At 39.2% G+C, this 71,938-nt stretch overlaps 3 protein-coding genes and 1 pseudogene across 3 annotated transcripts; all 4 read left to right on the forward strand.

Moving 5' to 3' along the window:
- Positions 1–12,915: 12,915 nt before the first annotated feature.
- LOC104571781 (stromelysin-1) lies at positions 12,916–19,048 on the forward strand. Its single transcript, XM_010218909.2, has 10 exons — positions 12,916–13,175; positions 13,325–13,569; positions 14,010–14,158; positions 14,249–14,380; positions 15,029–15,190; positions 15,756–15,966; positions 16,959–17,092; positions 17,590–17,749; positions 18,594–18,697; positions 18,891–19,048. The coding sequence occupies exons 1-10, from the start codon at positions 13,071–13,073 to the stop codon at positions 18,998–19,000; spliced, it is 1,512 nt and encodes a 503-aa protein (XP_010217211.2). The 5' UTR covers positions 12,916–13,070; the 3' UTR covers positions 19,001–19,048.
- A 4,268-nt stretch (positions 19,049–23,316) lies between these two features.
- On the forward strand, positions 23,317–29,292 carry LOC104571785 (stromelysin-1-like; annotated as a pseudogene).
- Positions 29,293–37,691: 8,399 nt separating this feature from the next.
- On the forward strand, positions 37,692–43,275 carry LOC104571780 (interstitial collagenase). Its single transcript, XM_010218907.2, has 10 exons — positions 37,692–37,799; positions 38,811–39,055; positions 39,332–39,489; positions 39,600–39,725; positions 40,458–40,619; positions 40,898–41,015; positions 41,470–41,603; positions 41,752–41,911; positions 42,831–42,931; positions 43,117–43,275. Exons 1-10 carry the CDS (start codon positions 37,695–37,697, stop codon positions 43,215–43,217), a joined length of 1,410 nt encoding a protein of 469 aa, XP_010217209.2. The 5' UTR covers positions 37,692–37,694; the 3' UTR covers positions 43,218–43,275.
- Positions 43,276–49,052: 5,777 nt separating this feature from the next.
- Positions 49,053–56,305, forward strand: LOC104571779 (matrix metalloproteinase-27). The gene is made up of 10 exons (XM_010218906.2): positions 49,053–49,154; positions 49,504–49,742; positions 50,354–50,502; positions 50,597–50,725; positions 52,624–52,785; positions 52,952–53,075; positions 53,835–53,965; positions 54,201–54,360; positions 55,861–55,964; positions 56,205–56,305. Exons 1-10 carry the CDS (start codon positions 49,053–49,055, stop codon positions 56,303–56,305), a joined length of 1,401 nt encoding a protein of 466 aa, XP_010217208.2.
- The last annotated feature ends 15,633 nt before the right edge of the window (positions 56,306–71,938 follow it).

Raw genomic sequence — 71,938 nt, forward strand, 5'->3', positions numbered from 1 at the left:
AGAACTGGACACAATACTCCAGATGTGGCCTCACGAGGGCTGAGTAGAGGGGCAGGATCACCTCCCTCCACCTGCTGGAGACGCTCTTCTTAACGCACCCCAGGATCCCATTGGCCTTCTTGTCCACGAGGGCACACTGCTGCCTCGTGGTCAACTTGTCCACCATGACACCCAGGTCCCTCTCTGCAGTTTTTCTGCAGAGACACCCAGGTCTTTCTCTGCCATCTTTCAGTTTTCCGTCTATTTCCCGTGTAGTTTTTGGCAACCTGAGCTGAAATGGTCTCTTTTCCCACAAGCAGGTGTGAGTGGAGGTCCAGGACGAGGCTGGTTAGAGTCACCAAAGCCTATTGGAGCCCTCAGGGCCCTGATGGGAGCCCCCAGTTGGCAGTAAGAACACAACAGCTCTGGTGAGGCAGAGAACGACAGAGGACATTAGGGCAACCACAAGGGCAGTTCAGGACCAAAGAGCCATTCTGGGTCCTTTTGTCTACTAGGATTTATGTCACCAGGAGCTTACTGACAGTCTTTTGCTATAGGTGCATAGAATTTTTTTACATGGCAGTTAATACAGATTTCTGCCAGTAAGGTCTGTGCTGCCACGTCAGGATGGTGATCATTACCAACCTCATCAAACATTAGACCCTGAGAAACTGAATTAGATCTGTTTGTTCAAGGAAACTCCTTGGAATAACTTCTGGCCTCAGATACTGCTCAAGAATAAATGCTTAACTCTTCATTAAAGCACATGTGATTTTCAGGATGTTCCACCATTTTAATTGTGTTCCCTCATTCCCGTAGACCTGTTCCTTCTGGGCATTAGCTTAGTTCACATTTGAATAGTTCTGCCTGGTGTGGAAAGTAGGTACGTGACAGCTGCAGGGAAATGCAAATACTTGCCAGCAATATTTGCTCAAGAACTTAGCCTCAAGCAGATACTGATGATTGAATCACTCTACTAAATAGCCATAAACACCTTAGTCATGTGCCATTATAATGCTCTTAAGAAAGAAATAGCTTAAAGAAATCTGATACAAATTACTGAATCAAACTCATTTTCCAGCATTCATTTTAGGTTAAAGCATTCTTTCCTGAAATGCCTGCTGAGAAGGGTCTGAAAATTGGTACTACACATACTGGCTAGTACCACAGCTGCTACTCTGGTAGCAGTTATTACTGATAAATGGGAGATTTTTTTTCTATTGATTTCTCTAGGGAAATTAATCAAGTCTGTTTTTTTTTTTTTTTTTTTTTTCCTCTTTTGCCAAAGTGACAAGATGCTATGGGGTGATAAAAGTCCTATTGCCCTTTCTGCATTTTCCTTTGTTTAACGGCACAGATGATATTTTTGCCTTTTCTTTTCACTGTCCATCTTGTACCAGCAACAGGCTGCTTTTATTTGTAATTGATTAGATTAATTCCCCTAGAAACTGCCTGAGAGCAGAAAATATTCTTGTCTGTGTTTGCCATTTTCCATGCTAATAAAAGAGCATGGGAATCTCATTTGAATAGTTAGCCTGGCAGAGAACTGGTTTGGGCACTGTCTCTTTTTTTAAAAGGAAAACACAGAATTATTTGTACAGCTGCACCAAAATGTTGTCCCTTTTAGAAGGATCCAACTCATTTCACTTTAGCTTTTAAAATTTGATATATAGCCAACTGAGAAACAGAGGAAAGTCTCCAAGCACTCGCTTAGCTCATCCTAAGGGAGTTACCTAAGATAGCTTTCCCAGATGCCTCTCACAGTCTCTTGACAGTAATCAGAATCTACACTACCAACAAACTGGATGCCAGACTTTATGTAGGCAAAGGTTATTTAAGTGAATCCCATCCTTAATGTGCTGGCCTTTTAGTCCTAAGAGCGGAGCTGCAACTTTTTTATCCCATTCTCCAAAGCAGTTTGTAGGTACAAAACCTCCTTACAAATTCTTCTCCATTTTGGTGCTGTTTGAGCAGGGGAGGAATCTCCCCCGCCATCCCTTACCTCTAGTTTATCTCTCTAGTTAGCTCTCTAAGGTCATCTGTTGCATCCAGCAACCTTGAATTTAGTTAATATTTTAAAAGAAACAATTGGAGATAGACAGAATCCGAGCCAACATAGAAGAGCAGCTATTGTATTTGCTCAAATCTTCCCATTTGTGCATACAGTGTGCTAAAGCTCTCCCCATTAGCTACAAGACCTTAAATCATTGGATTAAATCATTAGTAGCATCTTAAGCTTTTGTCCCTCCCTGCTCTGATGGGTGCGATTATTGAAGTCTAAAACATACAAGGCAGCTTTTTCAAAGAAGGCAGCTTTCATGTTTTCATTTTAGTTGTGTTATAATCATGTATTCTTATGTTTATTCATCTCTGTTTATTTTCAGGTCTGATATTTTGATAACCAGATGCTGCATAAGTAAAATCACGTGGTTCTCCAGAGACTTTCTTCAAATGGGTCTGAACTTCATGTGAATGGTCCAAAGAGACAATATTTAACTGTCTCATAAAATAGAGACCTTAATATAAGAAAAGCAATATGACAAGACAAAAGCACTAAGAATTAACAAATAAAAAGAAAACTTAGTGATAGGAATATAAGAACTGCCATACTGAATGAGAGCAAGAACTAGTCAGCCCAATGTTTCATCTCCAAACTGTGTGCAGTAATTGACTCCTCTGCTAGAGAATAGTGTAAGAAGTAGGCTACATGTATGTAACGGGAACCTTCTGGTCCTATACTCCTCCACACCTTTCACAATCCATTCTAACAAAAGGATTTTATTATTCATTGTGTTACACTTGCACACTTTTTACCCATTTTCTTCCAAAAGCTTATGATTTTTTTTTGGTTATTTGTTCCAGAATTCTCCAGGGTTGGAAATTAGTGCTATTGTGAGGAAAGGAAACTTCATCTGCAGGACAGCATGTGAGTGCATTATGAAATTAATTCAATGGCATGATTTCTGCTTTGTATTTTATACAAATTCAATCATTTCTTAATAATTAATAATCTATATTCCAGTATCTAAATATACTACATAGCTCTGTATGAAGTATGTTCATGGATAAACATTATAGATGAATGTGCAGACCTCGTGTGTTACCACTTTATTCTTCTAAAGACTAGGGCTGTCCATTTCAGTACACTTTACTGAATAATAAGTATTCTTTTATGTATCTGGTTTTAAGAAAAAAAATCTTTATTTTTTTTTTTAGTTAAAATGTATTTTACAAGCCAAGTTTACTAAAAAGGGCTTAATACCTTACATTTAATACTGCTAAAAAAGAAAAAGAAAAAAGTGCATGTAAAAACAGAAATCAAGACTTGTCAAGCTCAGGGGAAAAAAAAGAAACTGTTTTCAATGCCCTTGGCTCTCAACATCCTTTCTTCTTCAAGTGGTTTCAAAATCTACTATAAATATTATTTTTCCCTTTTTGTCAGCTCTGGGCAGGAAATCATTTCCTAAATTCATTAAGATTTAGGATAGCTAGTGCAAAAGACTGGAATAACGATAACATAAAATGTGGGGAAAATTGAAAATATCTTACTAGTATATTTTCTAAAGAAAAAAAAAATTAGTTGTGGGGGAAAGAAAAATAAGGAGATGCCAGCATATTACATTTGCCCTTAAAAGACATTACAAAAAGAAAATTTGAAAAAGAAAGTAAAATTCTCTAATAACAATTTAGCAGTGTTGTAAGATTAGTTTTTACACATATCCATTGACTAATGCACATTTCACATCTCTCAAACAACTAACAATTTCCTACATTATCTGTCCAACTATGATTACTATAAAAATTGAATCATGGTTGAGCCCTTATTGCAATAATAGGACTTCAAGGGTTTTTTAAAATCTTCTACCAGTGAGATTCCTTTAAAAGTGAAAGAGCCTTTTGCTCTTGATTCTTGCTCATTTTATATTAAATGATTGGTCTATGGTTTCCACTAAATGCTTCCTAATTTTATCCCACAATAACATGTAAATATGCTCTCAACTATTCATCAAATAAGGAAACAAATCTCACTTCAAGACTCATGAATTAACAATTCAAAATATCTGTTTTGGAATAAACTCTGTAGAAACAATGAAATGTTTGCTAGATATTAAATTAGAAATTGTTCTCAGGTGTCTTAAGATGAATGTAATCTTAAAATGTATCTCTGATTTTTCATCCTCATTCCTACATTCGTGTTTTTCTTCCAGTATATTAGGGAAGACAGACCTGTTACTTACAGGATTTTGGTATCTGATATGAATGAGATTTTTCACATGAAAAATAGAAGGAAATCAAGCTTTTAAATGATCTTGTTCATATTTTACTACATGTCTCTGACTAACAGTAGTATTTGGACAACTAATAAATAATATACCTTATTTTATTCTTCTTCCATATAGTGTGAATATGCCAATACTTCTGTCTTATGTTGCATTTTTACTGCTTCACAGTTATTATGTGTATTCTCTGGTAAAATGAGAAGAAAATATATGACATAGATGTTACATGAATGAACCAATGATCCATTTTATACAGCTTTCTAGCTCTAATAGAACAAAATTTGGATACTACAAAGATATAAATTCACCATAGTATAATTCATTTGAGAATATCAGGGTCTAAAAGAATATTCCAGTCTCACTTGAAGCAATTATAATTATAGAAGTGCAGAACAAATTCAAAGATCAGTGACTAGGTCAAGAAACACCAACAATCTGAAAAATTATACAAAATATATAAAAAGTAGATTACAAACTATTCCCTTTGGATTTATATATTGCTTAATACAAATAAAACTAAATCTGTTTTTTTTTAAATAAAATTTAAGTATCCATTTGTTAAATGTCATAAACAAAAGTAATGTTTATTATTAGATCAACTAAAATGTAGGAAAACCTTCAGGCTTACAAATTTTTCATTGGGACTGAAATAGACACAAATGTCTTCAGAATCAGCTGCAAGGTGAGAGCCTTTATTTAGAGTTTATTTACAAGTATATCAATTAAGCACTTCTGTAAGAAAAAAATAGATAGCTGAGAAGCTATTATTAAAAGAGAAAGAAGGCTAAAAATTTTCCTTAAGAAAATAAAAATTTCTCTAGTTCTGTCTAGGGCGAAGAGAAAGACAATTTAGACCTGTGGATAGTAGAGAGATTAGTGATGGGGGAGAAGACGGGGTGCGTTAAGAAGAGCGTCTCCAGCAGGTGGAGGGGGGTGATCCTGCCCCTCTACTCAGCCCTCGTGAGGCCACATCTGGAGTATTGTGTCCAGTTCTGGGCTTCACAGTACAAGAGGGATGTGGAGCTGCTGGAGAGAGTCCAGCGCAGGGCCACAAGGATGATCAGGGGCCTGAAACATCTGCCCTATGAGGAGAGACTGAGGGAGCTGGGCCTGTTCAGCCTGGAGAAGAGAAGGCTGAGAGGGGATCTGATCAGTGTCTATAAGTACCTCAAGGGAGGCAATGAGGAGGATGGTGCTGGTCTCTTTTCACAGGCGGCCACCAACAGAACTAGAGGTAATGGCCACAAACTGAAACATCAAAAGTTCCGCAGGAACTTAAGGAAAACTTTCTTAACAGTGAGGGTGACAGAGCACTGGAACAGGCTGCCCAGAGAGGTTGTGGAGTCTCCTTCTCTGGAGACCTTCAAAACACGCTTGGAAACAGTCCTGTGTCACGTGCTCTAGGTGACCCTGCTGGAGCAGGGGGGTTGGACTAGATGACCTCTAGAGGTGCCTTCCAACCTTAAGCATTCTATGATTCTATGATTATGTGCCATAAGGCCAATACTTGCACTGACACTGTATTTTATAGTATTCCGCACAGATTATGATTCCTGTCTTTAAAGGTGTTCAGTAAGTCTTCCTCAGTGATGAGGACTCTGAGGGAAAGAGCTGGGGAATGGATCTTTATCTTGCCTTACAAGAGAGCGCACGGCGCACTGGACAAAATATCTTCCAGTGCAAGAAATGCATCTATGGATCTAGAAATTATATTGTTATGAGGCATGACTGTGGGGGTGTCAGTAAATTTCATGTTTCTTGCAAATGTATGCTCTGAAAAAGCCATCATTATGTGTGCTTGTAACATCTTTACCACAGCTACATATAGCTTCATTTCTATAACTCCGTGACTACCCATAGCACTTCCTTTTGTCTAATGTCACCTGAGCTACTTTTCATGATTCTGGCAACACTTTGCTGGGTCTTTAGTAAGTGAAGCATCATCCCAAGAGATTTTGGAAAGAAAAGACTGTGATCAGCTCTTACGAAACTGTAATGGAGCAACATCCTGATGAGGCCTGCTCATATTTTTTTCATTAGGAGGAGGCCACTGTATGTCAGTGAAGCAGTGCATGAGCACTTCCAGCTAAGTCATGTGAGTCAAATTACTTGAGAACACCATCAGCATGAAAATGAAATTTCATTTAACATCTGAAAACTGATTTCTGTCTTTGTTTATGATTTCTTACACAATATTGTCTCAAGAGCAATTAGGGATCTGAAGAAATCTGCCATCTAAAGAAACTTACTCCAAACTTCTCACTGTGCCATACAACAGAGCTGATACCTCCCTGACCTGCTTCAGTCAAATTACCTGCATTTGATAAAACAATTTAAATAATAGGGTTTTAATAGAGCAACTTATTTTGATTGAAATAATGTGAATTAATATGAACACCTCAGCTCTGAGAAGGTAGTAACCTCTGTGCAGACAGTGAACTGGAAGAAGGTACTTCCAGAAAGCTCTCTATTAAGGAGGCTTTTACATTTCTTTGCTTAGGTCTGAATTCTTAAAACAATTTTAGGTAAATTACGTAGATTGCCAATTTAATATTTTTAGTATTTGTTAAAGATCAACTTTTAGTTTAGTGAGAAAACATTCCTGGAATTTTGTTTCACAGCAATATAACAAGTAGCCTTGATGCTTGATTATTTAAACTGATATTCAATATAAACATATTTCTTGATATCCAGGTTTAATAGAAATGTGAAAAGAATCTATAATAAAAATAAAAATAGTAATAAAGTAGTTTTGGAAAACTCACCACCCTTATCTTTTGTGTTTGTTTGTTTTTAAAGGAATTTAAACTAAGTTACACTTTACTTCTTTTAGAAATACAATAAATACTTAATAATTCTGGCTCTCCTGTTTACTTTTTGACAAATGTCCTGTGGGGTGTGGCTTACTGTTTAAGTTCATCTGTAAGACATCTTAAAGCCAATATTACTGTAAAGCTGATGAGCTGGACCCTTGGCTGCTCTAGAGAGGTGAAATGAGCTTAGGCATGTTCTGCAACAGCAGCTGGAGGCTCCCCTCTTCCATCACTTTGTGCAAGGACTTCCTTCTGCTGCATGGGTTCTTTATGAGTGCAGGGCAGCTTGGAGCAGATGGGACTCTGTACTGACCATCGGTGTTTCTGACCAGGTGAGTGGCTCCAAAGATACCTGATTGTGATTCTGATAGTATCTGAAAGAAAAGAAGCCACATAGAACTAAAGACTGTGCTAATCACTGGCCAAATTCATCATTCAGTATCTGTTCTAGTCTCTGCACTAAGAAGTAAATAAATATGGTGCTTCCATTACAGGTCATCTGCATATAGAAAGACTTTCTACTTAAGAAACATTGGTTCAGAGACCTTAAACATAGTGAATGTTGTATTGGATATCAATCTTACAATATGCAAGATGAATTAAAGACCAAGATGGACAGTTGCTGCTTGCCTAAATTTGCTAATGACAACTGTTTTATATATGGGAGAACAACCGACAGCTTTTTTAGAGAATTTTCTGCTTTCCCTATTCAAAACCAAAAGAATTGGAGAGCTCAGGCCTTCAAAGGAGGCATCTGGATCTTCATGTAGGCGGTATACCATCTTGTCTGGTTGAATATCTAAGTCAGGGCTTCTTTGGCAAATTACTAGTGGTAGTCTTTTCTTTTTCCTTTTCCGTACCAAAAGGAATTCCAGAAAAGTTTGGAGCCTCTTACATTATTAAAATACTCATATCTTCTTAATACTCTTTAGATTGCATTGCAATTAAGTTAATATAACATTGCTGTATTTTACTAACTACACTTTATGGAACTGTCTAAGCAAATGTCTCCAGTGTTTAAGCAGCCATGAAGAGATGAGATGATCAAATAAACAAGAGAAAGCATTTTCTGTGGATAGGTGTTCTATTCTACAGAACCAAGAAACTTGAGGTTACCATCACCTGAGCTATCAATCAAGAAATCTGGAATCTTCTTGATGGAATAGCAATCACACAGTTTTAGGTCACTGACAATGGATGTGGCAAGAAGCACTTCAGCACTTTACTGACCCTTCTTCAGTAAGAAAAGTGGGCTCGTGTCCATGTTTCATATCTTTATTGCTTGGGTCAGGGACATAGAATGAAGCTAGTAGGGGCCAGGAGAGTAAAGAGGAACGAGTGAATTAATTGTGTCTCACAACCACAAGGCTTCCTGCCTCACCCATAGCTCAGGGCTATGTCTAACTTCATATTACATTCACAATAATATACTGCTACTTATGAAATAAGAAGTCTTCTATAAAGGCCAAAAAATTCAAAGTCTGTATTTAAGTTTAATTCCTACAAATCTGGATATTCTTGGGCACTAGATTCTGACCTATCTCTTGTTCAGTGATAGGTGCTATAACGTTGAATGATGCAAACTGCATTTGATGAACTGCAAAGCTGCAAAGCTCTTTGTGACCATGCCTTTGGGGGAAAAATAAATAAATAAATAAATAAAACCTATGAAGTCAGATACTGTTGCCAGGAAATGACATGCAGCTTAAGAAACTTGTTTATACACATCAGCTAAATATGAGTAAGGAAGTGATTTCAACTTTGTTATTGTTGATAATACTGAAGGAGACAACATCAAAAAAATATTTTGAATTCCTGCTTAATTAAAATCAGCCAAGATGCTTTCTTTATGTGCCATCTTCCAAGTTACAACAGAACCTGGATTAAATGCCTAGATAAAACTAGAAAATTTACTCATATAAAAACAGCAACAACTACAAGACTAGCGTGATGAGATTCCACTGATTAATGAAACTGTATGGATATACAGACAAAATATACAGGCATGTGCAATTCATTTCAATGACCTACTTGAGACTCAGTTTCAATGCTCTCAAAATACTATATTGCATCTGTCACTACATAGGGAAAGTATTCATTTTTGGCGAATATTCTCTGGTTTTCTTGAGTATTTGAATAGCAGCTATATTTAATGGACCTACTTTTCTTTCCTTATTGGTAAAGAGAGGTAAAAACTGTTTCTTCCTACACCTATTTTTCCCAAAATTATTTTAAAAAATAAAAGGGCATACACCCAATGGATAGATTAGAAAATCCAGAAAGTGCAGCACAGTGCTCCAATATTATTGAGAATATGTTCAGTTTCTGTAAAACTAGTTCACTGAGTCTCATTCATAACACGAGCTATTATCCCTTGGAAATATTCAGATACGCCTGTGAGGCTCTCCTGAATTTTCTTGCTTGCCCAACCACCTTTCTGTATGCATAGTTAACATAGGCTCTGACCTGCATAGTGATACAAAAGGGTTTGTGTCTTTTGCTGTGCAGTTATTGCTCCTCTCACACCAGAACCAACTCTCTTGAAGTTATCCATCACATTTACATGGAAAAAGATAGCAGCTTCTTTGATGTCTGATATGTCCAAGACCTTGCACTCCATCTGGCTTCTTTGGCATGGCAAGTCAGATAGTAGGGAATTTAGAAACAATACGGGGGTGGAGGAGGTGGGAGAGAAGACATTCACAGATCCGTCTATAAAATTTGGAGGTGAAATCATACTATGTGTATGTTTAGTCGGATCAAGCTTCCTCTGACTTAATTTCAGTTGTTAGTACAGTTAATTACAGTTGTTTATATGCCTATGTGGAGTATTTTTCTCTTTCTCCTTTACACAAATTGAAACTGTTAAACAAATCTGACATGACATTTCCAGATGGAATTTCAACCATATAAAAATAGGAAATGGCAAACTTCCCAGCTAGAATTTTGAGAATTCTGCTAAAAAGCTTGAAGCTTGGCCTGAACCTCATAGCACAATGTGAATTATACTGTTAGAGGACAAACAGTCCTGTGGTGAGGGAGTGTTACCCTGGATGTTAGGGGAGTTCCAGAGAAATGCTCTGAGCTACTTTAGGAGTCTTTCAGGGAAAGTACCTTGGTATGTGATTGAGGCACTCACTCGTAATATGGGACGTAAGAGTCTGAATGCCTACAAGCTCAGAGAAGAAGTGAACAGAATTCCTGGATTTCTTCTAGCCTCTTTGCTACTTCGTAAGTTGGTGAGAGTCACTGCCACAGTTTGAGAGGACTTGATGGACTTGCCACAAATGAAGTGTTTTCATGCATCTCTGAAGCAGAATTCATGAACCCATAGATTTATATGTAAAGTGCAGCATAGAATCATGCAAAAGTGCTCTGTTGGGTCAATTATTCTGTTCAATTGACATTTAAATCAGGATTGTGTCTATTGATGACAAATCTCCACTGTATTCAAGGAAGACACAGTTTGCAAGCACATTAAACCTTATCTTCAAGTGATAAATCATTCCTGCTCATATCCACTACTCTGTAAGACAGACCAGGGTTGAGAACTCAGTTTGAGTCCTCAAAGCGGTTAGTGTCCTGTGGGTCAGAACAAAGAGGCAACTCCTCCCCTGGAGATACATGGAACAAGAAATCAAGGACTTGGGTGTCTCGGAGTCATTCAGGGACCATCATTCCACTGTGAATTTTCCCTGTTTGTGGTGCCAAACCCACTGGCAAGAGAGCACCCAGGTCACCATGCCAGGACTCACATGCCACTCCATAAATGTGTTGGAGCAGCCTCGGGGAGGGAAAGCCAGCAGCTACAAATGAGCTATTCTACAGGCAGAGAGATATGTTTCCTAAGCACTAAAAAGGGCTTAAAAAGTTTGCCAATTATTTTTCCTACACTTCTCACAGCCCCCGATCCTCGGGATGCAGGAAACAGCCTGTTGACAAAAATATTTATTGGAAAGCAAAGCTGCCATATGATAACATCTGCTATTGGATGCAAAGTTATACAACTGTGGTATTTTAATGTCTTTGCCTCATATCTGCATTTCTTTGTGTAATAAGCAATGAGCTTGAGTGCCGTGACCAGCTGGGACAGTTTTTACTCTTGTGGCACATAACGCCAGGGTTCAGGGTGCTGGGCTTTGACCTGGGTCATGCATGCAAAGTGACCCTGCTCCGGTCTGGCAGCTCCCGTTTCCGCTGGAAGGAGGCCATGCCCTTTTCCCCAGGCCACTTCTCAGACTGCAGAGCTCAGCTACTGTGGTGCTAAGATTGTTTTCTAATGTCTCCAATAAATTTGCTCCCCATGAAGAAGTGGTTTCTTTTAGTTTTTTTTCTCAGCTTCAAAAAGCAAGTGAATTATTTTTAGCTCATCTTTCCCCTTTCAAATTTGCATTTGGGAACTAAGTCAACACAGGATGATTCTGATTCAAAAGGCAGACGTCTCAGGAGTTATGGACAAGAAAGAGGGAACTGAATGGCAGTGGTTCTGCAACCCCTGCTTTCAGTTCAATACACTAAGTTCAGAAAATAACTTAGGAACTGAAAGTAGGACTTGTGGCAAATCTGGGAACTTGGAACCTAAAACCTAAAGATCCTAAATGACCTAAAGGTCATTTTCCATCTAGCTTTGAAAAAGTTTATTTTTAAGCAAGAGGCATAAAAACTTCTGAAAAACCCCCCACCTCAAGGTGCCTCTTTTTCTCTGAGACAATGTCTGCCCTTTCTTATTTAGTTGCAGAAATATTCTTAGCTGACTTCAGGGTAGGTTGACCATGACATCTGCTGTGCTCTACTGAGACCTTTGCATTTTGGCTTGTGGGTTGCCTGGGGTAAGTATAAGAGGACAACGTGATGCAGCCATAAATCCATGACTACCTTGGCCACCCAGCAGCACAGATGATGGTTAGTAGCCACGGAGCTAAAGCAGTAACTGGAAACCAATCTTGCATGCTCATCGGCACATAAGTCCCTTTAATCATACAGCAAGGTAGTGCTCACATGCACTACGTATCACACTTTTCCAGGACAGCCTGATCCCAGATATCTCCCAGACATGAGAGAGCCTCACTAGACATAATACCAAGCAATTCAAGCTGATTTGTCTGTCCTGCTTTGGTCCTACACTGTCACAGGAAGGTGTTGCCGTCAGCAGACTTGCCCCATCCAGTCTTCAGTACTAGGTCCTGTGTTAATGTATAACAGCCTCCTCAGCCCCATTTCTCTGTCGTGTGGCGGTCCCCTCACACCAGGGCCTGGACTAGCATCCTGAAGGAGCGCAGGCTCTGAGTTTGGTCTGCAGTGTGGGTGTGGACCATGTCTACAAAGCCTGGTAGATGCACCGTTTATAGCACTGGAAGAAACTTTCTCTTCCTCAAACTCCTTGCACATTTCCATTGAATTGTATGAAGATATTAGTTTGGGCTGTTCAAGAAGAGAAGCAGATGGGTTATTTACATAACCATTTATATCACTGGCATTAATGGGGAAAAGATGGGCTAAAGGAAGGAATTTGTTTCTGTTGTGCTAAGATGCTGCTGAGGTGAGAAAGCAGCACCTGGAGAAAGGTGAGGGAAGGTTCCATGAGGTCTTCTATCAGGTGGTAGAAGGATTTATAGACCGATGTACCTCACAGAGAACCAGCTCCCTTCAGCACCTCTCAAAAATGTGGTGATTTTATCCAAATGATCCAGCTTTGGGTATTGGTAAGTTTAAAGTATTGGTCCATTTTAGGAATAAAGAAAAAAAGGGTATGCCATCCAGTAATACAATTGCGAAATCAGGGGTTTTCAGAGAAGGTAAGCTGTCGTGTTACTCTGCTTCTAAATCTAAATTTGTTTTCTGTGCTTCTGTGGGAAATCAGAGGATGTTATAAGCTGAGTCATGCAACTGTTGATTTTACCAAGCACACGCCTGATATAAATAGAGAAACACTGTTGAGCCTTGGGCAGAAGAGTTTGAGAGGTCTTCTAGTAGGGACTGACAGGACAGAGAGGCGAAGATGAAAATCACATCCCTTCCTTTCATTGGGGTACTATATCTAGCATGTTCTTGTGCTTTACCAGTCATTCCAGAAAAAGAAAAAGAAGATATGCAATTTGCTCAGGTAAGGACTGTAAGCAGAGCTTATGAATTAATTTATTGACAAAATGAATATAGTCATGCACTGGAAATAACTGTAGAATAGTTTATTAACAAGTCTAACTCTGAAAAGAAACATTTATGTACTAACCTGTTTCTTTTCTCTCTCATCAGAAATATCTGGAAAACTTCTATGATTTTAAAGAAGAGAAAAGTTCTCTTTTTAAATCCAAGGACCTCAATCCTATGTCTAAAAAAATCCAAGAAATGCAGTCATTCTTTGGACTCGAAGTGACTGGGCAACTGAATTCTCAGACCCTGAACATGATGAAGCAGCCTAGATGTGGAATACCAGATGTCCGTTCATACAGCACTTTCCCTCTGAGTCCTAAGTGGAATAAAGAAGATGTGACATATCGGTAATATATTCTAAAATATATTCACTGTACACCACTGGGAAGTCTGTGATTGCCAACAGGTTCTTTATAATTTATTCTTATATTTATCCTTTTAAGAGTCATATTTTGGGTCACAGGAACATAAACCTGGGCAATGTTCAAATCTTTCAGTTTAGGCTTCCAAAAAGTTATAAAAGGGACTAAAATAGGAGTCTACATTGCTTGGTTAAGAGCCTACTCTTAGCCGAATAGTCAGCAGGGAGAAGGGATGCAATTGCAGTTATATAAGTTAGGGGGCTTGAAAGAAAACTATGAAAACTTCTTGTGTTATATCTCGTAAGTAGATAAGTAGAAAATAAACAGCTCAAGACATATAATCAATAATAACCAGTGACCTCATAATGACCTCGATACTGTGTGCCTTACTCACCTGATCTGGTTGCTTTCTCCTTATTTCCCAGGATTTTGAACTACACCCCAGACATGCTACAAGAGGATGTAGAGGAAGCAATTGCAAAAGCCTTTCAACTCTGGAGCAGCGTGACCCCTTTGAGATTCATCAGGCTCTACAGTGGTGAAGCAGATATAAAGATCTCCTTTGCATCTGGATGTAAGGAGGTCTCTTTGCCTAAGAATGATAAATATTTATCACTTTTACAGAACTGATGAAAACCATCATATGTTTCTTTCCTTTTCTTAGTTCATGGTGACTTCTATTCCTTTGATGGCCCAGGAGGAACTCTGGCTCATGCCTATCACCCCGGCAAAGATATAGGAGGAGATGCTCATTTCGATGAAGACGAAAACTGGACCAAATTTACTACCTATAGCGGTAGGTAGCCTTAAGCATTGCATCACATGTTGCTTGTTAAACAGCATTTGTCTTGGAGACTTTTAATTGCACTCTAAAACTGCAGCTGCTCCATCAGTAATTCCAGGATTTATGGAGATGTCAAATGTCAGAGTAATTTAGCAAAGTAATTCTGCCTATTCTGACTTGGGTTGCAATCACAGCACTTCCCTGGAGTTAATGCATAGACTGCAATTGCAGGCCTAATGAAGTAAATGAGATTAGCAAAAGACAGTATTATCGAGATGCAAGGAAGGAAATTTTAGTTGCCAGGAAATATCTTTAAAAGTTGTAATATTGAGATCACTGGGTTTTCCCTTCCCTTCCCTTCCCTTCCCTTCCTTTCCCTTCCCTTCCCTTCCCTTCCCTTCCCTTCCCTTCCCTTCCCTTCCCTTCCCTTCCCTTCCCTTCCCTTCCCTCTCCTTTTTGTTTGTTTTGAACAGAAACTCGCCTCTTTTCCATGCAAGTAGACAGTCTATTACTTATAACATAATAAAACTCTGCTGTTTTATTAACACACTGAATGACGTATCACACACAAGCAGATGACATGTGCATCTGACTGTTATGCAAGAAAATTCATTTACTGTTTTTCCTTGGGATATTTATTTATTTATTTATTTATTTTAGGATTCAACTTGTTTCTTGTTGCTGCTCATGAGTTAGGTCACTCACTGGGTCTTGGTCATTCTAATGTCTTTGGTGCCTTGATGTATCCTATATATATGGGCAAGGATACAAGAGACTTTAGACTTCATCAAGATGACATTGATGGCATTCAGTCCCTCTATGGTAAGCAAGAAGCATCACTTGGGTGGGGGAGCAAAGTGGGGCGGAATAAGCATTTTGTAGCCAACTTTACTCAACAGCTAGCATGTGATAATCTTTCTGCAGAAGCTAAGGTATCTTTTTTAATTTCCTGATGCTATTCTGAGCAAATTTCATTTTCTTTGCGGCTGAGAGTCTACACCTGCAAAATGGAACCTGGGGCTGTATCTATGCCAGTAAATCAGAAGGTTCAAGGACAACTCTCTATTTCAGAGGAATAGGCCATGCCCTTAGTATTAATCTCTCTTTCAAAAAAAAAAAAAAAACCAAAAAAACACGATCCCATGCACAATTGCAAATGGTATTTGGTCTCTATTAACTCCTGAGCACACACAAAATAAGAGGGCAATAAGTTGTCAAGATGCAACTTGCAGCTACATTACAGACTATTTTAACAGTTAGCTACACAGACAATAGAGTAAAAATTCTTGAAGGGGCAATATGCTTGGCTTAGTATGGTATATCTCCATGTTCTACAACATGAAATTCTAATTCACCTTCCAATTCCACATTTATCTGTTTCCCAAAGGACCTCCCAGGGAATCTCCAACAAAAGCACTTCCCTCACAAGAACCAACTGAAAAGACATCTACAGTAGCACCATCAGAAATGTCACCCCATGAAGAACCAACAGAAACGACGCCCACCAAACCTCCTGCCAGACCAGAAGACTGTGACCCTCACTTGACTTTTGATGCTATCACAACTCTTCGTGGTGAAATACTGTTCTTTAAAGACAGGTATGTGATTTCATTTCTTGCAACACCTTTTTGTAAGACTCAAAATGGCAAAACGTTAAGTTCAGTTTAAAAAATTTATTTTCCCTCGACACAACTGAAGATATTCCTTTCTCAAAGTTTTAAGGTAACTTTGCAAAATTTTACTAGCCCTTTGGGGCTGAGTGAGTAATGTGGTTTACTAACAGGTATTGTAGCCATCATTATCAGCCCTCTGGTCTTCCAGAATTTCTCAAGGCTGAATAATCACAGAGTCACTCTTCAGCCTGCTTTGCATGAAACACTATCCTGGTCAGACTGGGTTGGCATGAGGATCAGATCAACTAGTGACAGCAGCATCCTTCCCCTGGAGCTAACTCTGAACCTATAGCTCAGCACTGCCACTGGAGAACCCCTGCTATTAGAGTGTCTGATTCTTGGACATGTTCTGATATTGAGCTCTCTAATAGATTGATAGTTACACATTTCCACCTCCTGAAGAGATGGAAAGAGACCCCCTGAAGAGATCCAGGCTTTGGCTTACTGCTTAGGTTAGTAATTAAGTTCTGACGAAACAAACTTCCTCTGATGAAGTGATTCTACTTCCCCATATACAACAAACCTGAAAACTATTGCCATTTGCAGTATCATTAAGAAAGGGCAGCAGGGAGCACTTCCTTATTATGTGTTTCTCAAAAATGCTGAAGGTACATTTGTAACCAAATTGAAATTAAGAATGAAGCTGTGCCTACCTGCATGGGCTGCGGTGAAAACCTGGCTTCAGTTGTCAGCACAACTGCAGACATCAAGTGTCTCCTTGGCAAGCCATTGCGGTTTGTGACTGATGGAGCTCTCGCTGCTAAAGGGCAAATGTCTAGGGACAAGGAGGACAACAAGGTGCGCTATATCCCAAAAACTCTGCCTAGCTAGCTCCAGTGAAAAGGCAGCAGGGATTAATGTACATTTCCGTGTCATTCATATTGAAATATTAATATTGTTGTTTCCATTTTGATCAGCTATGTCTGGCGCAAAAGTCCTTACTTCAGAGAGATTGAGCATGACACTATCTCCTCGTTCTGGCCATCGCTAGCAGGTGGATTTGATGCTGCTTATGAGGTTGACAAGAGGGACCAAGTAATGTTCTTTAAAGGTATTTATCAGTCCTTTTTATGCACGGGTAAACGTAGAGTAGTAGCAATTACTTGCATACATTTGTGTATGTGATGTAACAATTATAGATGTAATATAATAAAAATGAAAACAGCAAAAGCAATTCTTTATATTTGAATCTCCTTTTTTTTTCAAAATGCTGCTTTAATGTATTTAACTAACATTATTTCAAACAGCTCTGTACAACAGCCCTGTATTTTGTGTTTGTCAGTGTGAGATAAGATCATAGCTAAGGCAAAACTGACTGCCCACATTAAGTAATTTAAAAAGGTACCAAACCTACTTCAAAAATATGTAATGAGCTTATAAAACAGAAAATCCAACAGCTCTGAAATACTCAAATTTTGTGTGTATGTTCCGAGGTAGAAATCTGTGCTAACTGGCGATGCTTGCTACAAAGAAAGCTCTGAAGCTTTATTTGAGAGGAGCTCAGCCCCTTTGGAAATCCCTACTAAGATTTTCTGGTTTTCTTGACAGATGACCAGTACTGGGCTGTCAATGGCTACAATATACAGCCAGGTTTCCCCAAGCCTATTCAGAGTCTGGGCTTCCCCAGAAACGTCAGGAAAATTGATGCAGCTGTCCATGATCAAAGTACCAAGAAAACCTACTTCTTTGTAGGCCACCGATACTGGAGGTAAGACTAACTCCTTTTTTGTACAGCAGATAATCAAGACAGCTTTTTAAAAGCTGATTAATGCTAGAATTTATACAGTACATTTGTGGTTTCCTATTGACGAACTTCTTAGCCTGTATAAGGCTGAATCTTCGAGGCAATTATTCCTGTCTATTCAAAGAACAAAGTTTGTAAAACTTGAGATAAAGGCAACATCCATTTACTGTTAGCAACCTAAGTGTAAGAGATACAGCAAATAAGTGTTGTTTTGCCACTGGAAAGCAGTATTACATAAAATAAAAAAGCCTACTCAGGCTTTGTTGTCTTGTTACACATTCATTCAGTGGCTACTAATGGACCAGAAGTGCTTTTTAAAATATATATGTGACAATTTTATCAAGAGCATTATGGAAGCAGATTGGAATGTTTACTTTTTAAGAGACAGTTCAACCAAACAGTAATATTATCCTAATAAGTAACAAGTATTAATTATTTTATAACAGTATTATTATACCAGAACTTCACATTCTTCTCCTGGGATCACTTCTTGGATTGAGTACTGTCAAATTAAATAATCATTGTGAATAATTATTTAACTTTATTACTCACTATGAGCAATTCTTATTATCGGTGTTAGGGAACAGGAGCGAAGTATTTAGTCAGATGTTCTTACAACAGCTTTGTGCATCCCAGTAAAGATGTTAAGTATTCACAAAGTCAGGATTTATACAGATCAGTGAGTGCACAGAGGCTCATGGTTAGTCAATTTTCAGGTGAGAGAACGCTCATTCACTAGAAATTCCACCTGGTGTCTATATTGAACATCACAGTTTGTTATATGTTTTCATTCAATTTCTTTATTTAGCTTCAATGAAAACACTCAGTCAATGGAAAGAGGATATCCAAGAAAAATAGCAGCTGACTTCCATGGAATTTACCACACTGTTGATGCTGCTCTTCAGAAAAATGGTAAATAAATTAAAATAACCTTATTAATAAAGCAAAGGACCATCATGTGTTTGTGCATGTGTATGTGTGTGTGCGTGTGTAGCAAATGTTTTCAATTACCAAAGAAAGTAGCAAGTGTATATCAACATTTATAAAACAAAACAAAACAATAAAAAAATTCATTTGATGTCATTTTTGTCTTTCCTATTTCTAGGACATTTTTACTTTTTCCATGGAGCAAAGCACTATGAGGTTGATGTCAAGACCAAGAAACTTATCCGTACGATGAAGAGCAACAGCTGGTTTGACTGTGAGAAATACTAAGTTACAGTGTAGGATTGAATTTACACCAGAAATGTGTTCTTTTTTTTTTTATGTTCCTGGGTTATAAACAATATCAGTCATCTTTGACTGCGTGTCTCAATCTGAAATAAGTTGCGATCTTTAATAAAACTAATTTAAAATCGTAAACATGTAAAACAATGTACAGTTTTAATTTATTTTCCAACTATTTATTAATCAAATTGTATTTGAATAATAAAAGTATTTTGCTTGAATATAATAGTGTTTGTGTCTCCTGGGTCTTTTGCCTGGGGGCAAGGAATCTGATATGGCTGCACTCAAGTCTCAACCATGCTAGGACCCAACCCCAGTTTTCCACAGGGCTCATTTACTGTAAGGGAAGAGTTAAAGACAAGCAGAAGCCATTGGGCAGTTTCAAGAGGCTAGAAGAAGAGGTCTGGGAGACACAGAGCTTGGGGAGGGCATTCCCAGGTGATGGCATGTGAAGTCCTCACACAGTGCGATGGTTCCTATGGGACAGGTTCGGGACAGATGCAGGGCTGGGCCCTGAGCTTGCGAGGGCAGTAGACCAAGGGGCTGCAGAAGCAGGTTTGGTGAGCAGGGCAGTGGGAAGAGGCAGGGGCTGGGATGCCCTGTGTGGGCCATGACAGGAGAATGAGCGATCAAGGAGAAATGGTTGGTGCTTGGCTGGGAAGGGACTTTGCAGAAAGAGAGTAGGAAACATAGCAAGTGTGTGCACACATTTCCAGGAGTCAAGAGATTACCCTGGCTGAATGTTACCAGTTGGTGCTCTTAGGTGAACTGCAGGAAGGAAGTCAGAGACCAGTCCACAGTACAGTTAACTTCTCTCACAACAACTTCCAACAGCAAACAAACCAAAGGCTAAAGAACAAGAAGGGATATTCATGTAACCCCTCATGATGATGACTCCAGAGAAAGAGTGGGCCACAGTGGTAAGACAAATACACGTGCTTCCACCATCCACACTTGTGTTGCAATAGGAACAGTTCTCACAGTCTCTGGGGCTATTCAGCATATCTGAGCTTGTGGATGCTTTTCACAAAAGCTATCTAACTAATATTCATAAACATAGATTGTATTTCTTTCACAGTATGTATGCATTCAAAACAATAAAAAGTCAGACCATAGCTTTACTCGCTTTTCCTCATAGTCGGCAGACAGAGTCATAATCCTTCACTAGTCTCAACTAGTGAGTTGCTGGACTTTTAAATCAGTCAGCTAATGAGACCAAATCACAGCACAGAGCAGTGTGGTCTTCCCTTTTCCACACTTCTGCTTCCTCAGCTGCTGGAGGGACTCTGTGAGGAGGAGTGATCAGATCATCCTTCCTGGTCTCCTCAAAGTGCAGCAAAAGTGAGGAGAGGGAAGGTCTTATTCCTGCACATCCTTAGGAAGGAAAGTGAAAATACATCTCTCTCCATTGGAATAGGTATATTCCGGAGATCAGCCTCATGAGGCATTGAAGTCTCTCAATTCACTTTTTCAGATAAGCTGAAAAGTTTGGGGTAGCCCTAAATCATCTAAGAGTCAGTGCTAGGCCCCCGCTCAAGAAAAAGGATACATTAACCCAGCTCCATGCTTCTGGGCTGGAGGTGGTGCACCATGAGTCAGCCAGGAGCATGGGTGGAGGAAACACAACCTGCCTGTGCTCGTTTGTGCATTTATACTCTGGTTTAGGCACCAGCATATTTATAAGTGGTGCAAAGATCTAGGTATCTAAGGACAAGAGTCAGGAGACCAGTATCATACCTGAGAAAGAGTTAGGAGCTTTGGATCTTTGAGCTATATGTTGTTAGATTATACCTAATACTCAGAAGGTGACATTTCAGTGATTAAAGTACCTCTTGGTCTGTGGGAAAACTTTGCTGAAGTCTTTCCTCTCCTTGAAGGGATTTGATCTCAACTACTAGCAAAATGTCCCAGTAAGAGGAACTCGACTCTCTTCATTATTTGTCTTTATCTAGCAGAATTGGCAAAGAAGGTGAGAGAGGATGAGAAAGAATGGTGAGGACAGTCTTTCAGTCACCACGGCTCAGACCCCACTAGACAGAGCTGAGATGTGTTCCTGCAAAGCTCAAGATACGTAAATAGGCTGATCCCTCAGAGACCTGATCAAAGAACTTATCAATTTATCTTCCACTGTGAATCAGAGAGAGAAGAATGTCTCCCAAAGCACCTGCAACCTCTAGTTACAAGGGATGGTACTGGACATGGGCAGATGAGGTGTCTCTGTATCTCCTTTCTGATGCTTCTTCTCTGTCACCTTCTGCTCAGATGAAAACCCAACCCCTGTGAATGCCTTGTGTAATATGAGATACACCTTGAGCACTGCTTAAAAACAACCTTGTTGAGAAATTATGTTGTGAATCTCAGCTGAGCTTAAAAGCTAGGAAGGCCTGAGCATCTCAGCGACCCCACCAAGCTCCACTCTGGCCTCATGAATCGATAAGTGGGTGAGCTCACCTGGCTGGAGCTCAGGCAGGGCAAAGAGGCACGCTGCAAATAGTGCTGGCTCAATACCTGCCAGGATCTTTCACAAGTACAGAAGAAACTTCACTCCAAAGTTTTAGATGCCTGCAGGGTTAGGCAGGGTAACTGTGAAAGCTACTTGTACCTAAATAGTGGGGTTAATTCCTTTTGATTTTTAAGTGCCTACACACCTTTTAGATCCTGATTAGATACCTACTTGTATCTCAAGGCTACCTTCTACCTTTAAAAGAGTAATTGGCTGAAGCTTGAAAGTGGTGCAAGAGGAATCAGAAAGAACATTTTGTCAATGAAGAAACAGAATATTGCTGATGTTTACAATGAATCACCATTTCCCGTCTCTCAATATTTCTCTTATATAAGGTTGACAGTGACTTTTAATTAGTACCCCAAGGAAAACAGCTAAATGAAATTACATCTGCACCCCCATGCTCCAGCATGATTAACTTTAAATTAAGTTAAATCACTGATATGGATTTTACCTGAAAAGAGAGATTGATGTGTGTGACGGTAAACATCTGTTTATGCATCACCATGGATTTTCCATGTGTATTTCTGCTTTATTATTGGCCTTAAATTTTTGGCAACTAAAAAGTACTGCTTCTGGTTTGAGAAAAGCAAGGAAAATCCTGGCAAGTGGGATAATAATGTGTAATTCAGACGGGCTTGGAAACAGGAGCTCTGGAGCTGCCTCTCTGCACTTAGTGGGCAAGAGATTTCTTGTCACTATGATTTTGTTATAACTCATCAACTAGAACTAAAGATCTTTTGGATACCAGCAGGGAAAATTTGCCCATGGATATAATTTCAAGCACTCATCCTGCAGAACTATAGACTTTCCAATTAGTCTGGGACTGGACATGCAAAACTAGAGACACACAAAATCACAAGTTATATTTGAAATTCTTGCACAACTGTTCTCCCAGACCCAATTTCCTGTCTATTGAAATTCACACCGAGCACCGAGATCCTTAGGCACTTCACCAGTAGCTCATTGACAATGTACTAGTGTACATAGTGTACATGTACTAGCACTGACAGTGTATTAGATGTAAGAACTTTTATCAGGACAAACAAATACAAAATTATTGCATGATAAAAGCATCTGGTGATAGTCTGCTGTTTTGCCACTTCAATCACATATACCAAATACTTTTGAATGCTGCAACAAATCCACGGGCTCCAGTCCAGGCTATCATTTAATTCACTCACAAATATTCATGCTACAACTGCAAGACTGCTTTAGCCCAACGGCCAGCTGTCACACGCTGCTTCTTGGAAAAGCAAAAGAAAGTTTTATAGGGAAGTCTTTGGGGACGTCATGACAAAGATCTTCGCATAGAAGCATATTTCCTCTTCCTGGACTGATTTTCAAAGGGTAGCTGTTGGCCAAGAGGATTTGGTAATACATGTCTAATACATGTCCTCTTTGCCTGGCATTTAAGATCTTCCTTTGTGGTATTTACATAAAAAGCAAGATTCTACTTGCAGAGACACAGCACTGTTACCAGGACAATTTGAAGAGAAGTTAAGATGTCAGGAAGTCCTGAAAACATAGAAAAGATGGAAAGAAAAGGTGACCTATGTGCAATATGACCAGGACAAAAAGGAATCCTGTCAGTAAACCAGCATCACTGTGTTGGATAAGAATGATTGTTACACAAAAGAAAGGAGGTCACCAACTCCTCATCTGTAGTGAAATGACACATTTATGTCCTTGGCCCTGAGGTTTGCAGCAGAGCCAGGCAGGAGGTGCCAAAATCTCTGAGTTACATACCAGTCATCATCAGCAGCAGCTGAAGCTGCAGTTTTGAAGCACAGAGGTTCCCATGGGTGAACTTTGGCAGGGGTCCTCAGCTGATGCCAGGACCCAGGACACAGCGGAGGAAATGGCAGCACATCAAGGTGGTTTCCAGCTCCATGTAACTAAACCTTTTGCCTTCTCAAATTAAAGTAGTTAATCACATCCTGTCCAGGCCCTATGAGATGTTCTTTCAACCTTCCTTTTTTCTTCACTCTTTTTTTTAAGTTGTCTCCTCAAAGGACAATGTCAAAGGAAATCTCTCTGGCTAGGGAATTTTCTAGGTTTATATTCCAGGTTACTGATAGATTCTTGACAGTGATGGTGCATAGATTCAAGAACATAGAGAAAAAGCACAACGAAGTTACAGAATATTTGAGAAGAGAAGACTGAGTAGAGACTTGATCGAGATGTTCAAGTACCTGAGGGGTGATTGTAGGGAGGATTTCAGATCAGATTCAGATATTAGTTGTTATGACAGTGATTTCCTTCTATTGGTTTCTATGAATCATAGAATCGTGCAGGAGGGTTGGAGTAGATGATCTCCAAAGGTCCTTTCCAGCCTTAATGATTCTATGATTCTATGATTGTTTGGAAAAGACCTTCAACATCGAGTCCAACTGTAAGCCCTTCAACACCCTGCCCCAGGTCCCTAAGCGCCTCATCTACACGTTTCTGGAACACTGCCAGGGATGTTGACTCCACCACTTCCCTGAGTAGCCTGTTCCAATGCTTCGCCACTCCTTCCATGTAGAAATTCTTCCTAATGGTATACAATGTCCAACATTATGCATGAAACACATTAGATGTAGGACTTGTGCAATACGCTCAAGCTTAGAGCATTGCAGAGTGGGCAGCTCTAATTACACCCCTGGGATTAGTCATGTGCTTTATGTGAACTAAATAAGCTCTAGACCGACTCAAGGTTTATATTTTTGGCATAGCCCTCAGGGTGGATTTACTAGCAGCTTCTCCTCTTTCATTAATAGCATCCCACAGGCATGCACACTCCTAGTCATCTCTGCTCCCACCCCAGAAACACATCTCTACTCATCAAAGCTAAGCAGCCTGTGCAGGAACCATGTGTAACCACTGTGCTCTTACATTCTTTCCAGAGATTGCATTCAAGGGCTCTCCAGTGAAGTGCTTACAGCCTCACAGGGAATATACTTTTAGAAAAACTAAATCTGTTCTACCTCACAACAGCAGTAGGTAAACACCCAAACGTTTTTGGAGTAAACCAAGATTTCATCAGTTCAAATTTTCCCAAGTTTTCCAAAATAAGAAACAGGGCTTTTGTCAAAACAATTTGAGGAGGCATTTGAAAGTTTACAAAATCAGCAGAATGGAAAGTTCTGTACATCGGTGTGGTCTGTCACCCCCAGTAACAGTCAGTTAACTGTGGTTCTCACTTTTCAGGTCACAACGATTTCATCCCCTTTGATGGCCCAGGAGGGGCCACTGCTCATGCCTATGCACCTGGCAGAGACTTTGGTGGAGATACCCGCTTTGATGAGGATGAAACCTGGACCATAAGCACAGAAGGTAAGAAGTTAAATTCTCCAAACTCTACCTGAAGCAGGATATGCACGAAATCAGGGACTCAAAGTTTGTTTCATATCTCCCTCATGAAGTGCTGAAAAGTGGGACTGATTTGAAGGAATAATGGACAATTCGTTTCTGAAGTTATAAAAAGCCTCTGAGTCCTCTGTTTTAGAAAGTCGAGACCCCAGCTGAGTTTTTGCTGTGGACAAAGTGAAGATTTTCTTGGGAGGGAGTTGAAGAAATGGGTAATCCCCTTCCCTTTTCCCTTGTTCTTCCTTCTGATTGCCTCTCTCCTCACAATTATATCACCTATACTTGTCTGGGATCCTTCTCCCACACTGACTCTTGCAGGATTGGCAGGTTATTTCCTCAGGCACTAACAAAATTATTCTTTTGAAACTTGCCATGGATTTCAATGTTTTCATTATATTTATTCACAGACAAAACTTCATCTCCAACTGAGTTTACCATAAAAGCTTCATTTGCTTAGGAAAGCATCTGATCTTCTTTATAGCCTTAATGTTTACAGGATATATGAAAAGACCCAGCTCTTGATTTATGCATTTTACTTGCTGTTTTCAGGAACAAATTTGTTCTATGTTGCTCTCTGTGAATTTGGCCATTCACTGGGACTTTTCCATTCCAAAGATCCTGAAGCTCTGATGTACCCAATATACGGGAAATTGGACCCTTCAGTGCTCCCACTTCATCAGGATGATATTAATGGCATTCAACATCTCTATGGTAATTTGCAATTATTAATCAATTATTGCCTATAATTTTAACCACTTTGGAATATATTTCAGTGATATTTTTGTGTAATGGATGTACTGAGATGGCATTTTAATTTCTTCTGTTAACTCTTTAGGACATTCTCCTAACACCTACAGTGACCAAAGAGAATCTGCTGAGGTAAAAGAACCAGACGAGAAAGAACCTGCTGAGAACCAGATGAGAAAAGAACCTGCTCTACTAGACACCTGCAGTCCTGATGTAACTCTCGATGCTGTCACCACTTTCCATGGAGAAATGTTTTTTAAAGACAAGTAAGTCACCTCTATGGAAGTAAAATAACAGAGGTTCATTTCTAAATTATGCTCAAAATGTGGAAAAATAGCTCAGCTCAGAATATTGTCAAGACGGGATTTCCTATGTGGTCGCAAAGGGGTTCAGATGAGAGGTATACTCCTTTTGGAGGTAAAGAGCATATTTGAGAACCCAAGCTTCATTATTCCCATGTTTCTATCCATTTTTGTTGTTAGCTCATTAGCAGTTTGGATGACATATCTTGGGTCTATACTATACAGATAAATCCTGTCTTGGGTTTCTCCCCAAACCCACTCTGCTGATCACTGCAAGTTTCTCTCTTTAATCTCAGTGACAGCAAGGTGCCTAAATCTCTTATGAGATTTATGGTTTCAGAACAGGGACTTTGGTATAGAGACATTTTATCTGCAGAAAAATTACCCTGATGTTTTCCACACTTCAAGGCACTACCCTAGTATAGACAGTGGATGGCATCAAAACAGCAGCCCAGCTGTCACGATTGAATTAAGTGCAATATTCTGGATTATTAATGTTGTGTTATCCTCGTATATTAGTTTGGTAAAGTCTAATTCTTTGTACCTATGACATGGTGGAACTTAAGATGACCTGGAGTCAATCATGCCTCTTTAGCAGTTGTTGACTATAACAACTAGCCAAAAAATTATCTCTAGAAACCTTTCCCACACCAAAAATCATCAGTTCTAGGGAAGCAGGCCAGATAGAAAATTAGGATAAGGAGTGGAAGGCAAAAGGAAGAGAGCGATGGAGAAATGAAAAGATAAGAAGTAAGATCACATTTGAAACAATACAAGATATAAATAGGATGGGGAAAAGATAGCTCATTTGAAAATAAAGGCAGCTTTTATTTTAGGCTGTAAGCAGTCCTGTATCTGGGAGAATTCAGAAAAAGGTACCACCAGCCTGGGCACACTTATCAGCTTTGTTGATGTCTTTGCTGAGAGTTTACCACTTCTGGTGCAATATCCACTTGAATATAGAGGCAATTTAATAGTAATAAAAGGAAAGGATGGTTGATTCAGTGTTGTCCAAGGCATAAACTGTCCCCCTCCAAGCATATGGCAGCCCAATAATAGCTGCTTTGACAGCACAGTTCATTCAACGTATCTTAGCTATTTACATCAAGAGGAGATGAATCCCATCATGGAAAGGACATTTCTTCCATTGACCTTTTTGTTAGAGTGACTAACACAGGGATGATAGCTACATTTAGTCTGATAAATCCCCCTCCTAGCCTCTGCTGCCATGATGTGGTTTTCTACATTAGTGTGTATAAGCATGTGATTTCATTAAAAAACTGTGCTGTATATCTATCAGGCATTTTTGGTGCAAACATCCTTCAGTCAGAGCAGTTGACTTTGGCTTAATTTCATCATTCTGGCCACGGCTGCCACCTGGTGTTGATGCTGCATACAAAGTTCCTGAAAAAGATGAAACTGTCTTTTTTAAAGGTAAAATACTGTCTTTTTATTTTCCTTTATTGCCTTTACATGTAGCCTGGTTTGAAAACTGCTTAAGTTTTTTCTGTGAGATTACACATGCTTTTAGTCCAACAAATCATTGTTTTTCATTCGAAGAGTTAACAAAAATATTGTCCAAGATAAAATGCATATATCTTTTTTTAATGTTGATAAGGAAAATAATTTCCTGTCAAAATAAATTTGTCCTTAGCTTGTGGAAAACTAAGGTGAATTGGGATGGAAGACTAAAGTTTTAGTTTTTGTATAATGGAGTACCTAGTACCAATCTTGTTTGCTTTGGACTGCTTCTTTCATGGAACAGTCATTCTCATGCATCATTCTCATCAGAAGGTTCTGATAACTTTTCCATCAACATTCTTTGATAGCAAATGAATTCTGGGTTGTGAGAGGAGATGCAGTACTTCCTGGATATCCTTAAAGAATCCATGTCTTGGGCTTTCTAAAGGACGTGACCAAAATTGATGCTGCTTTCTATAACAGAAACAAGAGGAAAATATATTTCTTCATAGTGGACAAATTTTGGAGGTAATATTTCCTGTGCTACTTTCCTTATTAGAAGCAAACATAATCACATGGCGTGATTATGTCATGATTTTGAGATGAATTAGTCACACAATTTTGGTCATTTCTTTCACCATCACAACTGCCTTTGGAAAAGGAACCTGAAACAGTGCTTTGTTTTCCCTTTAGTTGCTTTAGTTATTTAACAGTCCTCTCAATATATTTTATATGGTTGTTATTTTATTTGGTTGTTATTTTATTTGATTATTGATAAAATAAAATCTTAGAGTTCCACACATCACATGACATCAGTCAGAGCCATAAGCACACAATATTTTTATCAAAATCCTTCCTATAGGATAAAGAAGAAGTATCCCATTTTATCTCTACTCACCAACAGCTAGTTTCAAGAAATTGCAACCAAATGCCATGTATTGCAAATAATTATCCCATGTGCATGGCTATGATTTTATCTTTTCCATTAAATCACTGCTGCTTGGTTTTGTGTCACAGACCTCATATTTGTGAAAACTGAAAGAGGTGATGTTATAAGTGGCAATTCACCACACTTTTAGAGCTGAATGTTATAAATTTTATCTTTTCTGTCACTGTGAGAATTCTGAAGTGATGGTTCATACAGTGATTATCCTGAAGTGATTACTCAGCCACATATTTACAGCTTAGGCAGAATAGATTTCCACACTTTATTTCAAATTGTCGCAGTTTGAAGACCTTCACCTGAGTCATTTGTTTAATCATTAAATCTCTTGTGGAGCAAAGGTATTAGATTGAAGATGCTGTAGTGTTGTTATTCCAGCACTGTTAGATGAGCTATACGTCACTCAAGGTGCAACAGCCTGCTATAAGTAACTTAAGGAAAATATCTAAAAACAGCTTACAGCTTGAGTAAAATCCAGATTTTTTCTGATACATGTTTCTTACAAAGAGGGAACGTGAAAGCAATCTCATGTAATCTTACAAATCTAACTTCTGTTCAAGATAAAATTATTTGTCTTTCCTTTGTGCAGAGTCTCATAGAAAAAATAATGAGCTTTGTAATGATAGTTCAAACATTAAGTATTCTTAGACCAAGTTTTGCATTGACAGAAACATTTCTTCAGTACAGCTAATAGTGTGATAATGATTTCTGACATCTCAAAGACTGTCTCAAGGCTATTCAAAGACTAGTGAAAGTCTCCAACAAGCTTAGCTCCATATTGGTTCAGGGTAATGTGCTGGGCTGAACTAATTATAATTTGTTTATATTTTTAATTGATGCCACGTTGTTTCTTATTTTTCTCAGTTATAATAAAAGAACTCAGTCCATGGACAGGAAGCCCAGAGAGATGAGAGAGGCATTTCCAGGAATTAATGGGAAGATCAATGCAGTTTTTCAACATAAGAATGAGTGAGATATCTCAAGTAAATCTGTACCAATCTGTGACTTGGTGTCACAGACTTGGACAGAATGATGCCATTCTGGATTCCACTCACAGCCCTGGGAGCGACTCCTGAAGACCTGAAGGTTTACGCTTTACCTTACTCATTTGAAAAAGAGCAGTATTTTTGGTGAAATTAGGTAGAAAGGTAGAAAGTCTAGTTCTACAGGTCAGATGGCAATATCTCACACCTGTATCTCACACCACTTAAGACAGTAAAGTCTCAACAACATAAGGTCTACAGCCTTGCCCTAAGATATGAAACATCACTGCTTGGAGAGTAATAATTGGTGTTCATGTTTTCCTGTGCAAGGCAGGACATTATTTAGACAGGGAAACTCTGGGACAGCCTCAAGGTACATCCACACTGCCAGATGTGTGACAGACATCTTCCCAGTTCACTCCAGGTCTGGAGTGATCTCCTGATCTTCAAAGTACGTGAATACAAATTGCTTCCCAGGGAATCTATCAGCTTTCTCCAAAACAAACCCAAAACACACCTCTCCTGGAGGGCATCCACACTGCAACCATGACTCCAGAGAGCAGGGTGGAGGACAATGTACCAGCTGGGCATCTCCTTCTCTGCTCTGTGTCCTTGGGCCACCAGCCCGCGCGCTCTGTGCCATGCTCTGGGGCACACAACACATACTCTCACCTGCATGCAAGAAAAACAGTCCTCAAGAGGGCTTCAGCAGAACCTTGGCATGATGGCAAATGTTTTAAACTGCAGGTTAACATAGGTTAAATCACCTCACGGGATTTACAGAATTCACTAACTGTATTGTGCAGCAAGTACACAGCTGGGCTGCTAAGGAAGGCATTAACCCAGAGCACTGTGTCCTCAAGCCCTGTGTACCATGCCACAGACCTCACACGTGGGAGTGGATACTATTCACAGTGTAAATGCAGCCAAAGACTTTTTGAACCTCTGCAAGCTTTTGTTAAAGTATATTAATCTTTATATCTGCAATATCCTAGCTGTGCACCATCTTACCCTAAGCACTAGCAGCTGTGAGCTGGCTTGGAATAGCGTCTCTGTTCCTAAGCTAGGATTGCTTTCAACCAATTTTAGAAACTTAAAAGCTAAGGCTTTTAACCAGGCTAATAAACTGCTTTTCATATTTATGGAAAGACAAACAGGAATCCCAGAAAGTAATTTTTCCAAGTCAAAGATAGGTGCATGGGTATGGAAGTGCTCCTTCCTCATTACTGACTGTAAAGACAGTCTATGTGAGCAGTTTCTATTTGATATCTGCTTTTAGATTACTGCTAAAGTTAGATGTGATGAACCCTATGCTGAGGTATTTATTGATTTTTGGTAGGTTATGTGAGCAAAGGCTCCTGCACACACACAAAGGGATTCAGAGGCTCAAGGACCATGGGGGACCCTGGTAACCCCATCTGAGTCACTGGAGCTCCAAACTCTCCCCTCCCCATTTCCATATCTATATTCCATGGGTGGACTTCAGTGCTGATGGGGGAGGAACAGTATTAGGCAGTCTGTGCATTGCCCACTGGTGTCAGTGCTGCATGTTTCCATATGATATAGATCTCTGTGGCCAGTCACATGCATATAGCCTGTGTTTGCATACACGCCTATGTGTGCCCACTTGCATATGCACACAGGAGCACACGCTCAGCTTCACCAAGGTCTGAAATGGGGGGCAGAGCTGCAGCAGCCTCACACCCAGCAAGCTGCCATCACTGCAGTGTTCTCCAGGTCACTGGACCTGCAGGCACCGCTGCCAACATACCATGGGTGGGAGATGTCTAGGGAGATATCTAGACTCCTAAGCATGTAGATAGACAGCAAGCAGGAAATAAAAGTTTCAAGATTTTTGGAGGGGGTTGTTTTATGCTTCTCTTTGATTCCTCTGCACCAAGAATACAGTAAGCTTTTTCAATGCACTTTATGGAACTTCTTTTCTGATTCAGTTTTAAACTCCCTTGGAAGCAGGGCTATTCAGACAGAAGACTCCAGTGGATGTCTAGGCTACAGGCAAATTTTATTGGAAATTCATCATGGTCCTGATCATATTAGAGCTTTCTCAGTCTTGCAGGACTCAGGTATTTATTGCCACTCTCTTGCTCCTGCAAATGAATGAACAGTGCAAATACTGCTGCCTTTCCTGGCCATGGAGGGAGGGAGTAAATGGGGCTTTGCTGACCAGGCAGAGCTGGAACTGAAATGCTGCATCAAGCTTTGTGGGTCTTTCTCAGCTACAGTGCCTCTGAGAAATGGACCAGTAGCTCTGACTAACTCCGGACTTGAACATTTCTATTGAATTTAGTAGGAAACACTTGAGGGTTACTTGTTCCTTATTATTTACCTTATACTGTTTGTGTTTCCTTGGTTTCTATTTTTCCTTCATATTTCTGGTGATAGCTCTGTAAGTGGCCACATAACAAAAAGGCGTTTTAGTCAGTTCACTGTCTCAGCTACAACAGTAAAAGGCAAAAACGCACATGATTAGTTCATAGGTTTTTTTTTCTTCAAAGGCTTTTCTAATGGTTTTCTTTTAGTTGTTCCTACTGTAAAACCTCTTCTGCAGCATCTGTACCCTCCATAACACTGCTATTGTGGTTAACTGGATGAGGTAACTTTGTTTATAACACATATATTTAAGAATGCAAATATATTTATAATATATATTTTATGTATTTATTTATATTTATTTTTGTTATAATCTCTTCTGGTTTGGTACAACTGCTGTTTCAAAAATTTTGTGAAGTATTCTTTTCAAATTGTGTTCTCCTTCTGAGGGCAAAGTGGTCTTGTCATAGCTCTTTTATTACTGTTGTTGGTATGGCTATATTTGTATTACTCTAATACCTAGGAGATGTGGTAGTGAACTGGCGTGGTTTGTATTCCCAGAACAAGAAGATCCCAGTGGTTTTATCATACGGTAACAGGTAAGTATTCTGCCAGTATTTTCCTAGTAAAAAACGGTTTCAAAATGGGCTTAAGGAAACTCTTCCATCAGTGCCAACAGCTATGGATTTGTGGGTTCATGATGACTGATTGACACCCGGATCTGCCGAGATGGCAGAGATCTTCTCTTAGGTGTCATTGGTATTCCAGAAAAAAGGGACTAAAAAGGGGTCAGAGTGCACTTTTGTTTCTCGATGGTTCCCTGATGCCCTTGGAACTGTCACCTGGCCGGTCTCCAGCCCCCATGCGGGTGTTCACTGCTAGCCAGTGAGCCAGCTGGCCGTGTTTCACAAGCATCCAGCTGGAGAAGTGTGAACCTGTACTGTTTTCAATACATCTCAAACATACCAGAGCCCTTGGGCATACACAGACTTAATCTGAAAAACTGTGCCAGGGCATTGACCTCTTATTGATGGTTGTTTTGAGGGTAGCTTTACTTCTATGCAGCTCCTGTGCCAACTCCCAGGCTGAACAGGGTGAGGTCTGCCCTGTAAGGCCACCCCACACCCAGCTCCCAGTAGGGAAATGCAGTTGGGGTGCAGCAGGCCACAGCCCTGGTGTTGGCAGCAGCTCCTGCGAGGACAGCAAATCCGATATGGTCTCTTTGTGTACTCAGGAAACAGGTACTTGGCACGCAGATTGGTGCTCCTTCTCCTTTTCTAGAGCTTTACTGATTGCGGTGATGATATCATGTCTGAGACTCTGAGACGGTGCAAGTCACTAGGTGTAACTCAGGAACTGACCTGTCTATGATCTGCCAAGCTGCATGTCTTTCTACTGCAGAGTGATAACATCTGATTCAGCACATGCCACACCAAGTCCTGTCACGATGGCCTTCTGGCACAGCCCAGTGCAGCCTCCTGGTTCATAACTGAGAAACCCATCAGGCCCTTGAAGCACAATTAACAGTGTTTCTTTAAATGAGATGTTGAACATCAGCTATGGGCACACCAGGAGCTTGTAAGAACTGACTCGAGCTGCACCTCCAGTTTCTTCATCTCAGTGTCCAAATGTATATGGCTCATTAGGAGGCAACTCCTAGTAAATTTTCTAAGTTTCAAAAAATATCAGGAAACCAGCTGAATATTGCTACACAATGACATGGTTTTCATTGATGTTTCAGTCTTCTCAGGAAAAAATGACTTCCTTCAAGGAAAAGAGCTTGCTTCAGTGTAACATTTTGTTTGTGCTGAAAGATTTTGTTGCTTCAAAAAACATTGGAAACACATGAAGGAATTAGGATATGCTTAATAGAACAGAATGGGCATAAAATTACTTCCTGTTAGAATGATGACTGTGCTTTCTAGTGCCGCCTGGTGAGAAAGCTCAACTGAAATCATCATTGTGACAAACTGTAAATAGTAAACAATTACGAATTGCCATGTTTATTTTTTGTAATATTAAAAATACGGAACTACCAATCAAGTTCCCCTTTCTGTAGTACTTCTGTAATAAGAGACTTTTATTGAGGAAACCCCACTATGATTCAACTTGGGAATTTATTTTTTTCATTATTTAGTCAGATCTGTGGGTGGAAGCTTCACCTTAGGGAAGATGAAAGTCATAGAACACTTTAAAATATTTTCAAATATAACTGGGGATAAAAGGGAGAGAATCCGAACAGTCAAATACAACCCCAAGAAAATGAGGCCTGGAGTTAAAATCAAAGTCACAAATAATTCTTGAAGACTGGAAAACTATTCTGAGGAAATACTGCTATCTTTCTCCTCTTATATCTTTGCCTAAATGTTCTTTTCAGTCAATGCTGGGAACACGAAATATCATAGTTGGACTTGTGGCAGTCCCTGTGTTCCTATGGAAACGTAATGAAAGAGGTATGTAAAGCACCTAGAAAAGAAATATTCCAGGTCTCTTGCCTCAGGAAAAAAACAGCCAGCCTACAGTTTTGTTGACTAAGAAGCTTATGTGTAAAGCAGGATTATTGCTAATACAGACCTAATACGCACAAATACTCTCCAGGGGCAGAATGGATGAATTGCTGAAAACTCTGTCCTTTATTAAAAACAAGAGCAAATCCCTGTTCAGGCCTCAGTTTAGGTGCAGTAGAACCTAACAGCAGGACCTGGCAGGATGACACAGGGCAAGATGCCCACACTGGGAGTCGCGGGTAGAGCTGCCCAGTGCACTGCCCAGGCTGCCCAGTGAATATGGCAGCCTGGCAGAGGCAAGGCTGCTGCAGCTCTCTGCCCCCAGGGCCAAGCAGGAGCAAGTCTGAGCATGTATTCCCAGCTGGCACAAATATGCACACACACACAGCACATATATGCATATATGTACAATGAGCCACGCAAATGAACGCAGGAAGTAAAACTCACATAAATGCAGGTGAAACAAATGGCCTCATTTTCTACCCCTCTCTGGCAGTTCAGGATGAAGGCCAGGAAACATGGGCAGTGTGGATCCCTCCACAGCTGACCTTGGACGTGCAGTCCACAGAGTACCTGACACTGGACCTCCAGTGTCACCATACTTTCTGCACAGACAGACATGCAGATTGGTCTGTCAACCTCCAGGCCCCTGGTCTCCCCAGAAGCTGGCCTGAAGCACCTGATCCTTCTAGTAGCCAACTCAGAGCCCCTCGGTCTATCTAGTGTCTTTCATCTCCTTCAATATCTGGATCCCGTTTAACCTATTCACTGGGTAATCTTACGTGATATTCTTGATTACACACTGCCATACGTGGTGAGTGCTTGCAAAGGGGATGATGGCAGTGCGGCAGCTGCCATGCAGAACTCCCCTTCCCTCATCGAGGGCGATGTGCAGAGAGGCACGCAGAAGGAAGTCCGTGAAAGGAGAACACGGCTTTGCAGCCCAAAACTGTGGAAATTCCAAAGAAAAAAGGAAGTGATTGTTTCTGCTTCCTTTTCATGATGCTGTTTAAAAATTTCACTCAATGACGTTTTCAATACATAAACAGCTTCCCCAGCTAGTGCTAGAATCCAGGACTCTCTTCTCAAAGACTGCCCTCAAAGTCATACATGGAAAAATAACAATATGTCCCTTCCCACCCCTTCCCTTACTCAATATCCTCCTGGTCATACTTAAAATTTGGCAGAAGATCCTACGCACAAAGCTGCAGAGCAACAGAATCTTTCTGTGCAAACTGACATGTGATTTATTAGTGTTCCTGTATCATCCAGTGTATGCTTCTAATAAATCTGGTTCTGTTCTTTGTCTGCACATAATTAACTGCACAGAAATATCAGAAAATAAAATAATAAATAAAAAAAAGGATAAAAGAAATAAGCAAGCTAATAAAAGAGAAATGAAGGAACTATACAAACTGTATAAACTAGCTTATAGAATCAAATGAGGGAGAAATATTCACAGGGAAAATGCTAATTTAGAAACAGAACTAGAGAAGTTAAATAGCATTTCATAAATCCCAGAATCATGTGAGCTGTAGCAAATCAAAAATGTAATGCTAAGGTTCTGGAGATGCATCCAGTGTACACACTTTTTTATTAATGCCTGAAAATCATGATGGATCAATAATGACTCATGAGACTCAGTCTCTTTACATATAGAAAAGCTGTACGCTTTGAAGAATTAGCTTACTATCCATTTCAAATACCAACACTATATTGCTTCTTCTGTTTTTGAAGTGTCCTGCATTCTCCTTATTCAGTCGCCCCAAAAAGGATTGTCACTCTGAACTTTGGAAGGCACAAAGAGATTCTCTCTTCCCAGATTTGGCATGTGCTGTGCTAAATATTGACATAGAAGGAGAGGATAGGGCACTATATAACAGTGAGGGTGGAATCCTATGCTAAGTACACTTTTTTCCCATGATTTGGGGGAAAATAAGTGAAATACTTCCCAGACCAATTAAGGAAGTTTTGCATTGAGCCTCTTCAGAGCAAAGCCTGATCAGATACCAGAAAAAAATTATAATGGGTCATATTTACCTTTCTTTTTCTAACAAACAGCAACATTTACAGTATTACTTTAAGAGACTATATCACAAAAAAAAATATGTATTGGGAGAGACCTCTAAAGGTTTTCACTGAGGCTGGTTATCTAAGGCAAGAACAGCAATAGCAAAAGCATTCCAAAAGATGTCTAGCCTGTACATGACAGCTTTTGGAGTTAGAAAATATGCCACCACCTCAAGCTGCCTGCTCTGGGGCTTAGTTATCTTTGTAGCTAAAAATGCTTTCCTGAATTTAGAGTTTTACACTGTAGTGGTCTGTATGTGTTCTGGGTATTTACACTCTTGCACTGTCAACAAAAATCTACATGGTATAGTCAATGGAGTCTAAAGAATGATTCATCTCATCTTCACCTACAAGCTATATATGTCTTGAATCGCTGTCTAGAATCCATTGTCCAGAATGGAAGGTTGGATACCTAAGTCACATGTAGACACCTTTAGGTGTACAAACATTTTAAGTGATTGTGCACTTAAAGGTGGATGCTTAGAGCATTCTTCTTTTGCCCATATCTGTCAGAGACATCTGCATGGGATTGGCCATGACGACACAGGACCTATGGTGTTAGCGGAAGACCAGATGTGACTCTCTAGGACATTTCAGGTAGCATAGATGTTCAGGTGTCTGAAGCACAGACCTCGTCTCTAAGCTTAATCACCTGTTTAATACTCTATTAGAGTCTTGGAGAAGTTACTGCTCCCCTCTTAGGAACAACCTTTCTTTTTTTTTTACAATATTTTTCTTGGCTTCCCTTTTTTTTCCCTAGGTAAGATATTGATCATAGAGTCACAGAATAATTCTTTCAGATTGTCTTCTCTAGTACCGTCATTCCCAATGTGCTTCATGCACCCTTTCTGGTTCCTAGATTATATTAAACAGCATTGTAGCTGGGGACTTCTCAGTGCTGACAGGAGTATAAGCATTGTTTCTCATGTCTTACAAATGGAAACCCAGTTTATGTATCTCCGTTTCATTATTGATTTTTTGAATAACAGTAGAAAAATTATTGAATTATTTTTGCTCCTTTTATTTTTGCTAACATCACAAGACTATTTTAGACTGAACTGCTAACTAACAGGTAACTGAAGATTCTCTTGGAGCTATGATGCTGATTACTCTTAGCTAAGATCAGATCTTTGTACTGCCTTTACTGAGTTGTAGATTATTTTCTTTATTATTATGAATTACAAAACGTAGCACCTCCTCTTATCTGAAAAACTTTTCCTTATTTACTAAAAGCACTACAAAATTGCCCTAAACAGAACTCCCAGGCAAAACAAGAACACTAACATTAGTTAAATACATTGCATCACTCCCTCATTATGAAACTGTTACGCATCATTTTTACTAATCAGAGGATATTATAAAGTATGAGTCAGAATGTCACTGATTTGCACATTACCTATATAAACAGAGCAGAGGAACGTGTTCAACGGATAGAAAGCAAAAAGGCTTAGCAGTATAACTGAGCTAGAGGACCTATTATCAGAATGAAATCCTGTTTGCTTCTCCTACTGCTGAATGTGTCGGTCTCCTCTGCTCTTCCTGTGCCTCCAGAAGCAGAAGATGAAGGAAAAACCATAGGGCTTGTGGAGGTAAATATTTTTTCAATTAATATTTTTTAATAGCCAAATTAAGTTCTAAATGAAACAGGAGAGTTTGAGAGATAACAACAATTCTTTTCATAGAATATGACTTGATATTAAAGATGCATTATTTTGCAGAAGTTTCAAGATAAAACTTTCTCGTCAATCTGGCTTTGTGACAATTATTCACCTAAAAGTCATTGAAAATTGGATAACTTTTCTTCCATTGTTGTGATATGTGATTATTTCTGTCAGTCATTATATAGAAGAAACAATAGCAATAATGAAGTAGGAGTTCTATTAACAAGACTCTTCTGGCTGTGCATAGATAGTCAAAATCAGTAACAAATTTAAATTTATGAAAGTGCTTTGAAAGTTGTGACATGATTGATTGGTATCAATAACATAGTACCATTGAATTAGACATACATTTCAGTATTTTGCTGAATAAAACCTTTCATGAAACATTGAAATGAAAAGGAAATGTATGAGAAATACCACATAGATGCATAGATGTATAGATGCAACATTTTATTGATTGGCATCAAAATAGCTGAAATTTAATAGGAAGACTTGGATTCATAAAATCATATTTAGCTGCTAAAATGTATAGCCTTATTTGCTAAACATTGACCCCCAAGTAGCAGCAACTGGTTTCACTGGGAGTCCTGGATCTGTGCAGTCTCACTGCCACTCTCTATTCCCTTTGCAAGTTTTGCCAGTGAAGCAACAGGGCACCAAAAATAAATGTGGAATTAATTACTATTAGTAAATACTAGATTTTAAGGACTTTTTTTCTCCATGTACTCCATCAGTAAAGCAAGAAATCTGGATAAAGAAAATTGTAAGTCATACCTAATCCTTGAATAAATTTCTGGAGAAAATGGACAATTCTAGGACATGGCAAAGACAGGGCATGTTATTATAGACACAGTTTAAAAATGATTAGAAAATTGAGTGCCACTGAACAGAATACTGATGAACCACAATACTCCTCTTTTTTTTTTAATTCTGCTTCAGACTTATCTACAGAATTTCTACAATCTTCAAAAAGATGAGCAGCCTCACGTAAGGCAAAAGAACAAAAACTCTCTTTCGGAAAAGCTCAAAGAAATGCAGGCATTCTTTGGATTAAAAGTGACTGGAAAACCTGATCTTAGCACTTTGGAGGTCATGAAAAAACCCAGATGTGGTGTCCCTGATATAGGGAAATACGTATTTACAGAAGGGAACCCAAAGTGGAAGAGCAATCATCTCACATACAGGTAAGATTCCCTAATTAGGTGAAAAAACATATAAAATTAATTTTCCAATTTTGTGGTCCTAAAGTAAGGTGGGTTTTGCCATATTTGGACATCCAGAATGATTACCTGATTTCTGAATGGAGACAGACTTTCTAGAGACCTAAAACAAGGCCATTGATTTTTATTTATGAATATATTTAAGTTTGTTTGTTTTGTTTTACTTTTGCACAGATTTCCAATAAATTTCTGTTTTCTTAGCACTATATAGGAACTTAACATATTGGTTTTGCTTTGAAGGATTACAAATTATACCCCACTTATGAGACGAGCTGATGTAGACGAAGCAATCCAGAAAGCTTTCAGTGTTTGGAGCAATGTCTCACCACTCACTTTCCAGAAGATTGAAGAGTTTGAAGACAAAGTAGCAGATATAATGATCTCTTTTGTTGTCAGAGGTAATAACATTGTTTTTATCCACAAAAAGTTAGCCGCCTGCAATGAGGTAAATAGTTTAGAATCCTAATTCGTTTCCTTTCTTTTTCCTTTTTTTTTTTTTTCATTTTAGATCATGGAGACAACTCTCCTTTTGATGGCCCCAATGGGCAGTTGGCTCATGCTTTTCAGCCCGGTGATGACATTGGTGGAGATGTGCACCTTGATAATGAGGAATCCTGGACAAAAGATGGAAGAGGTAGGGACTTTTTAGGTATTTAGACAGTTTTGCTTCATACAGTCTTTGTTCATGTAATACTTAGTTCATGAAACTGATTTTTAGGTAAAAGCAGAAGGTATTGTCCTTTTTAATTGTTTGATTCCATCTCCTCCAGAGATTTCTTCATATATTCTGATAAAAGACATATTTAAATCATAGTGGTTTATAACAGCATATAAATTAGTACTTAAAAATACTCTTTTCTCCCCCTTCAAATAAAGCCTAAACTTGATTACAGGAAGATCTGAATTTTAAAGTTCTTGGATCAATTTCCGTATCTTTCTTAACCAAGCCCTTCAAAGGCCAGTGCTAACTAGGCTGTTTGTACATCAGCAAAGCTGCTTTCAGTGTTTATCACGAAAAAAGAAAAAAAAAAGTCTATTGGATGCTTGAACTGCCACATACATCAGTAAACCAATTTTTGATCCTAAGCAGTCTAAATAATAAGAAGGGAAATAGGCTTTGTGTTAAGACACAAGTACGATAGTCAAAGGGCAAAGAGACCATAATTAATGCCTGATGTTCCCTGAGTACTCATACAGCTCTTCTCTTACAATATCCTTTTCAGTTGTAATGTTACGAACAATACTTACTGTCTCTCTTCTACTTGTTGGCTGTTTGGGGAAGATGCATAAGAGTGTTTCCTATTTAGAAAACTGTGCTGTAGACTAAAATAGATTTTTTCTGTTCCATATGGTTTTTATTTCACAGGATATAACTTGTTCATTGTTGTTGCTCATGAGCTTGGCCATTCATTGGGTTTGTCTCATTCCACTGACCCTGGAGCACTGATGTATCCTACTTACTCCTATACTGACCCTAAGGAATTTCATCTTCCACAGGATGACATTAATGGCATTCAAGCCATCTATGGTAAGAAAAGTAAACATCTTGGTTAATATGTCTGTTTGGGACAGCTGGTAATCAGTAATGAAGGTCTGTTTAAAATAAGGAAAAGAAGAAGGAAAAGTCCACAAGGCTAATTTTATCTGAAATCCAATTCTGCAAAAATCTCATTCTGGAAGAGAGAAATAGCTTTACACAACAGTTTTTAGCAATGTTAAGAGTCTGACTTTAAATGACAAACCCTCCTTTTAAAACTATGTTGCCTATAATTCTCTGTAAAATATTCTTCATTGATCTTCCTATAGGAAAGTCTAACGCCCCAGTACAGCCTACAGGACCCACAACTCCCCAAGCCTGTGATCCTAATTTGACATTTGATGCTATTACTACACTGCGTGGAGAAATGATGTTCTTCAAGGGCAGGTAACAGTACATTCTAATAACAAGGCAACAGGATTCATATATTCCTTAACAATGTCTTCATGTGACCCATAACATTATTTTTCTGCTAGACCCAAGTAAAAAAGCTGGAATAGAACTGAAAACACCAGTATATGGAAAGATTTCTGTTATGTGACAACTGAAGACAACTCTCAAACTTACTGCTATACAGAGAAATAAAAGAGCTCATATTTGTCTTGCCTGATTTTGGCACTTAACTGAGATGCTAAACTTAAAAGTGCAGTTACCCTTAATTTTCTTTATACTCATCAGAGAGGAATATTCATATCCAGAAGATATTTATGAACTTAGACAGAGTAAATCACCATGTAAAGATATCTGTCTCCATCCCATCATACTTCAGAAGCTATAATCATTGTTTTACATTTATGATAGTGGTGAAACTATTTCAATATATACATATTATTTAAACCAGATACATCCTGCGCAAGCATCCTCAGAGGACAGAGACAGAACTCAACTTTATCTCCCTGTTTTGGCCAAAGTTGCCTTCAGGAATTCAAGCCGCCTATGAAAATGTCGAAAGGGATGAAGTTTTACTTTTTAAAGGTAAAAGAATCTGAGAATTTCTACATTAAAAAAAAAAAAGCTCCTTGAAAACTGTGCAGTTACAGGAATATAAAAGAGCCATTATTTTCAATTCATCTAAAGCACAATTGAATGATGCTTAATTAAATGACATGGTTATATTTTTCAGAGGATAAATATTGGGTTCTCAGAGGTTATGACATTGCACATGGCTATCCTAAACCAATCTATCATTTTGGATTCCCAAAGACTGTTAAAAGAGTTAATGCAGCTTACAGTGATGAAGCCACAGGAAAAACATACTTCTTTACAGCTGGCAGATACTGGAGGTAAGTTTTAATGTTCAGCTACCATAAAGTGTATTTTCTCCCTGAGGACAGATTTATTATTATAAATTGAAAATGTGATAATGTCTAAGTCAGGTAGACCCAGAACTCCAAAAAAGAAGATTCAGTGGAAGTTTAAGCACTATTTTGTTAGATATTATTTGTTAGGAAATATCAACTTTTCTATGGAATGTTTTGACATTCATTAGATTAATGGGAAGATATAAATGAATTCCTCGCTACCGAGTGAACCATCTGCCTACTAAAAGAACTATCTTCTACTAAATTATACACTCAATCTCTACAACAGTGCAGCTTTTCTGGGACCATTATGATAGTGTACACTTCACATTCACATCTCAAACAAAATAAACTGCTAATAAAAAGGCTGTAATTGAATTTCACAGTGAACAGTCAAGTTATATATTGTCTGTGATTGTACAGGTGGCAATATTTATAATTTATGAAAATCTCATGATAAATTTCAGGCAATAATTTTGTTTAATAAGTGAATGACTGTGTGCATTAATAAGTGCATTAATAGAACTATGTTTCAGGACTGTATTACAGTCTTTCTGTTCCCACACTCTGTGCCTTGCTTTTATGCTGAACTGAATATTTGATATCTAGTAACAGAAAATCATTTAACATGCGTTTGATTTACAAGGCTCTAGATAGGCCAGAAATGTAGGAATATTTATCTAACCTAAGCTCCCAAGACCCTTGAAAGCCTTTGTTACAATCTCCACTGAAGATAGGATTTTCAAATTTGAAGAAAATTATAACAGGTGAACATTAATACATAGTAAGGAAAACCAAAAAGCTAGTTTAGCTTACCTTTATCAGATATTTTAGTTAGAGTTTATATGTCTGAAATCTCTTAGGATTTCTAAAATATTTCCTTTATATTTCTTGTGTTAAGATATGATGAAAACAAAAGATCCATGGATCATGGCTATCCCAGAAAAATAGCTTCAGACTTTGGAAAAATTGGCAGAGTTGATGCTGTTTTCCAGAAAGATGGTAAGTAAAACATATCTTTAACGTGGTCTTGCTTGAATATTTGGGTTTCAAAAAAGAAGAAAGTTTCTGTTAATAGATGCAAATCTATTGAGATGAAAATAAAAAATAGTAAGTATACATAGATTGCTTATGTTGATTTTTTTTCAAAGTACTATGAATATAATTCATTTCAATTTTATTTGCAGGCTATATCTACTTTTTCCATGGAACAACTCAGTTCCAGTTTGATCCTCGTGTCAAAAGGATTGTCAGAAAAATGAAGAGCAACAGCTGGTTTGATTGCTAATTGCAATTGCTTTTGCATATGTATATTATACATTTTTTTATATGATGAATTTTACAGCATTTCATGTCAGTGCTTTTCTGCCAGATTTTTTGGAATTATGATCTTAATATTATTATTTTATATTATATAATATATTAATATTATTATTTTTTTCAAGTGCAGTTATATAATTTATTATATTTAATTTGCTATATTAAAGCTTATGAATAAACTATACTTGACATACTATTGTATCTATGCTTTCTGATTTGCACTACTGCTCAAGAGTCAAGCCTAGCTTATAAACACTAAAAATATGTTTCTGGAATGGAATATCAAATCCTTTCTCAAATCAATAGCCAGCTGGCTCTGAGATCCATTACCCCTCACAAGCCCTGGTGATTAGTATAGTTAGGGCTTATTACCATCAGCCAACAAATCACACTTCTCCTTTCTGCCCTTCTTTGCCCCACTTCCACTCTTAGTCTTTCCTCCAGGGCATAGATCATAGCAAAAACAGGTGCTTTTCTCCTGTCTGGGGCTTTGAACTGGGTTTAAGTATGGAAAAAATGTAAGACTAGAAAAGAAAAACATCTGAGATCACTAAAACCCTCCCTGCTCTCACAGGTAGCCACATTACATAATTAAACCTTCCTGCTTAGAGCTCTTCCAGATAATGATATATTACTCCTCTAGTAGTTTCTATGTTCATCCTGATTTCAGGGGAATATCGGATGGCAAAGTTTGCTAAAAAAAAATCTTGATAAAGAATATTTCCTATTCACAAAATTCATTAAAAAGGCAGCTTAATACCCAGAGTACCCAATTTTTTTTTCAAATGCCCTTAATTAAAATAATACTTGAGTTCTTATTCACTTTCACTTTATTTTTTTGTAGTTCTGCTGGTAAGATGAGAAGTCATATGACAATCATAGAATGCATCTTGTCAAAGAGGTCATCTCTAGCATGCCACACACTTGAGAGAAAAGTATGAGGATCCTATAACAGAAGTAATTGGATATGGAGAAAAGGACATGTAACAGCATAGAATCATCATTTGGATTAATTTTCTTACTTGTCCGTATTAGGAGAATGTCAAATTTCACGCCAGCAAAATGAAGAACAGACTTAGTAAATTATTAATTTCAGGGAAAATATAATCAAAGTACAGTTACATTCAAAAATAAGAAATTGCATTATAGACAATAAAGGTGGATATATGATATTCTTATAAAACCTAAAAAAAAAAAAATACATTACAGTACACCACAGAATGGTTGAGGTTGGAAGGGACCTCTAGAAACCATCTATTCCAACCCCCAACTCAAGCAGGGACACCTAGAGCACGGGGCACAGGGTGGCATCCAGATGGGTTTGGAAGATCTCCAGAGAAGGAGACTCCACAACCTCTCTGGGTAGCCTGTTCCAGCACTCTGTCGTCCTCACAGTAAATAAGTTTTTCTTCAAATTCAGGCAGAACTTCCTGCGTTTCAGTTTCTGCCCATTGTCACTTGTTCTGTTGCTGGCCACCACCGAAAATACTCTGGCCATATCCTCTCAACATCCTCCCTTAAGGTATTTGTACACACTGATGAGACCCCCCTCTCACCCTTCCCTTCTTCAGGCTAAACAGGCTCAGCTCTCTTAGCGTCTTCTCATAGGAGAGTTGCTTCAGTCCCCATCAAAACCTTTAATGAAGAAATTCATTTATGTGTATACCGCTCTCATGAGGTGATTTAGATATCAATTACTTTAAATAAAGTCTCTGTAACAGTCCTAATTAGTCATATTTTCTTGTGTAAGATAGTGATCCTGAATTACCAATGCCAATTAAACCAGAAATTATTATAAAAGTAGATCAATCTAAATTGGTTATTTTGTTATAGAAAAGGTGGTCTACAGACATGACGACACAATATTTGTAGGAAAAGATAATGTGTCTTATTAAACCTAGTATAAATTAAACGACTTAGTATAAACTAAAAAATAAGTAAGCTTTGGGCAGTCCTTCAGATGAGGAACAGAAGCAGCAGGCCCCAGTGTAGCTCCAGAGCAGCTCCTCAGAGATAAAGTGGAAAAATTTATTATTCTCTGGGAGAAAAAAAAAGTAGTTAATACTTTTGGAGTAGAGGGATTTGGAATGGAGCATAGTAAGAAGGTGGCTATCATTTGGAGCAAAGAGAGAGAAAAGGGTAATTTATAACCCATGGAACATGAAGAATTTAAGGAGAGGAGGCAGTTTATAGTTAAGCATTTTTAGTCAGTGTTTTTTGATATTCTGTAAAGCACCCTGGATTTCCCTCAAGCATGAAGACTGAGGGCTCAAAATAAAATGGTTTCTTTATAAGAGACACTCCTCCATGTTTATCTGAATGTTTTGCCCGTTATCTTTATGTGAGCAGTGATTACTCAGCTTCCCCTACACATTTACGAGGAGGGCACGTCTGGTGACTGCACCACGCTATTCCATTCCTGGAAGCACAAGCTCTGGTTCCAAGTGTTTTGATCTTGTAGTGATCAAATGCAGTGGTATTTATCAGCCTCAGTTTGTCCTGTCACCTACAATTGCTTTGCACCATTCTAAAGAATTTACGGTTCTATTTGCTAATTACTGTACTGTAGTTGCTGTACCACATCTTGATTTATGGTAACTGTTTATAGGTGTAGTCCTAGCCTACATCACTCTTAACTGAAACAGATTTACAGAGGGTGGTATCAAAATGCCTGAATATATGCATTTAGTGTATTTGAGATGCTATAGGGTATCACCCATGCAGATATGAAACAGGACCTCTGGCAGAGGAGTGCTCCCTGAGCTCCAGGGAGCACACTGCCTCCAGAGACCTACGTGTAAATGACTGAATCCTGCCTTCCTTGTCAAAGGTTTGAAAGGAATCAAACATATTATCTGAAACATTTGCCATTTTCCCAAATCATTGTCCCATATTTTCTAATTCAAGTTGAGTGATTTTACTTCAGTGGAGAGATTCAACTTCAAGTATCTGTTCAGGCACCTGAACAGATCTCTAGTGACATTAAGGTGCCTTTCGGTCTTCCACGTGGCCTACAACTGTCAGTGTTAGAGGCACAAATTCCCTCTACAGCCTCAGTCACATCCACCAGCCCTCTGTCAAGGCCTCAGGTCACTAGGCTATCTCAGAAAGCATGGTACATCGGTGTTTGGGCAGCTGACTTCTTGCAGCCTCAGTGTTTTCATGTGAACTCAGGCACAGACTGTTGTCATAGTCAATGGAGCTGGTCAAGACCCTTGGACTCCTGAGAGCTATGCAACACATCCTCAGTTTTGTGCAGCACATCCTAAGTTTAACTCCTACATGTGATCAGATGAAACAATCTCTTAGCAACTTTTGACAATATTGATTGTGTTTCTATTGGCTATTATGGAGGTTCTCACATGTAGACACCCACACTATGGACCACTGAATACTTCCTGGTATAACCACCATGATGCGACAGTGCTGGTGATTTCTATGCCTCTCCGTGCAGTGTTGTTTGGTAGTACCGATGTGTTGAGGACCAGCTGTGACCTTTCCAAGTTAAGACATGTGTCACATTACTGCAGTCCTGATGAAACATATGCTGGGACCACAAGAAGATGTCACAAGGCAGATGAGAATTCACCAGCTCTCACCAACGCTAAGGAGAAGAATTAGGGAACCATAACCAACAGCTGCTTTACAGCTTCTTCTTTTCCCAGGCTTTTCTTTGTGAGAAACTATGCACTGAGGTATCCCAGGAGCAGCTGGAACCAGCAGCTGTCTTATGCAGATGGTCAAGAGCAGAACCTTACAGCCAGCCTCTGCCACCTAGCCCCCAAGTGTTTTCTGAACAAATACAAAAGCAGCTTCCCTACATTTAATAAAGACAGAGGGAGACATCTACAGAGGTTAGTTCTTCCCTTTCTAAGATAACTGGTTGAATCACTCTCCAGAGATACTTATTACTGTTATCTATAGAAGAATTCTTAAAGTTAGAGGCAAACGATCTTAACCTAACTGCTCTCATGGGGCTCTATCCTTCCAGCACTGCACAGTAGGCAGCCGTGGAGAGTGTATTACCAGCCACAGTGGAGAAGATAAGCAGTTCTCCTGGTTCACATCAGATCTTCTCATAATGCTTCCTAGATTTTTACAAAATTAAAATCAAAGTAGACATAAATATCTTTTCCAAAAATTTGTTCTAGTACCCTGAGCAGGAGTTTTTGTTTGCAACCTATGCCATCTATACAGCTGGATGCTATAACCATGTTATTTCCTTCTAACTTTAAAACCTCTGAGATAGATAAACATTTTTTGTTTGTTTAATTTTGGAAGGCAGAGCTCAAGAATTACTTGACTTCCCCTAATTATGGATAAATGCACATCATTTCCAGGATCAATTCAATCACACTCATCATGTGAGAAAAATCGTTGTAACAGTTTGTACATCAGTAAAAGAACTGGGTGGAATCCAAGTCTCATGGATCTCTCACATACTCCCACAATGCAATAATAATGACAAAGTAAGGGGGTTGGTTGTTATTGTAATTGACAAATGCCATGAAGTTTAATAAACAAGACTATGTTGTGAAACCCAGGGATGAAATTAGTCATTAATACCTCTGAAGAGAGAAAAGCTTGCTGCAAGTGACAACAAAAAATAACACGGAAATATGGATTTCCTGAAAAAGCTGCTGCAGCCACAAAAGTGTGTTTGTTACAGCAGTTTTTGAGTTGATGTGCACATTCTGCTACAGCTCCTTTGAGGTGCCAAACACATCCACTTCCTATTGCTATGGACACAATTCCCATTGGTATATGCTACCAATGGAAGTGGAAGGTGCTCAGGCAGCAGCAGGATGCAATCCCATAATTTGTCACAGCTTGTGTGACCCTTGAAACTTCCTCTCTTCTGAATTACTTAAGAAAGGAAATAATCATATCCCCTGCGGTTAATGAGGTTAAACTGAAGAAAGATTTCTTGATGAAATGGCAGATAGAGTAAATAGATGGACTGGTGGACAGATCAACAGATGGATGGGTAAATAAGTAAAGGCAGACAGAGATATAAGATTGCTCATGTACTTTAGGTAGGTCATAAACTTAACCTTGCTATAACGTCAATGAAGCAGCATCTTTTTACTGCTTTTAATATGCATGGGATAAAATCTTTTTTACTTATGCGGATCCTGGATTTCACCATCACAATTAAAGGAAACATGCAGCCTTTTCAAAGAGCTGCAGTACAGAGGTGAGGCTGATTTGGGCTTCTCATCCATTTTTCAAAATACCAACTCTGCTTTTATGGATTGATTCAAAGAGAGAGCTTTCTGCGTACAAATGGCAATAAATTCTCTCAAAGTATTAATTTTTCAGGAGAGGATTCAAAGCTGGTGCATGACTCTCATTTTCCAGTCTAAGGCTGTTAACCAACACATCTTAAAGAGCCTGTACATCTGGTGGCTCAGTCTCACACAGCTGGGTTAGGATGTTGTAGAAGGTTCTGCTTCGCCCACCATTTGATTTGCTGCCAAATTGCTCAAGTTCCTAAAATTCAGTGTGAAGTATCTAAAATTGGGTGCCAGTTTTGAAATAGGAGTCAAGAAGCTTAGGAGTACTCAAATACTAATAGACTTCAGATGTGTGTAAATCAGATGGATTTAGTTAAGTTTTATTTTGTCAGCCAGTAGAATGTTATAGGATGTCTGGAGGTAATCAGAGCATGATAAACTGTGAGTCAGTCAACAGCTGACTTTACGAAACACCCTATAATCATACAAATTGAGATGTGTGAGGCCATGCATATGGAGCAGAAGGCAGGATTGTTCTTGTACTAGGGCAGAAAAGAACATTAAGAATGCAGAATATCTCACTTTTGCTTTTAATCTGTGTAGCTGTTTCTGCTGCTCTTCCCGTGCACCCAGGGAAAGAAAACGAAGAGGATATAAAGCTCGTACAGGTAATTAGATTGCTTATTTTTAAGATGTATTGATCTATTTCTTTTTAGTTATAATATGTGTTCTAACCTACACAGGAGTTTGCAGTCTGAGATGATGCTAATACACACAACTCTGACGCTCAAACTTTGTTAAATCTGTTCACACTGGAAATGCCAAGTAAACAAGAATCAGGGACAAAGCTGCCTGCTTCTGTTTAGCTAAGATCCTCAAGAAAACATCTGCTTTGTCTCCAAGTAATCACAGGCAGATGATTGTGCCAGGACAGTGCCTGAACAATATCAGTTCTAAGGTATTTGTGTAAGAAACAGATCAAAATGTGAAATGTATTTGTTTAATTTTTTTTGTTAGGACTATTTAAATAAATTTTATGAAGTTGAGCCAGATCCAAATCAACTTGGATGGAAAAAAAATGCTGAATCCACAGCTGACAAACTTCGGAAAATGCAAGATTTTTTTGGTTTGAAAGTGACTGGAAAACCAGACACTGAGACATTGGAAACGATGAAGAAACCCAGGTGTGGAGTTCCTGATGTGGGTCTCTATGGTGTTACTTTGCCAGGGTGGAAAAAAAACAAACTGACATACAGGTAGTATTTCCATAATTATTTTTCTGGGTTTAAATTATGGTTTTGTGGATTTGTACATTTGTTGTATTTAAATAACTTATATAGAAATTGTTTCCAGTTGAGATAACAAAATATTTTTCTATCCCCTACCGTTAGTCATGTGTATTCCCTAGGGAAATTTCAGAGGGTCAGGTTGAGTATTTTACCTTTCTTGAGTCAATTGTAATAATTTGTCTCTCATGTATCACTCCTGACAACTATTCGGTGGGCAGAATGTAAACACCAGTTGCGTCTTGCATGAACACCCTTATCCTCAAAATGTGTCAAGACTGACAGCTTAGTAGCCACAAAAAACTGAGGAAAGGATTTACTTCATGCCCAAGAGAGCACCTGTTGGCTGAGAGCCATTTAGAGAAAAACTGGTAATGTGTCCACGATTATTATTATGAAAAAAATACATGTTAGACAGTTATCATAGTCCTCAAGCACACACACAGTCCAAGGTGATTTTGAGGAACTATTGGACTGCTGCTTATATTTCTTCTTAAATATCTAAGTTCAGCATCTTAACAGTATGCTTTTTTTTCATGTAAACACTAAGTACTTTTATTATTTGCCCTTTACCACTGTAGAATTGTCAACCACACACCAGATATGAGAAAGGAGGACGTGGATAAAGCAATCCAGAAGGCATTTAAAGTATGGAGCACAGTCACCCCACTGATTTTCACTCGCATTCATGAGGGGATAGCAGATATAATGATTGCTTTTGGGACCAAAGGTAACATATTGACTGCGTACTGATGGTAAGATTAATTTAAATATTTTCCAATAATTATGGCACAAACTCAATGTTATTTCAACATTGTATTTAGCCCACGGACATTGTCCTCGTTATTTTGATGGCCCCCTTGGTGTGCTTGCTCATGCTTTTCCACCTGGCAATGGTTTTGGTGGTGATGTGCACTTTGACGAGGATGAAGACTGGACAACAGGCTCAGCTGGTAGGTAGCAAACAGTTTCTGAAGCATTTTGCAGATGCATAAATTCTCTTCTGATTTTAGCCAGGCGAATGAATACAAAACATTACACAACATTGATGCTAAGAATAGTTTGAGGATCTTGGAGGATATCCTCAAACAAGAATATTTACAATGATGATGATGTAGAAATTGGCCTGATCCACTCTGAAATATATTTACCACTCACAAGCCTACAAGTAGGAAAACCTTCAAATACAAATATTACGGACAGGATCATCTCAGTGGGTCCATCCACATCAGAAATCTGCAATCTTTGGTAAAATCCTTCTGACTTTACTTTCCTCATTGCTAAGAGTGCAAGATTGGCACTACCACACACAGCAAGAGATCCTCACCAGATAAAAAACATCAGAGCCACCAGTTAGGACAGAGTGGCCTCACTCACAATGTCCAGATAGTCTAGGACACTAGAGCTTTACTCATGCTAGATTTAGCTTATATCTGAAAATGTTCTCAAAGTTTCCTGGAAGCAGCTGCGAGTCTGAACAGACTGTTTGGACCCGCCACGGGCTGAGATGCAGTATGGAGAGCTGACTACAAATGCAAGCCAGGAGATGGACAAATGCCAAGTGCTCCACCATCTGGCTGGGACCTATGCAGTCTCATCAACCCGCCAGGCAGGCCATACAGCATATACTTCCTCCAACAGATCTGTCAATATGCAAGAAAATTGCCCTGTTGTACTTTAAGCACTTCTTTTTTAACAAGGTTTTGGGGAAGGGGAAAGAACAGCGGAGAACTGCAGTAGGGGAGTCGTAGCTGCAGAGCAAGAGAGGCAGGGAGTTTAAGGACAGGAAGGAATTGTGAGAGTACTGAGAATGAGTGCTGTGGGTCTCATCTGCCAGAAAAAAACAAGAGATCCAGGTAAACTTATCATGCTGACAAAATATAATGTTTCCCCCACTCTGGTGTTGAATGAGTCAAGCCCCGATCTTGGTGGTGCTTTTCAGCAGTGTGATTCCACCAGTGAGGCATTGCAGGATTCTTTGGAGAGTTCAGAGGACTCGTGAGGGGGAAGTAATGGAAATATATGTGGAAAACTTGATGCTTTGTTTTGCTTTTGAGAAACAGAGTGTTTGGCTTCATTTGTCCCTTCTTGGGAAATCGGTATCCAGTTTTCTGCTGTGCAACAAATTTGTAATCTTGACAAAGTCTCTTGACCATGCTATAGGGCAAATGATCATTCTCACCCAGGCCAGAAAGGGGAAGGTGTGTTACCTTGATGGATGCAAGCAATTAAAAATCTATTGGAGGAAATTTCATTTTTACTTATTTGCAGTGCTATCATGGGACACTAGAGGTAAGCACGCACAAGCACAATATTTAAAAAGATACTTTTTTGACAAGGCTATAAAGAAATCTTAAGTTTAAAAGTCCTATTGACAAAAAGGAAAACCATACTGCTGATATTAGTTTTATTTTTTTATGTGTGGTCTCACCTCTCTTTCTCAGGTGTGTAGGAAGGAGTGTGAAACACAGGATGACAGCTTGGTACCTCAAGCCTCACGGAGTCTCCCCTCTTCTCCTATTAATCCATTCTGACTCACTGCCAATCTGCTCTAGATCAGCTGGGAAATGCTGCCAAGACATTTCTCAACACTGCACCCACCCTCACCCCTAGCTATCTACTCACGCCACACACATACTTTCAGTTACTAACACAGATAAGAGTAAGAAAGATAGCCAAGGGACACTTCCTTCTTGTGGGTGTCCTATTTAAAAAATATGTATATACATAATGAATTTCAGTATATTGTATAACAAACACCATTGAGCAATGGCCCTGGTGTGTTCACAGTATACTAGCCGTTTTCAGACCAAATTATACTAATTTTTCCTCTATATACATTCTTTTTAAGGATTCAACTTGTTCCTTGTTGCTGCTCATGAGATTGGCCATGCTTTGGGCCTCTCTCATTCCAGTGATCAGAGGGCATTGATGTTCCCCAACTATGCCTATGTGAATCCCAGTGAATTCCCCCTCTCCGCAGATGACATAAGTGGTATTCAGTCGATTTACGGTGAGTAGAATCCATTGCTTAGAAAAACAACAGAACAAGAACTAAACAACCTCTTTCACAGAGTCAGACCATTACAAACATTATATTCATATAATATAATAAGTGAATATGTGAAAAACATAATGTGTCCATAAATTTGGTATATTCTTTTTTAAAGGATCCTCAGGTTCTCTACCAAATATACCAGATAAGAGGCCAGCCACCCCTACATCACCCAAAACCTGTGGCTCCCAAGTGTCTTTTGATGCTGTAACTACACTCCGACGAGAAATCATATTTCTGAAAGGCAGGTAAATATGATTATATTTGATATAATCTTGATATGATATTTGTCTCTGTGAAGCTTATCTGCTTGTGGTTTCTACAAAGATTGAAATCTGTAGCGGTTAGCATGATCATTGGCATTTATAGTGAGATCTGTGGACAGATTTCAAAAACAATTGTACATGGACACAAAACTGTTAGCAAACGGGAATTTTATTCATGCTTTTACATTCAAAATAGGCTCCATTTTTTTTTTCCAAAAAACTTCTCAATCTCAGCAAACTTTATTCCTGAATGTTTACATGGACACATTGAGTAATGAAATGAATAGACATTGCAACCATTTTCTAAGAAATCATTGTGCTCTGTGATGCGCTTGGCCCAGTCTCTCTCCAGCCACCTATACACACCAGAATTCAGCTGCGTATATAGGGAATAGTTTATAGTCATTTCACCTGAGACCCTATAATTCCTTTAGTCTCATAATACAATATGATACAGGTAGGAACAACCTGATTTTTTTCTGCGGTGTCTAGCCAATATCATTAATCAGTCAATACCAAGACAAAGGGTATTTCCAGAAAAAAAAAAAAAAAAACAGTACAACTCATTGTAAGCCAGAATATTTCCACTGAGATTAGTGCTTCACTTTCTGACACATTGATCCAGGTAGTTTCACTGACAGGAAAGAACTTGTAAGTCATAGTGGTATTCACATTCTTGTGCATATATACAGATATCTGTGGTTAATTATTTACTAAAAAAACGTTTCCTATTTAAATCAGACACTTATGGCGTGTGTATCCTGATAACTCAGAAGTTGAACTTGAATTAATTTCTGCCTTCTGGCCATCTCTTCCGTCTGGTATACATGCTGCATATGAGAATGTTAAAGACCAGATCCTATTTTTCAAAGGTGATGTATGAGATTTCCTCTAAATTCATCCTATCATTAAATTTGAGGGGAAATGAGGAGGTGGGGGGAAGATAGCTAAATGTGCATGAAATTAACATTTTAAAATATATAAAAATAGGACATTTCACTTAGTGTCCACAGCCTACATCAACTAATTGAATCTTTTTCATTTAGTTTTTCAGAGTCGTTGGTGGAGAAAATTCACAAACTTCTTTTTTTTTTTTTTTTGGATTAGGCAATAATTACTGGGTTATCAGTGGATACCAGATATTGCCTGGTTATCCAAAGAATATCAACACACTGGGCTTCCCTAAAGGTATTAAGAAAATTGATGCAGCTGTTTGTGATAAAAATACTGGGAAGACAGACTTTTTCATAGGTGATAAGTACTGGAGGTAAGAAAAAATAATGATCATTTTCTTATGGTTGACTCCAATATAATTTGTATGCAATTAAAATCATTCATGTCATAAAGGAAAATGTAGGATCTTAGGTAACTAGGCAAATATATTAATCCTACTTTTCAAAGAAAGTGTTTGTTTAGCTGACTCCTGCACTAGGAGGTGAATATAGCTGTGACTTTTGAGAGTTTAATGATATGCTAAAATAGGTATTGAAAAATACAGACTCATTTCAAGTCATTATACCTGGAAAATGAGAAAGTTTCAGTATTCATACATTTTATAAATAAAACAGACAAAAGCATCTGTAGAAAACAATGAATTGAGATTTAAACTCCTTTGGCAGGAGGCTGGTTAGGATGGCCTGTGTAGGTTTTCTGAAAAGTCCTAGATTACTTAATCCCTCTCAGAAAGGTACAAATGAGTTTATTTCCCTTTTTTAGGCTACTTAGTATTGTATTTGCAACACACTTCTAAATCCTACTCACCATTGAGTGATTGTCAGTACCCAAACACCAAGCAAACAGAAAAAAAATATACGCTTCAGCAAGCTGCTAAATTGCTCTTGTGTGCAACTGCTCCAAAGAGCTTCTGCAGGCAACCAGGAGCACAGTGTGGGATAAGCATACTTTATGGTGATTAATTGTGGGGTTTCTTAGTGACGTATACATTGTCAGCTGGATTTTCAGCTGTATGTGGTTTCCCGTCCTTTGTTTTTGATAATTTTGGAAAGAGTATTTACAATCTCTCGTCCTGCTATTTTACTGCCCTAGTCACAAGATAAAGACACGCAAGGAAACCACAGCATGCATTTCTTTATGTAATAACAGTCATTTTCTCAGTCTCAAGTTCCTGTGAAAAGTACTTCTTGTATCCAAGAAATAACATAAAGTGTGTTTCCTTTTTTTCTTTTGTGGGAGAGTTCCTCAAATCTTCCATAATGAAGTCTCCTTTGTAGCCCACATATTCAGCCCCATCCTATACCAATTTCCTGGCTCTGTCAGGAACTTCATGTCACTAGAAATAAGCCTGTTTCCTTTCTTCCTTCTAAGCCCAGCAGCCAGGAGATGACAATGTGTAACACTATATTGGAGTCTAAGACACATTTAAGATTAATGCATCAAAGTCATCTACTCATTTTATAAACAATCTACTCGACCTGTTTCCATAGGCACCCTTACATTCACAGTACTGAAGTTACAGGAGGTAAATCTCAGCCCTGCTGTTAAAAATATATGTCTTACTTCGGCTGGCCTCACTTCAGACACTTCTTTGGAGCTGTGCCAGACTCTGTCAGCAAAGAACTAACCTCCCTACAGTAATCACTGAGGCCAGAGTCCAGCAAACATTTGCGTGTGCAGATAATGTTACTCACTGCAGTCCCATGGAGTCAGTCAAACTGCAGGCAGTGGATACAATAAAACCCCTGGTTAAATCTTTGCAAAACTGATGTCTAACTCTGTCAAATTAAATATCTCATTTCATATGATTTAGGTATAATGAAAACAGCCAATCCATAGAGCAGGGTTATCCTAGACGGACAGTAGATGACTTTCCAGGAATTAACCAGAAGGTTGATGCTGTTTTCCAGCATAAAGGTAAATAAAAATGAGCTTTTAAGTAAAATCAGTTTATTTGTAAGCAGAGTTCGGAGTTCTTATTAATGTCATTAGTTTCATTAATGTCATTCTTATCAATGTCATTAATGTCACAAAAAGAATGGAAGCAAAAGTGTATGGAAGCTGATGTTCCCAACTGTGATTGTTAGAATTAAGCTGCTTCTTGTTTGCACAAGATAAAATTTCTTTCTTTTTTTTTTTTTTTTTTTTAATTTCCAGGGTTCTTCTACTTCTTCCACGGATCTAAGCAGCAAGAGTTTGATCCTAATGCTAAAAAAGTTATCCGTGAGATAAAGAGTAACAGTTGGTTTAAATGTTAGTATCATTAAGCATTCTGCTAGTAAGAGTAAAAATCACACCAGATTTCTCAAAGGTTGTTGATACATTTGCTGCTGTATGAAAGAGGCAACAGGATTAGTTTTCATGTACGTCTATGACATTAGTAAACCAGTATGTCAGCTCTTGTTTATCTCCAAAGTCCGAGACAAATCTGCAAAGTGATTAAGTGCAGAAAGTTCAACATAATTTATTCTTTTATACTCTAATTGGGCTTTCAAATATTTTGGCAATAAATAGTTTTAAGTTTGGTGTTGCCTATTTTCTTCTTCATCTGTTGAAGACAGATCTTTCTTCTGAAGATCTGTGAAAGACTTCACATTAATACACGGACTATAGTTTTAAAATATGTTTCCAATGTATGATACTCATATTCTACTTCTTTTCTTCATAGCATTGTCAAGAGTCGGCTTTTCGTTACTTTTCTCAGTCTTCTCCGCTGTCATCTTCTCCTATTCACTTTTGACAGCTACAGACTTGCCCTATTCACATTATGTTGCCATCAAAATCACACTCCCGCCTTAATGCGCTCAATAGATTCTCTCATCTTTCCAGTACAGAAATTAGCACTCTTCTCAGAATGGATATTTTTAGCCAATTCACAAATTACTCTGAGTCTATGAATGACATCCATTCACAAATCAGCCCCATCCTATTCAAGCAACAATTTGGCAGTGTTTTTGTTATGCAGTGGAGTGAGATGGATTGAGAACTGGCTGGATGGTAGAGCTCAGAGGGTGTTGATAAATGGGGCCGAGTCTAGTTGGAGGCCTGTGGCCAGCGATGTCCCACAAGGGTCAGTACTGGGCCCAGTGCTGTTCACCTTGTTCATCAACGACTTGGACAAGGGCACAGAGTGCACCCTGAGCCAGTTCACAGACAATACCAAACTGTGTAGAGTGGCTGACACTCCCGAGGGCTGTGCAGCCATTCCGAGGGACCTAGAGAGGTTGGAGAGTTGGGCAGAGAGGAACATCATGAGGTTCAATAAGGACAAGTGCAAGGTCATGCACGTGGGAAGGAATAACCCTAGGCACCAGGACAGATTAGGGGTTGATCTGCTGGAAAGCAGCTCTGCAGAGAGGGATTTGGGGGTCCTGGTTGACAACAAGTTAACCGTGAGGCAGCAATGTGGCCTCGTGGCCAAGAAGGCCAATGGGATCCTGGCTGCATCAGGAGGAGCGTTGCCAGCAGGTGGAGGGAGGGGATCCTGCCCCTCTACTCAGCTCTGGTGAGGCCGCACCTGGAGTATTGGGTGCAGTTCTGGGCTTCCCAGTACAAGAGGGACATTGAGGGAGCGTCCAGCATAAGCAAAGATTGAGAGGGGATCTGATCAACATGTACAAGCACCTGAGGGGAGATTGTAGGGAGGATGGGGCCAAGCTCTTCTCGGTAGTGGCCAGTGACAAGACAAGGGGTAATGGGTACAAGCTGAAACACAGGAAGTTCCACCTCCATATGAGGAAGAACTTCTTTCCCATGAGGGTGACAGAGCCCTGGAACTAGCTGCCCAGAGAGGTTGTGGAGTCTCCTTCTCTGGAGATCTTCCAAACCTGTCTGGCTGAGACCGTGTGCCACGTGCTCTAGGTGTCCCTGCTGGAGCAGGGGGGTTGGACTAGGTGATCTCTAGAGCTCCATTTCAACCTTAAACATTCCACGATTCTGTGATAACCTCTTCTCTGTTCCAAAGGCATGTGTTTCAAGTGCACATATATTTGAGATTTATTGCATGCTACCATCACAGAACAATTTTTTTTTTCTCACAGAAACAAGCAGAACCTATAAAGTCCAAACCATATCCTCTTCAAATGTGTTTTTATTCTGAAATAAGACCCAGAACACACTCCAAAATTGATAATTATATTATGTACACAGCTGAACATAAGTGAGAACATGCTCTTACTAATATTGTTTGTTGTCTTGCTCTCTAATTCTCATATATCTGGCTCTTTTATCCACCCATTGTCTTTTTGGTATATATTTTTGCACAATCAGGTAGAGAAATGCAGTGATCCCAATATGAACATTACCAGACTATTTTAACATAAACAAAGAGTATCATTACATCATTGCTGCCACTATGAGAAACCCTTTGGTCTGTGTTGCAACAGGAAATCAAAACACAGGCTCATGTATTTTATTTTCCTGGTCACAAAAGTAGTCATGATGAAAAACTTCACACCTATAAGAATCCTAATAAGATTTAAACTTAAATGGGGTGGAATCATCGTCCTTTGATTGAGTTTCACCTGACCTCATGAAAGTGAGTGGAAGAAAGAAAGGGGAGAAGTCCTTACACAATGTTCCTCAACTCATTCAAAGTCTATTCCTAAGCTGCCCAGGATAAGGTACAGCTAGCCTAGAATAACTTACTTTCAGACAGCTGAAATTTGGTTAAATTTACAGTATTTTTTCTAGCTATCTGATAGTTTTTATTTGGTCCAGAATAGAGGGGCATCCACTTTTTATTCTCTCTGATGTTCCCTCTTGGCAAGACATCAGCACCTTTCCTGTCATCACAAACCAATGATAAAGCTGCTCATAGGTAGCTGTAAGGATTGACAGTGCGGAACGAATGCCCCAAGGGTTCCTTTCTCTCTGTGTATTTGCAGCCTGCTTAAACTCTTCTCTAGTGTAATTCATTCAATAGCCAAATCTAGATGGTCTTGGTGATCCTGGTGCTTCTGGGTCCTGACGTCCTGAGCATTTAGAGCAATAGATAAGCAAATGGTTGCTGCCAAGCCACTTACACCCAAATGTTTGCTCTCAGAGGCCAGATTATTCTTTCACACAGATGCTGCTTGGTGAGTAATACAACCTTTTCTTGAAGCTACAAGAAAATTTAATCATTGACCCACAAGGGAAATTATTCAGTGCTTTATAGTATTTTGGCATGTTCCTCATCTTCCTCGAACAAAAATGCTAACTAATCTCTACTTCCTTCTTTTCTCAGGTGAAACATAGTTTTGTAACTTGAACAAATCCTTTATCTTCAGAAAAGTTAATCTTTAACAATAAAATGCTATCACTACATTTTACTACTGGCAGCTTGGATAGTCTATCAACACAGTGCATGTTAAGAGGTCATCTGCAAAGATAAATAAATCAATTATCTGTACTGTTTTTTCTTTTATCTTCAGAGAGGACCTGAAAAATCACTTGCAACAGAAAAGGGCTTAATCTTTACATATGTATATCAGCACAATCACTTTTTTTCCCCTCTTCAGCATTTGTTTAGTGAACTAGAAACTGGAATAGGAGCGCCCTAGCAGGAAAATAATAAATGATTAATGTTTGTTGATCCTTTCCTCAAACTCTTTGCCAAGAGTGGGGCTACTATAAGTTAGGTATTACACCTCACTGTACCCTCACACCTTCCCATAGCCTTAGTGAACACCCAGTATCACATCCTCACCGCTCTGTTGTATTACCACATGCCCACGTGGCATTTATATTGCCAGATGGGTAATGCTGCAGCTGCCACAGGCTGCCTGGCCGGATGATCCAGGAAGTAATGGGTTCCTCTTCTTCCCTCTTCAGTGAGTCTATCAAGAGCTGCTCACTTTCACAAAGCTGGTAGGAACTTCAGCGCCTCAGTTAGTCTTGCCTGCAATTGGCTGGTATGTTCAAAATTTGCTATTGGAGCATAGGAGAAAACACAATTTTAGATGACACAGTTTTCTCAGTGTTTTCACTAAACATCTTTCTTGCTCTCCACTCCGTATTTCCATAGGTTTTTGTATTGTTATGTTCCCCAAAATGTTGACCAGAGGATTTTGGAAGGGAAAAGGCAGAAAAGGCATAAAAAAGGAGAAAGCTAATCCACACTTGTCTTTCCGTTTCCTTCATAGCACAACAAAACCATGGTTATTTGTTCCTCTGCCAAATCATATTTAATGTTTGTTTTAACAGTTATTTTTTAAACAGATCATAAGGAAATGAAGAATTCTGCATTCTAATGTCTTGCTGATACATATAAAAAACTGTTACATCTCTGGTGAGTTGTCATAACTTCTCCCTCCTCTACTTGCAGGAACTTGGTTAGGAGTGCTCTAGCCACCAGATTGGGTATAGGAAATATGTATAGTCAAATACGCACTACAGAAAGTCTTAAAAATCACCATTTTTTCCTTTGCTCCTTCAAATGAACTATGTAAGCTCTGATCTCTAAGGAAAAAGGCAGATATTCAGTTTTCCAAATATGTGAGATGCCTTACAGGCAGAGCAAAGTCTTGCATCTGAGCCTACCTATGAAGAAAGAATTTGTTTTCCCTGGATGCATGTAACTAGTCTTCCCTATACTCAGTCACAATTCCACATCTGGACCTGTTAATTGTCCAAATGCTAATACCTTAAAAGCAAGAAGTATGGTGTATATTTAAGCAATGAAGAAAGGAGGAGAGCATAAAGTGGGCACCAGGTGTTGGCACCAAGCAAAGACCTGCAGGTTTCTCACAAGTGGCTGCTCCCTCAGTGTAGGAGCATCCTACACCCAGATGGCGATGCCCAAGGCAGAGACATTGACCACAGTCATGCCTGCAGGTAGACTTGTCCTGTCCCGTGAGGACTGCTCAGGCAGGTAGTGCAGTGACACTGCTCTTAACAACTTCTCTCAACACCTTCTGGGGTCTGTTGAGTGGACACAACTTCATTCAGCATCGCTGCATGCGGGCAAGCTCACGGAGCACAATGAAGAGCAGTGTGGACAGCAGCCCCAGTATAATGCATAGTCCAAGGAGCTCTGCCTTTGCTGTCCCAGTGCTGCACAGGGAACATTATTTCCTGTTATGATGTGACGTAATGATGTTCAAGTCTGATGCAATTTTCTCTTCCCCTCATATCAACACAAACAGAAAAATGTCATCTCTGGAGCCAACTCCCTGGACATATGTAACCTCTTGTCCCTGCACTCAGTCACAGTTTCATGCCTGGTGCTGTGAATTGTCCAAACTCTGGCAGAAGAGGAAGCTGCAGGGCCTATATTTAAGCAATCAGAGCCAAAGGCTCTTTGAACAGCTTAAAGAAATTAATCATATGAGTGCCCAATCTCCAGGAATGTCAAAATCATGCCAAAGGCAGAGAGCTGTAATTCAGCATAGCTACTGCAGACACAGAGACCAGGTGCAGCAAGAACCTCAGGCCCTCACATAAGAACTGCATAACATGCCTTGCTAAAACAGGGGTGAGCACTTCCCCCATGGCTGCAACCAGAGGAGGAGACCCCTGCCAGCTGCCCCCTGCAGTTATGCATATACTGTCTATACATAAGATTAAGATCAGTCAACAAAGCTCCAAGAAGCACCAATCCCTGCAATACAATAGCACTGCAGACCTGTGCAAAGAATTTGGTTTGCACATCCCATGGCAAAAGACCACAGTGAGCCTTCAACATCCAGCATTTCTTAATAATGTGTGTATATGTATGTATAGCACAGATATACACTATATTATAGATATATATATACGCACACATTTTTAGTGTTTCAAAGTAGCTATCCTAACTACTTTTATAAGCCTTGTTTTATATTTTCACTCAAGTATAGAGGGAGTGATTTATAAAATATATATAAGAATCTTTTTCTTTAAATCATGCTGTAATTTAGCTCAGATTGATAAATTTTCTTTAGTTGTTGAACAGTGTATTTAGCACCTTATATTACTGTCTTGCAAACAAGAGTATTGTTAACAATATTCTTTAAGGAAGCAAGGAGTGGTTACACTGGCCTTAAGAGGGAACCAAAATTCTGTATGTTTAACATGATCCGTAGCAAAATTCTAAAGATTAGAGATGTACATAAGCATCACTGTGACATACATTTTAGCATACATAGAATAAGGAGGGTGGATTGTTATAATTAAAGATTATTTATTTATTTATTTCAAGAGTGACAAACTCCCCATTTCCAGGATCCCAGTGCAGTCTGTATGCATAATTAAAAGCAAGAGGATCGGTTTTAATTAGAAGATAAGGTCCCGATTTAGCATTTTTTTTATTTTTGCATAACAAATTCAAACCTTTATTCTAGTAATACTGCTTTTGAAATCCTTTCCTCAGCGAGGCCTCTGGAAGCCATCTGTGCTCATTGCAACCATAGAATGTTCTGCCATAACAAAACTTTCCCAACTATTTGGCTGAACAAATATACGCTCCCATCAATGCTCACAAACAGCTATGTTCTGAATTATGGTCATGTCAACCAACACTGAGGAGAGTTTGTCGTTTTAATGACTCACTTTGAAGTTATTTTATCAACATAGGTAAATGTCAAGATATGTTTCAGAGTATGTTCAGAGGGAAGGTGCCAAATTTGGATTCCTTTCAATAGCATTTGAAGTCTCTATATTAAAAAAAGGAAATAAAAAACAGTGCTAAATTCCTACCAAAAAAAAAATTCAGAAGAACAGTAGTGGCTACTACATACTGTCTTATGAGACTGAATTCAACAGCATGGGGTTACTTGGTAGTGCGTGTAAAGAAATGCTACCCCGCACCTCCATCTTCTCCGCATTTGACTCTCATTCCCACTGCATGATCCCCACCCTGCTAATCCCTCTGCCTTCGTTTCTGGTTTTGCAGATTTTCATCAGCTACAGGTTATCGGAGGTTATATTCTTGAGAATCTATGCTATTTAAAGTCAGAAGGCTAACTAAAATGCAGATCATACACAGTGCAATATAGGATTGAGTTCTATGTGCACTTACATTTCTTTAAGAATTTATTTAGACTGTGCAAGCTGAGTTCTAATTATCTAAATTCCACATATACCCTTGTGACTAGGTTTTCTGTTGGCTGGATCTGAGCCTTCAAAGATGCCTAATCATTAGGAAAATACAAGCCTCAGCAGTTCAGGAGGATTTTGACCAACTCGACAAATTCAAAGCAACTGTGCTCATGGAAAAAGAGATCCTGTTATTGTCCGGCAATAAAGTGACAATGGGCAGGAATAAACATTCTTACGTCTTAGAGAGTTTGTTTGTGGCAGGAGACAATGGAGTTGTAAACTTTAACAAACTAAGACAGAATCACAGGATAGATGGATTTGGAAGGGAACAAACGCCCTGCTCAACAAAAGTCACCTATAACACATTGCACAGGACTGTGTCAAGTTGTGTTTTGAGTATCTCTAAGGAACGAGACTCTACATTCTTTCTGGGCAACCCTTTCCAGGGTCTGAGGACCCTTACAGTGTTTTCCAAAGTTCTAATGGAGCTTTTGGTGCTTGAGTTTGTGCGCATTGTCTCTTCTCTTGTCATTGGGCACCACTGAGAAGAGTCTGGTCCCAGGACCCTCCCTTCAGATACTTATCCACATTGATAAGATCCCCAGAGATTTTTCTTCTCCAGGTTGAACACTCCCAGCTCTTTTCATATCGGAGAGATGATCCAGTCCCTTCATTGCCCTAGTGGTCCTCTGCCTCACTCATTCGAATAGCTCCATGTCTCTCCTGTACTGGAAAGCCCAGCACTGGACCCCGCACTCCAGATGTGGCCTCACCAGGGTTGAGCAGAGGGTCAGGATCACCTCCCTCGACCTGCCTGCCTACTGCAGCCCAGAAATCATTGGCCTCCTTTGCCACAAGGGTGCGTTGCTGGCTCATGTTAGAAGCATGAACAAGCCTAGCAAGGCTGCATCAACATGAGCATCTTGTTTCAGAGAAGTGGTGTGCTTCTGAAGTCAGACCCACTTTCCCATGTATTTTTTTTCAGTTTGATGAGCGGTGTAGGGGGGGGGCAACAATTAGATTCCTTTTGGATAAAACTGCTCTGAAACTCTCCTGCCGGGGCAGGACATGCATTCCCAGCCCTACCTAATGCAGAGAGAAGGGTTCAGATCAAAGACTGATCCTTTGGGCACCTTCACACCACTGGTTGATGGAGACATTCAACCTAAGCTGCCAGAGTAGGTCTAATTCAAAGTAACCCTCTCAGCTCCTGAACTGAATAGTGTTCAAAGGCAAGGATCACAATGCCAGCTGCTTAGACCTACTGATCTGCTTGTCTTGCACTGAATTATTTCATAGTGTAGACATACATAGATAAAACTATTTTAGCTCCAGAAGTCAGTCCCAAATCTCCTATTGAGTGCTTCGTCTGTATGTAGCCGGCAGGAGGGAGTCATAAACAAGATGGATTTGGCCCTCTGGTAACGATTCTGTCGACAGCAGTTATATAAATGTAAGCGTGCATGACTTGAATCGGGTTGGAATATGTCTGTGGTATTCAAGGCTAACAGATAAATATGTGGACTGGGCAGCTTTCTCTGACAAAACATTTTGTTTATATTTGCTGTTGACAAACACAATCACCTAAATTGATATCATGTGCATAAACCTCCATATGTATTTCTGTTTGCTTCGAAATTACAAAATCGAAGTCAGCTTTGCAGCCACATGACTCATGAAGCTGCATGAAGTGTCTGGTAGGAGTAAATATTCAGTGTAAGGTGCAGGTGGGTAAGAGAAACCCATAGAACTGAAGTCTGCTGCACTGCCAGGCAGTGTAACAACCCCGCAGCATGGGTTGCCAATGGCTATCTGGAGTCCCACAGCTCCATTTCAGTGCCGTGCTTTAAAAAGTTATATCCTACTGAAATGTGAAGTCCTAAGAACAGTCCCAAGTGCTGCGTCATTATTCAAACAGTGTACAAGGGTTGGCTAAATCCACTTGAATATCCCCACTGCAACATAAAGGAATTGTATTCATTTTTTCACAGAAGGGAACTGAGCTAAGGAAAGTGAAGTGGCTTGCCGAAAACTTCGGAAACTGCCTGAGAATCCCATGTTCCTTCCCCATTCCTATGGTCACTCACCTGATCCACCTTACAAGACTTCCCTCTAAAAGGTTTATCGGGTCAAAGACGAGACCTACGTCATTCATGGGCCACCTCCAGTCACCACCTCCCTCTCCTTGGCTGCTCCCCTTGTTTTTTCCCTCCCATCTTGGCAGGGCAGGAACGAGCCAGTCAGTGCAACACCAGTGCTGCCTGTCCCAAGGAAGCAATATTTTCTCCTGTTTGTATTTCAAATCTCTTATCTCCATTATCAGTTCAGCACAAAAGGTTCACAGTGAGTCTGTGTGATTTCTTCCAGAAGGTACTAGTGTTTGTAATTAAGAGAAGTCTGTGTTATAAAAGTACATGTCACAAGTTTAAATATAGAACTCTTCATCTGTTTTCAGTTATATATATAATATATAACTGTATATAATAAGTATATAATAATGTTACTGCATTATTTTGTACATTCTATTAACACACTATGAAGTATATTGTATTACCTTAAGAAAACTACATAAAAAATGCTGTAAATCAAAATGGTGGTATGCTAATTACTAATTTTTTCCACGATGTGACGTTCCTGACCTTTTTCTTCTCATCTAGTTGCTATTACAAAGTACTGCCACTAGATGTCATATTATAGAAAGGTTTAAATATTTTCCAGAATTGTTTGATCTTGATTAATGAAGAATGAGGAAAGTATTGCACAGAATATTATAAGGGGAATGTCTGAAAAGGAGTAGCATTACTGATCTTGAGAATATGAAGTGATGGGTCTTTTATGGAGAAGCTACAGTTGTGACTCAAGAATACAGGAAAGATCATGAAACTATATTCAATTGTGTTTTTTGGTTTGGTTTGGTTTTTATAGTGCTTATAAAGCGTCCTTCCCAATGGACCCTGATTCCTAATGGGAGCTCCTGGGCACTCTCACAATTATAAATAATACTAATGCTGAACTAACCTGTTTTAAAATATTTTTAATTTAATTATAAATAATAGATATAAATAATAATAAATTAAGTTAATAAATATAATTGAAAACACATACAGAAAAAAATAAAATTCTGAATCAAATGTGGTTCCTTCACTCATCATAGACTTGCCAATATTCTCAAAGGCCTTGCCATTCAGTCCGGTGCTCACAGTTCGATTGCAGTAATAATAGGATCTGGTGATGAATATCACGTTATGATTACATCCAAGCAAAATGGAAAAACAGACAGAATAAAGGAAAAAGGGATGGGTACTCCCTCTATACCACATTGTGAATACTCCATGCAGCAGGTTAAAGGCTCTGGTGCAAAGCTTGGGTCTTGGGTCAGATCTTGTAACCAAGCAGAATCCTCAGTCCTCCTCCTCCATCACAAGGTGAATAACCTTCCAGGGCTAGAGCTACAGGGTGGCAAAGATGTAGTAAGAAAGTGTTCTGAATAGAGATACAAGACCAAAAATATCTCACTTTCATTAGGATACAGGGACACTCTATACTCTGTGATTTAACCAATCGAATCTGTTCTATCTGTTGCTTATTATAATAGTTAAATAAAAAATGTGAGCTTCAAAGAGTTTCATTCTTCTCTAACACTCTATGTAAACTGAAATGATGCAAATGAATTTTGACAAGTGAATGAGACTAAAACAATGTAAAGTCTTTTAATATGAAAAGCATAGTGAACTGAGCAAAATTTCACAGAATCACAGAATGGCTGAGGTTGGAAGGGACCTCTAGGGATCATCTAGTCCAACCCCTGTGCTCAAGCAGGGACACCCAGAGCACGTGGCATAGGGTGGCATCCAGGCGGGTTTGGAAGATCTCCAGAGAAGGAAACTCCACAGCCTCTCTGGGCAGCCTGTTCCAGGGCTCTGTCACCCTCACAGGAAAGAAGTTCTTCCTCATATGGAGATGGAACTTCCTGTGTTTCAGCTTGTACCCATTACCCCTTATCCTGTCACTGGCCACTACCGAGAAGAGCTTGGCCCCATCCTCCCTACATTCTCCCCTCAGGTGCTTGTTCATGTTGATCAGATCCCCTCTCAATCTTCTCTTCTCCAGACTAAACAGGCCCAGCTTGCTTAGTCTTTCCTTATACGATAGATGTTCAGGCCCTTAATCATATTCTTTGCTTATGCTGGACCCTCCCTCGATGTCCTTCTTGTCCCGGGGAGCCCAGACCTGCACCCAGTACTCCAGACGTGGCCTCACCAGAGCTGAGTAGAGCGGCAGGATCCCCTCCCTCCTGCTGGCAATGCTCCTCCTGATGCAGGCCAGGATCCCATTGGCCTTCTTGGCCACAAGGGCACATTGCTGCCTCATGGTTAACTTGTTGTCAACCAGGACCCCCAAATCCCTCTCTGCAGAGCTGCTTTCCAGCAGGTCAACCCCTAATCTGTCCTGGTGCCTGGGGTTATTCCTCCCCACGTGCATGACCCTGCACTTGTCCTTATTGAACGTCATGGGTTTCCTCTCTGACCAACTCTCCAACCTCTCTAGGTCCCTTGGAATGGCAGCACAGCCCTCAGGAGTGTCAGCCACTCTACACAGTTTGGTATTGTCTGCGAACTGGCTCAGGGTGCACTCTGTGCCCTTGTCCAAGTCACTGATGAACAAGTTCAACAGCACTGGACCCAGTACTGATCCCTGGGGCGCACCACTGGCCACAGGCCTCCAACTAGACTCAGCCCCATTGTCAACACCCTCTGAGCTCTACCATCCAGCCAGTTTTTACAAAAAAAAAAAAATTAATAAGTTAAATAAATACATGGTCAGCTCCCGTTCATATATTCCCAATTTTCCCTACTCCTTCATAGCATGTAGTGGCTCTGTTTTGTTTGCAACTTTTTCGCATCCCTGCACACTGATTTTTCTCTTGCAGCTTGCGAGGATCCAAGCAGCACATATAAAAGTGAATGTCCATGCAAGCTCTCATCAGCATTTCAATGTAACTGCCAGTTTAGACATGGACACTGTTCAATTACACCCAAAAGTAGAAGGGATTCATTGCCAAGTAGTAAATTCTTAGTGGATATCTCATGGGCATCCTTGGAAGAGGTTCTTTTTTCCTTTTACTTTTACTTGCCTCTTTGTTCCCAGTCTGTATCCTACAATAAACACTGAAGTTCAATGCAGACTGTGTCTGAGAATTTTGTTCAAGTGTGGTCAAAAGATTAAGGCTGTATTTGCTTTAACAACTGGGGATAGATACTATTTCTTGTCCCACATCCTAAATTGCCAGATGGCATCCTCCCCCCCACCAAAAAAAAAAATCCACATCAATAGAATCAATACATTGAATATAGATTGATAGACATAATGAACTAGAAATCCTGCAGAATTTTTTCTTTCTGGAGCCAAGTACATTTGGGAAAATTCTTAAAATCAATCCTAAAGACCAAGACTTTCACTATTGTATCAGGTGGTGGGAATAAATCAATCAGGAATCACCTGATTTTATGGGAAGAGCTGACATTGCCACTTTGCCCTCAAAAAGGATTAGAAGGTGCTAATCATGGAAAAAAGTAACTGAGATCACTGAGAAATGCTATCAAATTCCTGTTGCTTTTTTAAAACAAATCCATTACAGAATCTTATACCAACAACAGACAGGCCATCACTTTTATGAATGTTTTATTCTAGTTTTTGAATGCTTAGCCTTGAAGACCCATGTAAAACTATGGAAGCCACATTATTATATTATGGAAGTTTATCATTATATGATAACAAAAATATTATGATATTGTTTGAGAGTGGAGGTGACTATCTAAACCAGAAGAAGGCACAGGTGATATCAGACTTGCCCTTTCCTATAGAAGGAAAGCCTAGAAACAGATTGCATAAAACACTGAAATCATGAGTTATTACTTAGAACAGCAAAGTGGCTTCAAATTGCATCAGCACCACACTGCGGTTATTTTATGACACTGCATAGCCTTACACGTTCAGCTTGTAAGTGAACATGAATCATTGTGTGTTTGCACTACTAGGCTATATGGTCTATTTTTCTAAAGGTAGTATTCAGTCCCCTCTTGAAATATATCTAAATAAGCACTTTTTCATGAAGTCCTTCAGGCCCTGTTTGCAGTCAAGAGTTCTGAAAAGGAACTTTCCTTCCCAGAAAGAATATTCTTGTTTTTTGGTATGGGCTATGATTTTGTCCCTGGTGAAGGATTAGAAGAGGACATTCATTCTGACAATGCAGAGAAGAAGCACAGAAGTGCATGGCACATGGAAATAGCATGTAAATTCAGAAGATTCAAGGACTGCTTGTGAAACAATCCTTCAAGATAACATCCAGAAATTAACCATTTCCTAAGGCTCATGGAAATAAACAGCCTAACATTGAAGCATATCAGAACAGTTTAAAACATGGAACTGTGAAAAGTGAATTTGAATTTAATTTGGAAAATACTAAGTGCACTAACAAACTGATATGCCGTAAACCAAGCATACTAATTGAAATAAGAAAAATGAAAAACAAAGCATTTGCTTTTATTCTTTCAAAATGGGTTAACTCAACTTCTGAGTGCAATTTCTGACCTATCTTTGTATAATGGGAGGTGGCAATATACAGTTTGGTCTATAGTATTGTCCTTGACAATAACTTAATAAAATAGAACATTTTTTTCTTCTGCCATGAAGGATCAGTACATATTGACAACCTCTTTGCATTGCTTATTTTTGTGCCTCTGCTAAAGAGACTCTGGGTACAGTAACAACTTCCCCGTTGTTATAAGGCTTTATAATGATGAGTGACAGTTAGTCTTGTGCTAAGCCTGTGCTGAAGAGCTTTGCTGGATCACAGCTAGGATGCTTATCAGTTTGTAATGCTGAAGAGAAAAATCCTGAAATATTGATGGGATTTACTGGCTCTTTATCAATACTAGTAAACTAAGCAGTGTCAGAGAATTTATAATCTGCACCATTCAATTAATAAGTTGGTCCCTGGCATAGTTTTGTCTCAGGCAAACTCACATTTGGATATGGCTCAGGAGTCTGCACAGGCCAGAGACCATGCTCAAGGGGCAGTCAGCATGTGGCTGCCTTGTTTTGAAAGGTAACACAGTGTAAGAGCTTAGACACTAGCTGTCCCAGGCCACTGGCCTCAGTGCCAGAGAATGGTCCAAGGCTTATTTACTTTTCTGGAACAGAGACAATGTTTGCTCTTCACACTTCGATATCTTGCTACGCTTTTGTGGGCAGATGTGACATGCTTGGCCCTGCTTTCTTGTTTATACCATCACCACTGGTTCCTGTCTGATAAATCTTACATAATCTTTTCTCCTTTAGGGTGGAATGTGGTAGCATGATCAGTTTTCAATGACCTTTCTTCTTGGGACTTGCAGGGAAAACAAATGTGACCCTTAGTTAGAAGTCAGAGGTCCAACCTACAGACCCTTATCCAAAAGCATTTTTTTCTTTATGTTCTTTTGCTTCATACCTGCCTTTTTCTGAAAGCATGTATCACATTGATTTTAGTCATATTTGGCTGGATTAGCTGGACACTGTCACTGAAATCTATTGCCAAGGTAGGTAGGCTCTGCTCAGTGGTTGCCAGCCAACCCCTCTATAAACCCCTGCTCTGTAAGGTAGATTTAAGACTAATGTCTTCTATCATTGCGTCACTTCTAAATCTTGGACTTTAGTCAAAACAATAACTCATATAAAAGCTGCTCAAGACATTTGACAAGCCTCTCTCTATAAACTTGTCTGATAAGTGTCATATGTTTTTTCCTAGTCCAGCCCAGAGGCTCAGTCTTCTCCTGCCTAATTCCATATAGATTATTCCATCTATAGGCTCTGTTTAGGAGCCTAGTCCCATTTTATTTCTCTACTCTTTCAGTTTACCAAGCCGGTCCAACTCCAGTTATAGATCACTGACTTAAGTGAAAGTGCACCCAAGACCACGGCCATTGCCACTTGCATAAGTTGCGGCTCTCTCCTCTGCATTTCTGAAAAGGTTCACTGGATTAGTTTTTCTGAGATAATTTGTCATTGTGGAAAATTTTACCTTTTCCAAAAATCCATGTTAACTTATAATCATTACCCATGAGTTTGGTCATGCTCTTGGCCTCAATTCCTCAACTGGTTCATCTGCTTTTATGGTGCTGCTAACAAACACCAGTCTCCATCTGGATTTCGTCTACCAAAGGGCAGGAGGAGGAGGTGAGAGGAACCCAGGCACTGTGTAATCTGTTTTGTATATCTCTTAGTGAACAAACTATGAATGAATTGCAAAGAACTGCAGGTAGTTTCTGACCTGGTTAGATCAACAGATATTAATCTATCAGGTATTAACCTAACAGAGAATTAGCAGGTGTCATATTTGACATGCATCATTTTTTAATAATACAGTAATGAATACATTACCCTTCTCTTAGATATTAATAGGAAAAACTACTACTAAAAACTGTTAAAAGAATTTGCTTCTCTAAAGATGGCATCCTAAGGTTCCTTTTCTTCCTAAAAAAAACTATTTGATAAGAGGGTCAGGTGAATACATATTGACACTTCGCATTTCATTTAAGAGCGAAATGGTCTGCCCAGTGGCAGACCTTTCTCTTTCTCTAAGGTCCCTTTTCTGTGGCTGAGAAACTGGTGTGTGACTTCTACCTGTTCTTGTATTTACTGCCATGGTATATACAATAGGAACAATGTTATCCTCGAGCTTGGGAACACATGTGCACGCTTCTGCTTCCTTCATAGTTGATCTTTTTCATTCTTTGACCTTCTTACACAGACATTGATCTATGCTGTGTTAGATAGAGCATAGAGAAAAGCCAATGAAAGATTATGTGAATGAGGAATGGAAGAGAAAATGGAAAATAAATTTTGGGCAGAGC

Source organism: Tinamus guttatus, unplaced genomic scaffold (genome assembly GCF_059628265.1).
Source record: "Tinamus guttatus ecotype Peru unplaced genomic scaffold, ASM5962826v1 Tinamus_guttatus_pri_ptg000150l, whole genome shotgun sequence".
NCBI classification, from domain to species: domain Eukaryota; kingdom Metazoa; phylum Chordata; class Aves; order Tinamiformes; family Tinamidae; genus Tinamus; species Tinamus guttatus.

What these genes read in the sequence shown, in the direction of transcription:
- LOC104571779 (XM_010218906.2), top strand. Translation starts at nt 49,053, where the DNA reads ATGCAGAATATCTCACTTTTGCTTTTAATCTGTGTAGCTGTTTCTGCT. An exon ending in AAAAACAAACTGACATACAG is followed by an intron (nt 49,743 to 50,353) that starts GTAGTATTTCCA and finishes TTACCACTGTAG; the next exon opens with AATTGTCAACCACACACCAG. An exon ending in CTGGACAACAGGCTCAGCTG is followed by an intron (nt 50,726 to 52,623) that starts GTAGGTAGCAAA and finishes ATTCTTTTTAAG; the next exon opens with GATTCAACTTGTTCCTTGTT.
- LOC104571781 (XM_010218909.2), top strand. Translation starts at nt 13,071, where the DNA reads ATGAAAATCACATCCCTTCCTTTCATTGGGGTACTATATCTAGCATGT. An exon ending in GATCTCCTTTGCATCTGGAT is followed by an intron (nt 14,159 to 14,248) that starts GTAAGGAGGTCT and finishes TCCTTTTCTTAG; the next exon opens with TTCATGGTGACTTCTATTCC. An exon ending in GTAGGCCACCGATACTGGAG is followed by an intron (nt 17,750 to 18,593) that starts GTAAGACTAACT and finishes TTCTTTATTTAG; the next exon opens with CTTCAATGAAAACACTCAGT.
- LOC104571780 (XM_010218907.2), top strand. Translation starts at nt 37,695, where the DNA reads ATGAAATCCTGTTTGCTTCTCCTACTGCTGAATGTGTCGGTCTCCTCT. An exon ending in TGGCATTCAAGCCATCTATG is followed by an intron (nt 40,620 to 40,897) that starts GTAAGAAAAGTA and finishes ATCTTCCTATAG; the next exon opens with GAAAGTCTAACGCCCCAGTA. An exon ending in ACAGCTGGCAGATACTGGAG is followed by an intron (nt 41,912 to 42,830) that starts GTAAGTTTTAAT and finishes TCTTGTGTTAAG; the next exon opens with ATATGATGAAAACAAAAGAT.